A 72,089-nucleotide genomic window follows, 5' to 3' on the forward strand; every position below is an offset into this window, starting at 1 on the left:
ACACATGTAGAGCTCCAATGTCTACCTGGGCATGTGCACATACATACATTCAACTTTCTGTTCCTTGAGGAAGGTGCCTGTGCCTCTGGAGCGAGAGAAAATGCTACCTCAATTTTATGATTGCTCATTGGGTTCTTAGCGACATTATAAAAGAGGAACCACAGGCTGAGTGATTCATCCTGTACAAGAATAATGCTGAAAAAAAATAGTTAATGCAGTTTTGGATATATGCACAGATTTCCTTTCTTAGAGCAAGGGTCAGCAAACTGCAGACCACAGGCCTCTTTTTGCATGGCTAAGATATCACATTTACATTTTGAACGGTTAGGAAAAAAATCAAAAAAGGAGTACATTTTATACACATGAAATTCAAACTGCAGTGTCCATAAATAAAGCTTTATTGGAACACACCTCAGCCATTCATTTATGTATCGGCTATGGCTGTTTTGGGGCACACATGAGCCTGAAAACTGAAAAGATTCAATATCCGGATGTTTTCAGAAAATGATTGCTGATCCCTAAGCTAGAGAATTTTTAGGAGTCTTTTTTTTTTTCTTTTCTTTTCCCAAAATTTTCTTATACCATTTCACAGATGGATGAGCTGGGAATCTGAGCGAGCATAAGACTTTAAAGAATGTTCTCAATGTGATTGAGCCCAAGAGAAGCAGACTTCTCACCCCCGTGAGGTAGGGTTCCTTTCTAATCCCTCTACCATGCACTGTTCTTCAGAAGCTGTCCCCCCACGGAAGGGCTGTTGAAATGCCCATTAAGAAAAATTGATTCTGAAGTGTGACATCATGTCCTTGAAGATACATGGTATCATGACAGGACATGATACAATGTCCTGTGCAAAAATAAATTGTATTGTCAGAGCCCCGGTTGCTTCGGGAGGCAAGATACGGCTGTGAAAACGAAATCATAATTTATGAAACTGGTGTTTGTGGAAGGAATGTTTAGCATTGAGAACTCTTCTCTTTACAGTGAACATCACAGTCTGTGTTAGATGCTCCGTGACCACTTGCTTGCCTCCTTTGTTCTTTTACTGGCAACACCTCAGAGGGACTGAGTTTCCCATGGCTATCTTATTTTAGGCTTTTGCTTTCACCCAGTGATATGTTCAAGGAGGTCACTTTCAAATTCAACTTCTTATATACCATTAAAGCAGTACCAGGTTGAGAATTCCCAGAACGTCTCTCTCTCTTTTTTTTTTAAATCCATATTTAATGAAAACACTAAAGGATTATGAAATCATCTAATTCATTTAAGTGCTGTAGGAAGTTTCAGAGGAAATAATGCACAGCCATACCCTACATGCCACAGCAGAGATGGCCTAAAAATAGGCAGGGGGAGAAATGGTTTGCCCCTTCTTGGGATGAAAGGTATAAATTCTATGATGGTTCATAAGTGATGTTTGTTCCAGACCCAAATTATGTGTGCTATTTTCACAGACAACACCCTAATCTTGACCCCAGATGCCTTTTTCCAGCTCAGAATCAGCCTCAAGAAAATGGAAGGAAGAAACACATAGGCCGGTCAGAGACACACAGGTGCTTTCTCTTCTGGCTGACTTTGGGCAACTACATCAAGGCAAAGACAGAGGAACCAAGGATTATAGGGACCAGGGCCCAAAGCAGCTATGGGTCTCTGTGAGCCACAAGGAATAAGCAGATGGAAGTCGATCTATCGGGCACTGGGAGGGGGTGCCTGAGTGTCCCTGTCTGTCTCATGTCCTAAGAAAACCGCCTCCAGCCGCTGCCATCCAATGCACCTCATATCTCATTTAATATCTATTCATGTTGAACAATTAAAAAGAGATTCCAAGTTAACTGCTGTTTATTGAGTGCTTGCTCTGTGGCAGGCACTACTGTAGCAAATCCCTGGGACCTTATCTTATGTAATTCTCACAGTAGCCCTCGGTGATGGTCATCGGCATACCCACAGTGTCAAGATGAGGAAACCAAGGCCCACAGAGGTTAACTATTTTGTACCAAATGGCGCAGCTATAAACTCTAGGAACCTCAAGACTATCCCGGTCTGCTGGTTTTTGCGAACCATCCCTACCTTTTCTAATGAAATGCATCAGACTGAAACCACCATTGGAAGAGTTAGGGTTCCACATAAGGAAGAATTTCCCAAGAGCCAATGATATGAAACATTAGAACATAAGGAAGGGTCCTGTGGAATCTCATCAGAAAGACTCTGAGATGATCTATCTTGCTCGTCCATGGTGGACATCAACCTTTGAGTTGAACGAAGCTTTCTAGAAGTGAGTATTTCAAAATCCTTAACATCCTGAACCCATTTAGCAAGTTATGACCAGATTAACAATTTGGGGGCTCTCATTAGCCATCAGACCTAAGCAAAAACGCCCCCAAATATTCAGTGGGCAGTTGCACTGGACCCATCCTGTCTGGATCCGGCTGCTACGCAAGAGAAGTTTAAGAGGGCTGAACTGCGGAACCCTGCCCAGCTATTACACTTCACACTTGCTTTCTCTCTCTGTCTCTGATGTTAATGGCTCTCTTTTCACCTTTTAACCACGTGTCTGTAGCCTCTGCTTGTTAATGGCTTTTGGGCATCCTGTGGCACAGTGTATCCCTATGCGGTCCCACGGAGACTCCTGCCAGCCTTTCTCCTTGGTAAGCGGTTGCTTACAACTTGTAAATCAGCACATTAGCCACAGTGAAATGTCTGCCGAAGAACTTTCCGAACAGCCTGCGAGCATGGGTTACAATGAGGGACGGTGGCAGGATGCTTCCAGGGCAGAGGCAGAATCGGTTTGTGGCCCAGAGTCAAGTCCAATCCCAAGCAACATTTGAAGAGGCCATCCTTCAAGGCGAGGCCACTCAGCACTTGGAGCACGGGGAGAGGGACATCTATCCAGAAGAAATCAGGGAGAAAATAAAGAGATTGCTGCTAGGCATTTTCCTTCAGGACTCCTGGCTGGGTACCTACTCTTTAACTCTGAAGCCTCAAATACCAGTTTGTTTGGAAAGCTTTCTGCTCTACTTTTGAAATTTTGCCCAGAGCGTTTTGTTTTGTTGTTTTGTTTCGTTTTGAGAATAGATTGCTGCACCTTCACAGAACACCAAGCCTCACACCTCCTTGCCCTGTGGGTATAGGAAGGAGGTAAGGAAATCCTGAACTCCTCATGCCATCCTGGAAAGCGCAGACTGGTTGTGCACAGGCTTCAGTTATTGCAAGGTGACTTTCCCAGGCTTTGGGGCCTGGGCCCTAGCATTAACTGGCCCCACCATTAGAGACATTCAGAATTGGACTGGGCTGCCTTGAGGGGAGGGGGGATGAACTTCTCACCACTGGGAAGGTATTGTGGAGACAGTGTGACTTCCCGGCAGATTTTTGAGAGAGGGAATTTCCGTATTGGGTGAGCAGCCCAATGCCCCAGATGTTTCCTGAGAGTACCATTACTCCTGTGGGCAATGGGAAGGTGGTGCGGGTGCCGCAGGCCGCTTACTCACGGTCATTTGACTGGTTTGTACTAAGGTTCCACGGTTAGAAGAAAGACTTAAACACCACCGTCTAGGACTGGAGGGGATGAAATTTCCATATGTTGCAGTCCTCAGCGCTGCAGTGTGATTATTGTTCCTCCCACGCACTACCATATAGTCATTGGGGGAAAATCAAAATAACATGGCCCTGCAGAGGAAAGGGTCTGTCCAAAGATGGACAAAAATCTCCTCTCTTTGACAATTAAAGAAAACTCCTGTCTAGTAGGTTTTTTTTTTAACAAAGCAAATAGCCTGCTTCATAGAACCAACTTCCATTTGTAGAGACATCAAGTTATTCTCACTCGGGTTGGCAAAATTCAAGGGTCTGCCCACGAAGCCCCTGCTTGCCAGCAGCAGGGGGCACAACACATGCATTTCTATCAATGTGTATCTCAATATATTTAACAGATACTCGATAAACACTATGGAGTAAATGACATGGATTTCTCTTTCAGTAATAGATTTGACACACCAGATTCCTTTTTAACTGTTCAGAAGGGTGGGCCATAAGACACGCTGCATGGAAAGGACCCCAGCCCAGGTGACAGCTTAGGCAGTTCTGCAGATATTACTCTGAAAGTTTGGGTCCCCGGCGCCTGGGGGGCTCAGTCGGTTAAGCGTCCAATTTCAGCTGAGGGCATGATCTCATGGTTTGTGAGTTGGAGCCCTGCATCAGGTTCCATGCTGACAGCTCAGAGCCTGGAACCTGCTTCGGATTTGGTGTCTCCCTCTCTGTCTTCCCCTCCCCCGTTTGTGTGCTCTCTCTCTCTCTCTCTCTCTCTCTCAGAAATAAACATTAAAAGTTCAGGTCCGTACTGTATTTTATTTGAACTGTCATTGAAACTGGGATTTTTAAAAATTTTTTAATTTATTTTTGAGAGAAAGACAGAGTGTGAGTGGGGGAGGGGCAGAGAGAGAGAGAGGGAGACATAGAATCCGAAGCAGGCTCCAGGCTCTGAACTGTCAGCACAGAGCCTGACGTGGGGCTCAAACTCACAAACCATGAGATCGTGACCCGAGACGAAGTCAGACGCTCAACTGACTGAGCCACCCAGGCGCCCCTAAATCGGTATGTTTTTGAGAATGAAAGGATTAATAATTACCCTGGGATGTCACGTGTAAACTGGCATTGTCCCCTGCAAAGTGGATAGTCAGTCATCTTTCTCAGAACTCACTTAACCTGTGACTGTCACACATCAATCATAAGAAAGTAAATGGTGCAAGCCAAAAACAATGTTGGAGGTCATTTGTCTTCAAGTCTCTTACTTTATAGAAGAGGGCACTTGGGCCAGAGAGCTTAAAAGACTTTGCCCAAGGCCAGAGTTTGGCGGTGGCACACTCGGGCTAGAAGCCAGGTCTGTCTGTCCCCCATTCAGGGCACACATGCTGCTTATCGTGTGTTCCTCTAAGTGCAACGCAGAACACTCACTTAAGACCTGCCCAGCAAAGGAAAGTCACCAAAGTTCTTACTTGTGTCACACCAAACAGAACATGAGTGCTCATAAGAGTGCGTGCCATCAACTTCCTAGGTGATTTTAGATAAAATACCTAATCCTTCTGCATCCTGCTTCTTGACTTGGAAAATCAGGAGAAATAACTGGCCACTATCTATCACCGCATGTAGTTAGGAGGAATAAGAGGTAAATATAAATAAAAAAGCACATGGAATCCTTGGGGGTAAGGGGATATTATACACATCCACGTAGAGCAGTAGGTATTCTCATACTGTAAAACTATACCCAATATCCTGATGGACGAGCCACTTAATAGTACTCTTGTGTCTGGAATGTGATCAAGTGATCTCAAATACCTAACTTGTGAAGCAAGAGCAATTTATTGAAGGGAAGGATGTGAGGGGAAACAGGGGGAGGGGGACAAACACAGAATAGTGAAAAGACTTATTCAATGCAATTTTGATTTCCCTAAATGAACACCAGAAGATTGCAGAAGAAATAGACAACATAGTTCATTTTGAAAAATTTGCAGAAAAATTTAACATAGCCTTTTTATCCCCCCAAGTTCCACTGTGACCATTTTACCCAAATGGAAGAACTCAATGAACTAAAATATCCCTGAGATGCTATTCGTATTGATGAAAAATATTGGGCAATGGCTTTGGCTTAACGCACTTGTCTTCCACATGCCAACCTGGCAATCAGCCGCTGTGGTCCCAGAGTGATGGAGCATTATGTAAATGCCGGTGGAATTTGCTTCTCAAAGTATGGATTGCTCTGTGCCTTCCAAATCAATTTCCTCCAGTGAGGACAAGTCCTCTGTAAACTTTCCAGGTATTGCTGTGTGTGAAATGTGTACAGCTTTCAGAATAAGACTTCCATCTGGAGCGTCTCCTGGCTCCCGGCATCCCAAAGTAGGGGGTTTAAGCAAAGTGACACATCCCAAGAAAGCTAAGTGTTGGGTGCATAAAGAGCAGATTGGTGTATGGGCTTCAGGTGCTCAATGTCAGCACCATTTTATGGGCATCTCCTCTGAACATATGGTGGTGAGTGTGTGTGAGAAGGTGACAGGGAACATGGCGGTGGGGGGGGGATGTCATACGCAGGCAGCTCATTCTCATTTTGTCAAGGACAAAAACTGATGATGAATTACGAAATTGCAATTTTATACCCAAACTGGAGCCGATGGGTTGCTGTTTGTGGCTGCTTTTCTTTAAGGAAGACAGCAATCCGTTTAAAGCATGTCCTCCTTACTGAAACCCAAAAATTGAAAATGCGAGGGCAACATCTCTTGGGCTACTTATGACTTACGATAAAATCATATCGTGTGGCAAATAATGCTGTGGATTTCCTTGAACCCGGAAGTCTGACTCCACAGGTGAGAGGTTTATGGCAACCGAAAGCAAGAGGACTTTCCATTGCTAGTTCCTTAAAAATTACCAAGAGCGATGGGGCCTCTGGGTGGCTCAGTTGGTTAAGTGTCCAACTTCGGCTCAGGTCATGATCTTGCACTTTGTGGGTTTGAGGCCTACGTCGGGCTCTGTGCTGACAGCCCGGAGCCTGGAGCCTGCTTTGGATTCTGTGTCTCCCTGTCTCTCTGCACCTCCCCTGCTTGCACTCTCTCTTTTCTCTCTCTGAAAAATAAATAAACATAAAAAAAAAAAATACCAAGAGTGAAGCTGTTTTCAAGCTTGTGGAAAGGAAAGTCTTGTCTTTCTTCTAATTTGAGGCTTTTCATGCAGGGGGTAGGGGTTTGGACAATAAGAATATGAAAATAAAAGTGTGCCTTGGGACCAGCATTCTCAGCTGATCAGGGTTAGAACTGTCAGTAAAGAAGGAAATGTGGTCAAATTAAGAAAATGGATTTTAAGAAAGGGGAATTCAACAGGCTTAAGGGATTCATTGAAAAGCCTCCACAGAAAGGAGATCAAGGGTCAGCTAGGGGCCTGGAGACGACCAGGTGTTCTTGCATGAAAACAATTCCCCAAAGTTCTTGCATTGTTGTCATTCACCAAAAAAAAAAAAAAAAAAAAAAGATGTAGAAGGTGGAAGGCAGTCCATTGAGTAAACAGGACTTTCAAGGGATGGAGATGCACACTGAAGGGGCCAAGAAATTGTAAAACAGACTTGTTCCCGGGGAGGACGACAAAGAAATCAGAAAAACGTGTTCAAGGAAGTCAGGAAATCTGAAGCAGGAGATGAGATATAAATTTTCAGGGGGCACAAGAGGAGAGTAAAGGGAAATGCTGTCCCTTTATTAGCTGGAAGAGAAAAGGAAGAGGTAACCATTGCCCCTCTCCAAAATGTTGGATCTGGAAGTCTCATTGAGCCTGTGAGGTAACCTGAGAATAAGAACTAAGAATGGGCTTTCCTTAGAAGTTTTACACTTTTCTAAGTATCCTGTGTCATCTTATTTGAGCCACCTTACAAGCCAAGGGCAAGATATGGAAGGGGAGTGACCAGATGGAGAAAAGGCATGGGCAGGTGGGATGCCAACATTCCCTTCAGTTCATCAGTGCAATTTGACTTGTGTGATCTGAGGACTTATGACCCAGGCCACCAAGAGAACTGCCCAGGGCCCTGCCAGGTGGGAAGAAGGACAAACCATGGTGAGCTGGTGAAGTAAGCCATCTTTAAGCTCAATCAGAAAACTCCTGACAAGCCAAAAATAATGCTAAATTACCTTGCAAGCACTGAGAAGTAAACAGGGAATGGAGGAACATTCCTTACTCGTGCATTCATTCATTTATTCATTCATTCAACAAATATTTTATGAGCGCCCTACTGTGTGCCAGATGCTGTTCTGAACATGATGACAACAACATAGTGTCATGAAAGGAAGCTTTCTGTAGGACCAATCGAATTAACCTTCATATGATAGCCTTGATATTCGCATTGGAACTCATCCTTGCGATTGGTCTTGACTTTGCAAATTTTCCAATGGTGCCTCATATATCATAGCTCTCCATAAATGGAGGGAGACTGTGTGGGCTCCTGCCCAGAGAATGTCCGCACATAATGAATGCATCAACCCACACAATGAAAAGGATCAGGCCTTACATCTCATTTGCTCCTCTAACAACTCTGTTCAATAGTCAGGCCAGGAGTTTAAATAAGGAGACGGGATTCAGAGAGGTCAGATACTGTGCCCATGAGCCTGCAGCTGGGGTGTAATGAAGCTGGACTTGGTACCAAGTCATGCTGTGTTATGAAGTTCTTCCAGGATGGATTTTTATTGCTGTTTCATAGGATGAAGAAGACAAACACACTAATGTACAGACCACAAAAGGCCAAATGTGAGGGTATCAGAGCCTCTGGGATTAGAGCCACTAAATCAAACACAGAATGCCCAGTAAAATTTGAATTTCAAATATGTCCCAAATATTGTCCTTTTTTGTTTTGTTTTGTGTTTTGTGGCTAAATTTGGCAACTCTTCCTGGGATCCACTGCTACACCACACACCATGTTCCTGGGGCCCTTGCCACACACTTCTTTTGGAGCAAGTATCAATCTCTCCTGAGACGGAAGGGGCTGTTTCCTTCCATTACACCTTGGGCTTGCTGCCCTCTTTAAAGGAGGGTTTTAGTCTGCTGCTGAAACAGACAAGCAGAGAAACTGGACGAGCAGAGAAATTGGAATCCTAATAAGACTAACAGCGACAGCTGCCACGTGCGGAACTCTGACTTGTGCTTCGATCCGCAGGATAGCGCTAAGGGTTACCTATCATTTTCGCCCTTTTATGCTCCAGTATTGAATTGATAAACTGAGGCCCACACAGATGAAGGGTGAGGGGCTGAGATTTAAACTCGTACAGATGACACTGTCTGTGTTCTTCTCATTATGCTCCCCAATGAAATAACATGCATTTTCCAGAAATTGGACCTGAGCTGCTTGTACAGTATTTCCTAACAACTTCCCGCCATGAGACTCCCACAACAGGCAAGGCTACCTCGTAGTAGGAGGACATGTGAAGAGGCCCAGGAGGGCTGTTAAGATTTGACAAGCAATGGAAAGGTGTCAAAATGACAAATGCTGTCTTGTCCCAGGAACCAGAATTTCCCTTTGGGGAGCAATCTAATGAAATAAAACTTCCACCTTGCTGGGCGGCGTCGCAACTGTTAACATCTCCCCAGGGAGATCCACTCTCCCACACTCCGTGGGGATACTGTCCTCCCCAGGGGGTTCTTGGTTCAGGGCCTCACTCTTCTGCCCAGCTGCCTTTCCATCCATTCTCATCAGTGCCCCAGGAATCACAATGAAACACTTGGCCTGACCCATGGACGTTTGGTGAGGGAGCAAACCAACATGGTTTTCTCGAGTGCGTGTGTTAGTGGGGAGAGAAGGGAGAGGTATAGAGGTTTCGGGTCCTTTTTCATTATCTGTTGCATATGATAACACAAAGCAAAGGGTTATGTGCTTTTGATTCTCTGACTGTACATTCTGGACTATCCATCCTGCTGCTTGAAGTATCCCCTCTAGAGACAAGCCACTTGCATTGCACCTCTAGCATTCATGAAATGGAGTGAAAAAGGGGGTATATTCAAAGTCAGACTCATCACAGGCCAATCCTCCCTTCCCTGCCCACAAGTCTGTCCATCGTTCTCTCTAAAAGGCTTTCTATGATCCATACAAATTCAATTTGCAACTCACAATAGAATGCCCGCATAGAACCAATGGATAGGCTGGGATAAAAATTAAATATATGGATCACCTTCAAGTGGGGAACTTTGGTTGACAACGTTTCTCTCTTAGCCAAGGGTTGAAGGCCAAGACCAAATATTTCAAAGGTGTTCTGATCATACCTGAAAACAGTAGGTGTGTCCTAGAAGAATGAGGCAAACTCATCAGCAGCCCAGAGATGAGAATGAAATCGGGACACTGAGCCAAATATATAGATATGGAGACATGCCATCTGAAAAGGAAACAATGACAAAAATGCACCTGTGTGCTATTCCACCTAGGTGGACTCCACACATAAATTTTTATTCGAAAATATATCATTGTTCTGTATTGGGCTAGACTTTCAGTTGGGTAAATCTCACATTATCAAGAGTTGGCTCCGCGTGGAGTTTTGTAGGCACGATCTCATTTAATCCTCAGAGCACCCAGAATTTGCTCTTCCCTCTGCCTGACACTTTCCCCCAGAAAACAACACGGTACATGGTGGTCCCTCTGCTTCGTGCAGGTCTCGGCCCAGGCAGCACCTGTTCAGAAAGGTCTTCCTTCCTGGGCCACCTGTGTGAACCAGCACCTCCTTTACCCTCCACCTCCTTACCCTGCTTTATTTCTCTTCTTGGCACTCATTTTATATGTGTCTTTGTCTCCCCAGCATTCACATGGGCAAGATCAGACTGAAAGCAGCATCAAGGATGACTCTGAGAGGAAAACAGCTCAACTCAAAAAGGAGGCATTCAGTTCGGTGCGTATACGTGTGTGTAAGGAGAAAACTGGGCCCTTCGCCATTTGCGTCCGTGTTAGTGCTGGTTTATGGAGCTATACTCAGGAAGCTGGTTTTGTCTGTTTTCTTGCACATGGAGAATAGTTCGCAATGTACAAGCAACACCACATTCTCCCTGGAACCTTACAATACTTTCCTCTTGCAGGTAGGCCAGCGTTGTCTGTTTTACAGATGACGAAGCCGAGGTGGGGTAGCCTGGAGGGCTTGTGAAGTGTTCTGACGTTAGGGAGAAGAGGAAGGGGGCCCAAGGGAACCACTCTGGTGCCTCACACGCGGGGAGCAGCTCTACGGTGAGGAAGGTGTGTTCCTAGGCTGGTAGCAGACCAGTGAAGACAAGAGGCAACTGGCCCAGCGCACCTCTTCTCACTGCACCCCAAGGGGCAGACATATGGGCACCGGAGGCGGTGAGAGGAATCTGACTCCCAGCCCCACAGCGCTGTTGCCGTGTGGCCCTGGGCTTGTTCTGTCACTTTGTCCCTGCGAGCCTCAGTCTACTCACCTGTAAATGGGACTGGTGATGTCTGTCTTGCAGGGGTTGTTGTGAAGATCAGAAATAAGCGATATGGCATGCCTCACATGCTGCCTGGCCTGGCGCCCAGCAAAAAATGTCACAAATCCAGAACTTGCTACTAATCATCACGAATGCAAGGTAAAATCTTGCTGGCTGAGTTTTCAGATAAGAGGTATTTTAAACGTGTAGTTTCAGTGTTCTTTGATTTTTTTTATTTTTAATTTTTTTTTAAATGTTTATTCATTTTTTAGAGAGAGAGAGAGAGAGAGACAGAGCATGAGCGGGAGAGGGGCAGAAAGAGAGGCAGACACAGAGTCCAAGGCAGGCTCCAGGCTCCAAGCTGTCAGCACAGAGCCCGACGTGGGCCTCAAACCCACAAACCGGGAGATTAAGACCTGAGCCAAACTCGGTTGCTCAACCGACGGAGCCACCCAGGTGCCCCACAGCGTTCTTTGATTCTTAAACTGGGAGCTACGTCCACTACTTTGTGAGCTTCCCTGCAGGGTCCTGCCTTATTTGTCACTGCTCCAGAGCCAGCATTGAGCATGGCTGAGCTTGCCACGGGGTCCGTGCTACAGAAACACCATAATAAATACGATGCTTTTCTTTGAAGGGTTGCAGCGTATGCAGGTAGTGCGAAGTGATGGAAGGATTATCTAGAGGTGGGCAGAAAGTGGTATTATGGGACGTGGATGTGTGTTTCGTCACGTGCATAGCATAGTAGGTTTGAGAGTTGTACATGTGTGTGATCGTGTGTTCCTGCACAGCTCATTTCAACTGGAGGCAGTTTTCTGCTTTGCCTAGTGTTTCTCGTGGACAAAATGCTATGCTCAAATTGTTCCCCGGTATTTCAATTGCATCGGAAGAAATTTGTGCTTTCAAAACAAGTGCCACGGCAGAACTGACTGTAGCATTCAAACAGGCTGTGACCCAAATGCTTGCCCGGATCTTTTTATACAAGGACATGTCCCTCATTATGTCCACACTGTCATGGAATAGATGTTTTTCCTATTTCACCGGGATTTTGACATTGCCTTCAAAGTCCTTCCAAAAGACACGAGAAAGGATAGTTTGCTCATAGTCTACCTCTTTGAGAACCACTACTTTGTGTCCTCATTAAACTCCGCTCAATTTTCTCTACACCATCCTGGCCTTCTTTAAGGTCCATGATTTGCCTTTGCCATCTGGCCTCACCTTCTGCCAAAAAGAACTAGCTATGAACTTGAAAAATGAAAGACAAAAATTCCATATCGTCTGGAAGTTGGCCATTTCTCTTTCATAGCTCTCCTCTGCACTGTACTTAGGGTGCTCTGTTGGACGCATCTCTGCCTCCCCCCAGATAGCCCTCAGGCCAGGTGCCCTTGTGCAGAGGACGCAGCCCAGCTAGGTTTCCTGGCCACCCTGACTCTCCCTTGGGCTGAGCTGGTCACAAGTGCTCTGGTTCCACAGTATCGGGTGCTGGACCTGGGGACTCCAGCTGAGGCCCAGAGCGGTTAAATGCCTTGCTAGCGATCACATGCTAGCAAGTGACAGGGCTACTTTTACAAACTAGAGAACCAAGCAGGGAGGAGGAGGCCGCTGGCTCTGAGCTGCGCCTCTGGAAGTGAACTGAGGGGTCTAACAGCATTGTTTACCCTCTCAAACCCCACTCGTTTTATAGCAGAGCAGCGACGTACACGTGAGAGTAGAGTCCACATCAGAACAAAATCTACACAGAGCTTAAAACGCCAGGGCCTTTTCCTGAGTGAGGAAAGCATCGATTCTGTGTGAAAGCAACAGGGACCATTGCCAAAGGTGCGTAACGTGGAACCAAAACTACCTGGTTTCACTCGCCTGTTTTCAAAAGGAGGCAGAATATGACGGGGATTTGCTTCCACTCTCCAGCCCCCTTCAGTCCCAGGGAGCAGTCCCTTGGAGCTCGGTGCAGACTTGGAGCCAAGTGGGGGCCCTGATCTCGTCAGGCCTCTTCACAAGTGGGGCCATTGATACAGGTGGATCAAGTTAAGGACCTGAGGATTACTCTGCTGTTTTCTCTCAGCTGCAAATGGTGCCCGGATGAATGGCAGCCAGGTCAAGGAGCCGGGAGTCTGGGGCGGAAACGCACAGGGAGGGGGCACGTTCTTCAGCCTTCCACCAAAGTTATCTTTTTCCTTTAAGAGGAGAGAAATTGTATAACAAAACAGGAGAGAATGAGGTGGGGGAGGGAGAAGGAATATGATGGGGGTGGGGAGGAAGCAAGGAAGAGAAAGAAGAAGAAATGTCTTTTTCTAATGCATGAAGTTGAGAGAACATGAATTGGATAGTAAATATGTTAGTGTCTACCCGAAAGGCGGTTATCTTTTTAGTCTCAGGGAAAACAAAGATAGGTTTGGAATGGAAAACCCCATTGACCCTTACTTAGCCACCAATCCTATCCATCACGGCCCACGCTCCCCTCCTGTCCATGATTACTCCTCACACAAGCAGGCCAAGAGCATCTGGATGTCTCGAGGGCCATGCACAGAGCAGGGTCGCCTGGGAATGGCTGCAGCCCGCAGGTTCTTCCTTCCTTGGAGCAAAGCAAGGCGTGCTGAGGGAAGAGTGGATAGGGTTACAAGCGGGAGCCGAAGATGCCAATGTTGGCTTGAGCTCTGAGCTGTGCGGTTGTCCTCTGGGGTCGATTCCATGGCACATCTACTCTGGAAATCGCTCCCAGTGAAGGGGTGAAGTGGGGCGAGGGAAAGCCCGGGGAGTGAAAGTGGCAGCTGGTTAGCACAGTCGGACACAGTCTCTGCAGCATTCCCAGGAAAACACCCACAGACACCGGAGAGGGTAGAAAATGCCCCTCAACACCAACAAGCAAGAGAGACAGGTGTTCATTTCAGGATGTTTCTACAGAATCAAGAAAAACTCATACAGATTTAACCTAATGAAACAGACTATTTAAAAAGAAAATGATACATTATGTCTTTTCCTAGTGTCTGTTCCTAACTCAGAAAAGACAGGTCTGAACCAACCACCAAATTCCAGCGCATCCTTTCCCCTTCATCTGAGGATCTGACAGTCACCAGAGTCCACGTCCCTGGTGGCCCTGCCTTCCCCTCCCCACCACAATTCTACAGGTACAGCAGCCCCGCTGTTCAATGAAGGAGCAGAGAAGCAAAAGGGATCTTCCCATAATGCAAATCATGCGTGATACCTCTCATGTTGTCCCCAGCAGTGTTTCCTAGACCTCCCCTTTTATTTTTTTTAAACTTTTTTTTTAATGTTCATTATTTTTGAGAGAGAGAGAGAGAGAGAGAGAGCGCACAAGTGGGGGAGGGGCAGGGAGAGAGAGGGAGACCCAGAATCCGAAGCAGGTCCAGGCTCTGAACTGTCAGCACAGAGCCCCACGAGGGGCTGGAACTCACTAACCATGAGATCATGACCTGAGCCGAAGTTGGAGCCACCCAGGTGCCCCGTAAACTGTACCCTTTCAAAGGCAGGAAACTTCCCACTTGAAACGACTGAATGAGCCTGCATGAATATCATGAGCAAATGCATGATTTCCACTTGGACCCCCATAGTGGACTTCTATAGTGGATTCCCATTATTACTTTCAGGAATTACTAACGGAACAAGATCTGCAAATAGGAGATCCGAGCTTAGACGAGTAAGTCCACTTCCTCTATTTGACCCCATAATTTTCGCTGTATTCATCTTCTGTCCCTCATACAGGATAACAAAACTATCTCTTTTTCTGTATTTATTAAATGCCAGGGGTTTCAAAGACATTCTCTCTCATCCAAATTTCAAAACAAACATAAAAAGGCAAGTATTATTGCCACTTTAAAGGCACGGACACTGAGGTCAATGGTGCCCCCACGCCTCAAATCCCGTCCACTCTGACAACCCACTCTGCCTTCACCACCTCTGAGAGTGTAAGTCCCAAATCTCTGTTTCTTACTCCCTCGCCCCTTTGTGCGTTGTCTTTCTCCGTTTGGAGCCCCATTCCCCCTAGAGAGCCAAACATCACTCTTTCCTCATTTAGTGCTGCATTCTTGGGGGAGCCTTCCCAGACCCCTTCTCCCCAACTACTTCCTTCGTCTTCACAGCCCTTTATCTCCCCGCTAGTTTTGAACACCGTGACTGTAATGGTTTGTTTTAGCTCCTTCCGCTCCATGGTGTGTTCAGATCCGCACCCAGGATTTTTGCAGTTGTGGGTCGATAAAAACTCACTTGAAGTGGCCTTGTAAAGCACTACAAGAAAATGAGGGGCAGGGGCTTCTTTTAAGGCGCTGAGTTTGGGCTGACTTGTTTTACAGCAACAGACAACCAGAACAATGCCTGCCTCAGAGGACAGTTGTGAAGATCTAATGCTCAGAGATGGGCTGAACATAGTAACAGCTCAGTTAATATGGTGAATTAATTTATAACTATTCGTATCTTTCTAACATCGCTGTTTTCTTGGTAATATCTAACTGGAGAAGGGGTAATTGCCTATGTTTTTAGAAGTGTGCCATTTCGAATGTAGGTCACCAATCAATCAAATTAAAACAGAGGAGCTTCCTACCATCTCTAACCTCTCTCTGGAAACTTGACAGGAAGCCTCTTAATGTCTGTTATTTGGAATCAGATGAAAGTGCTCACAATGCAATCTATGTGTGTAATGCCAGCAAAATCTGAGTTTCTGATGAAGAGTCATCATCACTTGGCCATTTCCGTCCTCAAAAAAAAATTGTTTTTAAGTATAAAGAGGAGATACAGAGCCAGAACTTAAACAGAAGGGACTATCAACACCATCATATTTTAAAAATGTGTCTGAGGTCAGATATTCTGTGTTCTTTCTATTAGCTCTTTCCACACCATCCAGTCCTCCAGGATGGTAAACTCCACTCTGTGCAGGTCACAGATTGATTCAGCGGAGACACTTCAATCAAAGTCACAATCCATTGGTCAACCAAAGAAAAGCTGTGATTCTCTGTCTCATTAGTCAAATTACTTCCCCTCTCCCATACTCTTAATTGGAAATTAAATGCAGCTTTTTAAGACATTGACACAAAGTTTAGAAGTGATTAATTCCTGGCTGTATTTGCAGACCTGCACACATAAATTTAAACACACAATGAATACTGCTTAAATTGAAAAAGGCTCAATTTAATTTAACACATTTATTGAATACCCAATACGTGTTAGGTGCCGGTAATAGGGTGACAAAACACGGGCCATGAAAGTATCCCAGTTGTCCAATAAACTACATCGAAAATCTATTTAAAATTCAAAGCAACAATTTATGCTGGGTCCCAGTGCTTATGTAACTTGGGAGAAGGTTATTACGAGGGCTTTTACATTTTTCAATATTTTTAAGTATTGCAATAAATACATGTTAAATGAAGGACTGAAAGTTGTCATTCATGTTTGTTAGTTGACTGAAGTTGATTATAGCATAGATTGTGTCTCTGTTGACACATCCTTTAACAAGGCCATCGAAGTTTAACTTATGATCGTCATCTGATTTGTGGATAGTTAGTACTTCAAAATTGTGTCTGCTGATAAAACTTTGTCCTGGGACTCATTGATGGATTCTTTTTAACACCCTTTCATTTTGCTAAGAGCCCTGAATAAAGCAGCTAAGTAACTCAATCGTGAGTTTGAGAGCAGAAATATCAACACTTCCATAAGCTTTTAGCTTCTTGGTCGTGATGGACACACGGTGTCATTGGCCATTTTGGTCGTTCTATAAATAGACCCCACTGTAAACAGAAATATATGCATGCTTCAAAGCTGCCACATAAAATAGAAATCATCTAAACTTAGCGAGTTGTTAAAACCAATGTAATAGGCTTTTTAAAATATAAGAGTGAGACATGTGCCTGGAAGTCCTGGGCTTCAAGACTTTCTGTTCTCTGCTGACAACTGAGGGGTGCTTGAAGCTCCTTTGGCCCCAGAAGCTGCCGTGTGATCCATGTGTGGCTCGTGCAGGAGGATGTTTCCACACACTCTCTTCCGTGTCATCACATAGGCCCACGCTTCTGGATCAAGAGGCGCACGCCACAAGGGGTGAAGTTAGCCTGTCTCCCCGTTTCTCCCTATTTGAAGGCGAAGGATTAAAAAAAAAAAAAACAACCTACCGAAGAAGAATGTTCTCTCTCCCTTTTTGGCAGAGCAGTTGCTCTCCAGCCAGCATCTTGAGAGTCTCGGACTCTAAGTGAATGGATCAAAAGCAAAAACGATTAAACTTCTCTGACAGGTGTTGGTATTGCCTGTGGCTTCCTAAATCTGAATCTGTCTCCCTTCCCCTTCTCATACCTCAGCATCCTTCCAGATTTCCTCAGGCTTCTCGGCTCCTTGGTGGTCTATTTTGACATCTGCTCACCCTTATCTTGAATCATTTTAGCTGATCGACATTTCCCTGGAAAAGTTGTCTAACAGATCTTTTTAAACTCCTTTAACAACTACCAAGTACTTAGGAAATTATCTTGGTGGGCCGGGAGAGTGACAGGCCCAAGACTTCCGGAAAGAGGATCACCATGGATGCATGTTCCCACACTTGACTATCTCCTGCATCAAATGGTACACGATCTTTAAACCTTTTATTTCGGCTACAAGGGGTACAGCACATAGGAGGATAGGCTCTGCTGTCCGAGAGACCTGTGTTTGAACCCATTTCCGGACCTCCGTAGTAGTGCAGCTTTTGAAAAGTCACAACTTCCTCATCTGAGAAATAGAGATAATACCGTGAACTTCTCAGGGTTGGAAAGGAGATAGAGTCCACGCTTGTGCCCTACCTGGCACCGGGCACAAGGCTGGTGGATCAGGTGCTCCATGAGCATTAAGTCCCTTCCCCCAGCTACTTCCTCCCGGGAACGGGAGGTGAGCAGAGAGTGTCAGAAATGGCCTGACACACTCAATCATGCACCTGTCAGTGCAGCTCCATGGCTCTATCTCTAAGGGACTCTTTCCCAATGTTTCCTTTCATCTTCCTCCATTCCTCCTCCTGCCACACAGCACACTGTCAGAGTGTCTTCACCCCCACACCTCAGCCCAGACGCGAACACACATCCACAACCCTGACCTCTTCCCACAGATGTCCCTACACGGGACCTTATCGAAGGAGAAAGCCAAACCAACCAATTAAGACCTCCCCTAATGCCGGCCGGAGAAGAAAAAGGTAAAACAAACATCAAGCCTCCACAGCAAATGGAAGGACTCAGTCTATGCTCGAAGATGCTAATCTAAATCAAGAAATAATCCAGCATAAGAAGGTAGAAAGGACCTTTTAATTCAGAAAAGCATTTAGAATTCTGGGAGAGTGATTTTTTTTTAAAGAAATATCAGAAGCAAGAGATACTTTCCATTCTGTTAGATATGAAAAATGATGCAGACTAAAGACACAGAAAAATAAAGAACTAACAACTTTTTTCCTCTAGAAAAAGTCATAGTAGAGCAACTGATTGTGTCTTTTCATCTTGATGCCCTTTATAAAAATTCACATCTTGAAACTGAGGCGAGCCAATTCCAGAAAATAGAAAAACCTAATTTGATGTACTTCCAGAAAAGTAGAAATTAAGTTCTGGGGTAATGATAGCAGTAAACGTTTGTTGAATGCTTATAATGTTGGGATGCATAGGATCCTGTTCTAAGCGTTTTATGTGCATCATTTTATTACACTCTCACTAACCATATGAAGATGGTTAGTATTAGCCCAATCTTACAGATGAGGAAACGGAGGCACGGAGGGGCTGAATAACTGCTCATAGGCACGTGAGTTGTAAATAGTGGAGCTAGGATTTGAAGTGAGGAGTTGGGCTCCAGAACCCACACTGAGCCAGGCTGCCATGCACAGAGACGGGGAGTGCCCTCTATGCCCTCCAGAGCACCCAGTCCTTACCTCGGAGCTGGCAGTTCCCAGGGAGACAGTGTTTCTAGGCCACGCTGTAACGCAACTTAAAGAAGCAAGTGTTGATGGCATCATTGGAGAGCCAGTGAGGTGAAGACATTCTTCCTTCTGCTGGGACCCACTTGTCTACAGAAGGAAGAAAAAATGTCAAGACTTGGAGATGTCTGAATGCTTGCTTTTTGCACAGAATGCTTGTTTGAAAAGTGTGGGGTTTTTTGTTTTTGTTGTTTTAATGTTTACTTATTTTGAGAGAGAGAGAGAGAGAAAGACAGAAAGGGAGGGGCAGAAAGAGAAGGAGGGACAGAATCCCAAGCAGGTTCCACATTGTCAGCACAGAGCCGAATGTGGGTCTCAATCCCACAACCTAGAGATCATGGCCTGAGCTAAATCAAGAGTCATATGCTTAATCAACTGAGCCACCCAGGTGCCCAGAAAAGTGTTTTTTTTTTTTTTAATTGTGGCAGCTCTCTGTGGTCACAAGATCAAGATAACGCTTGGAAAGAAAAGCAGTAAAATCTCCTGATCCAAAAACACACAGCTGGTTTCTTCATTCCTGTTTAGCTCTACTGAGGGGATCTATTAATAATTGAAAATAATAAATAATAATATAGAACATAATAATTATCTAACATATTGGATCAATAGCATAGTAGAATAATAATTAAAAATAATAATTGATCATTGAAAACCAGCTGAGGAAACATTAGGTGAGACGAGGTAGAAAAAGCATTGTATCAAACAGATAGCTGAATTCTCAAATGCTGTAGGTTAGGGGCACCTGGGTGGCTCAGTTGGTTAAGTGCCCGACTCTTGGTTTCAGCTCAGGTCCTGATCTCACAGTTTGTGAATTCAAACCCTGCACTGGGCTCAGCACTAATGGTGTGGAGTCTGCTTGGGATTCTCTGTCTCTCACTCTCTCTCTCTCTCTCTGTCCCCCTGCCCCTTTCTCTCTATCTTTCTCAAAAATAAATAAACAAGCCAAAACAAACAAATAAATAAAATGTTGTAGGTTAAAAGTCTAAAACCAAATTTAAAAGTCACTTTATTATGGGGGTGCCTGGGTGATTCAGTCAGTTAAGCGTCTGACTCTTGGTTTTGGCTCAGGTCATGATCTTGCGGTTTTGTGATCCAAGCCCCGAGTTGGGTTCTGCACTGGCAGCCGGAACCCTGCTGGGGATTCTCTCTCCCTCTCTCTCTCCCCCTCCCCCACTTGTGCTGTCTCTGTCTCTCTCAAAATAAATACATAAACTTAAAGAAAGAAATTTAAAAGTCACTATATTATGCAGGATTTAACAAATTTCCCAAGCTAGCCAAATAATTTTGGAAATACTAATTCAGTTCAACAATACTTATTGATAACTCCATTGGATTGCTGTGTTTGATGCCTTGAAGATAAAGATAAAGAAGTGACACTTCCTTTCCTCAAGCATTGGTGCAGAGAGCAGTCAACACCCCAAAAGTGCAAGGCACAGTGCATTTAGTTATGTGAATATAAAACAAAAGAAAAAGAAAAACGCAAAAAAATAAGCAGAACTAAATCAAAAGACGGAATTAAGGGAATAAATTATTTTGTCTGTAGTCAGGAAAAGCTTGCCAGGATCCTGGCTAGATTTTGATGGATGAGTGATTTTCTGCACGGGTAAAATGGTAGGGATTGGGTGGGGGAAGAGTACTGTGGAGAAACAGAGCAAGGTGAGCAAAGCCTGGTGCAGAAGGAAAACAATTCATGTTCTGGATTTGCTAGAAGGAAGAGTGTGGAAGGGAGATGGTGGTAGGGATATGAGAAAACGTTTGAGGGGGTGACAGTGAGGAGGAGAAGTTGGCTGGGGGTTACTGTACTAGTTCTAATGGAAGATAAGGAACAGTTAGACTAAGCTGGTCTCAGTAGCAATGAAGAGAAAAGAGAGCAGATTTATTGGAGAGACAATTAGGAATTGATAGTGACAGGACTTGGAAGTAACTGTGAGACTGAGGGAGAAAGGGAGACACTTGAAGGCTGCATCAGAGGTCTTGGGTGCAGGTGACTGGAAGGAAGATGGCGGCTGAGATGGTCTGTGGATGACCGTGAGCCTGAGGACCAGGTCTTGCAGAAGAGAGGCCAGGAATAGGTGAGGAGTCCATCTAGAAGGGGCTAGGTTTGATGCAGTGGCTGAGAGCTTACAGCTGTTCTCTGCCATTAAAATATTTCCTGAAAAATGAAAAAAGGGAGTCCATAGTGGTGGCAGACTTTAAGGTGGCTTCCACGACCTCCAACCCGCAGTGTTCATACCTGTATAATCCCTTCCCTTTGAGCGGGGGCAGGACCTGTGACTTCCTTCTAACCAGTAGAATATGGCAGAGGTGATGGATATCACTCCTATGACTATGTTATTTTATAAAAGACCGTCTTGCTAATGGAGTCTATGGCTGGAGATTCTCCTTGCTGGCCCAATGGAGTAAGTGGCCATGTGGAGGGATCGCAGGCATCCTTGTCTAGGAGTTGAGAATGCCCTCCCTCTGACAGCCAGCAAGAACCCAGGTCCCTCAGTTCTACGGCTGCAACGAAATGAATTCTGCCCCAACAACTTGAATGAACTTAGAAGTGGATTCTTTCCTAGTCAAGCATTCAGATGAAAATATAGCCCAGTCAGTGTCCTGATTGCAGGGTTGTGAGACCCCAAGCAGAAAGCCCAATTCGGCCATGCCCAGCTTCCTTCACAAATTTACGTGTCACCCTTGCACAGGGACCATGCTAATCTTCTGTGTATCGTTCCAATTTTAGTACATGTGCTGCCGAAGCAAGCATAGCCATGCCAGCCTCTTGACCCATGGAAACTGTGAACTAGAATATGTGTGCTGTTTTAATCCACTGACTTGGGGGTAATCTGCTACGGTAGCCATGGGAAACTAATATAGTCACACTGTGGGAAGGACCCAGAGGGGTTTTGAGGACTTGGAGGAAACAAGGGAAAAGGGAAAAAACAGAAGCAGGTCAAGGAGGCCACTGCTGAGGTGACAGAAGAAGGTTGGCTCAGGGCACTGCCCAGTTTGGGGCCCATGGGGAGCCACACACAGGCTCACATTTCAGCTGGTCTACCTCTGGGGACCTTGGGCTTCTCACAAAATAAAGACCATCTCATATTGTCCCTCAAATTTGTGCAGGTGGGGAAGGGGTCCCAAATGCCGACATGCCCTGTGGGGTGGCATGTCTGCCTCCCAGAGGAGATGCTATCCCACGGCAGAGACGAAAACCAGGCCCTGGGGCAGCATAAACCACTCGTCTGGAGGCAGGCCACACCTGCTTCTGTTCTGCATAGCAGACACAGGCCACTGGCTCTCCTCTGCTTCCAGGAAGCCCTCCCTGTTGTCTTACAGAGCTGTGTCGTTCATGGGTCTACAAGGAGAGAAAACTCTTCTATTCCTCCCTTGTCTTTCCCCCTTCTTGTACTCAGAACTCATACTACTTTCAACTATTCAGATATAATTCAATGCTATTTTAGGTAAAATTTTAAGGGGAACCGAATCATATTTATACCCAGAAATACACCCCCCACACACCCCCACACACACGGACAGAGAATGCGAATGTGCATTACAGAATAACTGGGTCCTGTCTGTAAGTTCTTGTGTGAAAGATAATCATTACTTAAAGTAATTTGCTTAAAACCCTGCCTTGATTGCCTGTTATTACGTGAAAGCCTGGTAAGGAACCCAAGATTTGCTCAGAAATGTAAAATGCAGAAGGTCCAATTCTTAGTGACCGACAGCCACTAGCAACCCTTACAGAAGCAAAAGAGCTCTGTCTCAGTAGCAATGAAGAGAAAAGCTCCTGAGAGCTTACATAAGAGGTTAAATAAGAGTAAAAGCTCCTGTTTCGGGGGAGGAAATAAGGAGGAACTTATAATACTTATAATATGGCAGGCCCTCTGCCAAGCACCCAGTGCACTTTATCTCAGGCAATCCTCACAATGACAACATGATAGAATAAATATTATCATCCGCAGTTGAAGGAGAGAAGGAGAAACTTGGGCTTGGGCAGGTCAGAGTGAGTGCCCAGCTGGACAGCTCCAAACCGAAGCCTCTCTCCACCACACTGGAAGACAGCAGGGCCAACAAGACTCCGACTGTGTTCATTCTTCTCTTTCCCAACTTCAATACACAAATCCTGAAGATAGAGTCAAAACCCCCATGGCCACAAGAAAACTTTCCTTGGTTTTTGAAAGATCAGAGACTGTGCAGCAAGCAGTGTGCACGCACACTGAGAACCAGCTATGCCTGCAGCCCAGCACCTTCAGGAGTGCCCACCAATACAGAACCTCCCCCAACAAGACACGGGCCCTGTGCTAGTGGAGATGGAGGCCGAAGTTGGGTCTGTCTCATTCACCACGGCAAACTCAGTGCTGAGCACAGGCAATGTTTGTTAAACAACTGAATGAGTAAATGGATGGATAGATACATAAATGGATGGATGGATAGACAGACAGGTGGACAGAAGGAAAGGAATTGATTAATGGATGGAATGGATGTAAAAAAAAACCCAACTCAAGAGAGGGAGACAAACAAGTTTAGCTCATTCGTTCATTCATTCATTCTGAGAGAGAGAGAGAGAAGGCATGAGTGGGGGGAAAGAGAGAGAGAGAGAGAAAATCCCAAGCAGGCTCTGCACTGTCATTGCAGAGCCTGATATGGGGCTCGAACTCACGAACTGCGAGATCATGACCTGAGCTGACATCAGATGCTTAACTGACTAAGCCACCCAGGCACCCCAAGGTCAGCTCCTTTTAAATCACACTCTTCCTTTCTGGTCAGAGACCCCTGGGCATCCTAGACTTAAAAAGCAATGTCAGTAAGGAATGGTTTCCCCCGTTATTGTTACTACCTCTAGCCAAGATGAATTTTAAAAGTGAAAGTAGGGGTGCCTGGGTAGCTCAATCAGTTGAGCTTTCGACTCTTGATCTTGGCTCAAGTGATGACCTCGAGGTTTGTGGGATCAGGCCCTGAGTCGCTGTCAGCACAGAGCCTGTTTAGAATTTTCTCTCTACCACTTTCTCTGCCCCTCCTCTGCTCACACATGCTCTGTCTCTCTCCCTCTCGCTCTCTCTCTCTCTCTCAAAATAAATAAATAAACTTAAAAAAAATAAAAGTGAAAGTAGACAAAGGATGTTTATTTTATTAAGCATTAGTCAAAGGGTTTTTTTAAAAAAACCGCCCAACTGAAAGACAGACATCATTCCTGTCATGTTGAATTCCTCAGACAAGGAGGGCCTCACATACTTAGCCCCTGAATGCACATGTAGGGAGCTTGAGAAAAAGGCACATTTCAAGAGGTAAGCACAGAACCTTGCCATGGTCCTGCCTGAATACTAACAAATTAATAAATTAAGCCAAGCCAGGCCTGCAAAATGCCTAGCTAGACATCCAAATACCATGGCTCCGAGCCTCTCAGCCTTATCTGCATTCTTGAAGTTTAACCCAGGCCACTGGCAAGCTGGCTCCCAACAACTGATCTCGATACTGAGATAGCAAATGGGGTAATAACCCCAAGCCTGCCCCATGGATACGGAGTGTGCAGAGTGTGCAGTTCCAAGCATGAACATTTTCCTGCCCTCTTGCATGGAGCTGTGACCACGTCCTGCCACGTCTCCTGTCTACCAAATGCATCCCTCCGAGGCCAAAGAAGCTGGAAAACAGGGAAGCAGGGGACATCATTAACGAAAAAGGTTTCTTTGTTGAGAAGTCCCTTTGGGTAGGGACGTCTGCCAAACTGGCCACATGAAGCTGGGGATCAGCCATGGTGCTCAAGAGGGAAGCAAACAACGATATACAAAATTTTTTCCACTAGTCTTGATCCTTAGAGAAATCTCTTTCCAGATGTGGTTTTTCATCAGCTTCCTACTGAGAGACCTCAAGGCGCCTAAGCCACCTTCTGTACCATATGGATCATCTAATACAAACAGTGTCTAATGATAGCAACTCTCAGTTATCCAGAAGCTATTAATTTAGTGTGTGGGTTAGCCAGAACCTCAGCTTCCTCTTCCCCTCCGCGGCTTGCCTGGTTTGCACTGCCCTCCAGCTGCTCCCCAGAGGTGCCCCACACAAGGCTCAGTAGGCTGACTTTCTGTTGGCATCTGTGGGATTCTAAAAACTCAATGTCAGAACAGATCTTATCCCATTATCCATTCAAATCCTTTCATTTTCCAGATGAGGAAAATGAGGCACAGACAAGGGAAGTTAGTGGCTGAACTGGATCTCTTAATTTTTTAGTGTTTCTTTATTTATTTTGAGAGGGAGGGAGGGAGGAAGGAAAGGGGAGAGAGAGAGAGAGAGGGAGAGGGAGGTAGAGAGAGAGAGAGAGAGAGAGAGAGAGAGAGAGAGAACAATCAGGGGAGGGGCAGAGAGAGAGGGAAAGAGAGAATCCCAAGCAGGCTCCATGATGTCAGCACAGAGCCCACCACAGGGCTCAATCCCACAAACCTTGAGGTCGTGACCTGAGCTGAAATTAAGAGTCACACACTCAACTGACTGAGCCACCCAGGTGCCCCTGAACTAGATTTATAGTTCCCCATCATGCCTAGCTCCAGCTGAAAACATAATTGGGGTAAGAAAGGTGAAAACAGTGGTAACCAGGAAGTTTGGGGACGCATGTCTTCTTCATTCATCTATTCTTCACCCATTATCTCCCCACTTCCTATGTCAAGTTGAAAGATACAGGCCTGGGATGAGAATAGAAAATAGATTTCGTCTTGCAGAGCAAAGCTGATCAGTTGTCAGTGACTGCCTGGAGAGCTGTATGGAGAAGGACATGGAATGGTCAGTGATGTCCTTCTTGGACAAAGGAGTGGAGAAGTACCAATAGCCACTGACTTGGACATGAAGACCACCGTAATCTGGTCTCATTTTACTCATCTAACCTCATTTCTCCCATCTCCCAAACAAGGTCCTCTCCTGGGGTCAGAATCTGGCTCCACCTTCCCACTGAACCACATCTATGTCTTCCCTGTGTCTGTTTTTTTTTTTTTCTCTTTTGTGTTCTCCTGCTCATGATTCTCTCCATTCATCGAATCAAATCACAACACCCATTTCTCTGCAGAGACTTCCCGACTACCACAGCCCACACAGAAATCATCCGCATTGTGACAGACCACCCAACTTAGCGTTTAATTACAGTCTTGCTCTGGGTTAGTTCCTTTGTGCCAGTCTTTTCTCCCCAACTAGGTATCCCCAAGAATAGGGGGGGATGCAGTAAGTTTTCAATCATTGACATTAGAATCAATGTGAATAGCATGTATAGTTTTAATTTTCAAATGTACGTGTGTATCTTATGACAGTGAGACAAAAAGCAGGATTTGGGGACCTCCTCTCCGTTTCTTCTTTCCTTCTCATTCATTCAACCATGACCTCCTTCTAAACTCAATCATAGTGACATTCAAACAAAAGCAACATTTTCTAAAACTCAAACCCAGTGCACGCCTAAGCAAATTAGTTTGATATAAATTCTTGGCATTTTAATAAGTCAAGGGGAGAGATTATTAAGCCTTCCAAGTACAGTCTTTACTCGAGCTAAGCAGATGTTAACTGTCATTTATTCTAGGATTTAGTCCTCAGAACTTAGCAAGGAAGTCAGATATAGATAACATCCCTAAAACATTTTTGCTTTAGGTCTTTATCCAAAAATGTTGATAATTTCTTCCCCTTAGCAAAACCCACACATTTTTCTTAACAAAAAAAGAAAACACGACAATTATCACCATATTATTTTGCATAAAAATAATACTAACTTGATGGATCATTTATATAGTGGCCATCTCTAAGAAACTCAGGAATTTGTGTGAGAGGTTTGGGACAGGAAAAATAAAAATTCAGGATCTTTTACTATCTATTAAGGCCTTCTCATGTATTTTTCTAATTTCTTTTCAGGTTAAAACATTCATGTTTCCCACTAGAACTGGTTGGTAGATAACTGAAGTCCCTTCCTCTCCACTGCCCACCAACATTCCTTCATTTTCCATTTTGAGTGAAAATGTCAACAGAACCTTTAAGCTGTTTTCCTGGACATGACCTATGCTCCTCGAAATAAGTAGGAAGCTCCCTTCAAACAAACCATGGTAAATCACCCAGCATCTCCACTGCCCTGGGCTTGGGTAGGTTTCTCATGTAAACTAAGCTTTTTAGGGTTCAAAAATCTTAGCTTATTTTAGAGAGAGAGAGCAAATGAGGGAGAGGGATTATCCGAGAGGGAGAGAGAGAATTTTTTAAGTTTATTTATTTATTTTGAGAGTGAGCGAGCATGTGCAAGTGAGCGGGGGAGGGGCAGGGAGAGAGAATCCCAGGTAGGCTCTGCACTGTCAATAGAGTCCAGTGAGATACTCGAACTCATGAACCATGAGATTATGACCTGAGCTGAAGTCGTATGTGTAACCACCTGAGCCACACAGGCACCTCAGAGAGAGAAACTTAAGCAGGCTCCATGCTCACCATGGAGCCCAGTGTGGGTTCGATCCCACGACCCTGGGATCATGACCTGGGCCGAAATCAAGAGTCGGACACTGAATTGCCTGACCCACCCAGGTGTCCCTCAAAATCTTAGTTTTGAGTGATGGGCCGGTTCAGCCTGTCCACATCATGAACAGCCGGGGAGAACAAAGGAAGGCCTCTCACACTGGGCCAGAACTGAGGAGCCTGATGGAGGACTTGTCTGCACACACCCACCACCCACAGCCCAGGGACACACGAGGGACCCAGGCTCCCTGGAGGTGGTGGGGGCAGGGCATTTGAGGAAAAGGCCAAGAAGTCAGGACTCTGATCCCACCTTGCCCCAAAGTCAGAGCTCCCGTGCTTTAGTCTACACTGTGGTACACGCCCAAGTTCTGAGTGACTGGATTACATTAAAAGGTCCTTCTGCTTTTAAAGATGGGGCAACTACTGACCTAATGAATGCCTCATTGCCTTAGAATTCCAGGGTACCCAAGGTACTGAAAGCACCTTTTAACCTTGGGAGCAGTAAGATATGGAAGATATAGAAACTAGGAACAAAGATTATCTGTGTCACTTTTTCTCCAAAAGATTAAAAACAAAAAAAGTACGAGGGTAAAACTTTAACGAACATTTGCTGAGAAGTCTGTTTAACAACATAGTCTTACAGATTTTTGTGTTCCAGAGTCTGATAATTTCAGAGACATTTTTGGAATCAATGGAAACTTCTTATCATACCAGGTAAGAGCATTGAAAACAAATAAAAGTCAAAGCACAAAAACCTTTCCTAGCCACCATCACCATCATCTCACTTCTAAAAAGGGAATATTTAGCACCAAAGACATGAGGAGGACGTAAAATCAGAAAAGAGGACAGTCCTTGAAATGAAAGAGATTTAGTTCCCTGAAAAGTGCAGCACATGGCCCCTTTCTTGCCATGGTCAGGTGGAAATGCCATCAGGGCCCGGTCCCTGGAACCTATCCTTCTAGGGTGGTGGGAGATTCACAGAGGAGGGAGAAGACCTGGGTCACAGAGGCCCACGTGTGTTTCCCAGGCCCTTCTCCCTCTCCTGTGACTGGCTGGAGGGTCTCTGAGTGTCTGAATGTCTGGAGCCTTGCTCGCTCATTCTGTCAAGTCTGGCCGGAGTCTGGGAGCCAGCGTGGCAGTGTTTGTGGAGCCAAAGTGGAGATTAAGTCATGTTTTAGAGGTGACCTCTGTCCACCCTTTCTGCAGTCATCCCCTCCCCTCTGGGCCTCACTCCCCAGCAACTCCCCACCTAGATGCTTTTGTCCTAGATGAGCCCCTCCCTGCTAACACAAGACCCAACACGGTCTGGTCCGCACACCCACCATCACCTTCCGACCCCCCACCCACCCCCACGGTTGCCTTCTCCTCAAATGGACCTGGTCTTTGTTGTTGTAATTAGGTTATCTCTGCCTTAGGGACCTAAGGGACAGTCCCCAGCAGCTCTGGCTGGAAAGGCAGGTCGCATAATCCCTGTTATCAAGAGGCTTGTCATTTAGCATGTAGATCAACTAATTCTTTCGATACCAGGGGAGCAATTGTGCATCTTAATATTGATTTTTTTTGAGATACAATCGCCTACATTCCTGAGTCAGACTCACTTACTGAAGCTAAAAGGTTCCACTTACTATATTATGAAACTACCCCCACCCCCATCACACACTCCATCCCAATTTAATGTTACAAAATTGGACAAATCTGAAGGGCTTTGTGTTTTTCCACTTGGTCCAATTTCAGAATGAGCATCCAATCAGAAAAAATAATCCTGGCTCTTCTAAGACAGCACGTGTTTGTCTTTGGGGTGGGGGGGGCATATTCTGCCATTCCTCGCTGCCCACCCAACTGGCACACACTTCCTGTGCTTCCCCAAACTTTGCAGTGCAGTGATGTTGGGCCCTTAATTTAATGAAGCCAGCTTATCAGATTTCTATGTTTCATGATGAATTGGGAAGCTGGGCTTTCAAATTAAGCTGGGGGCATTTTCTTATTAAATACCCTTCCAGGGCAGTGAGAGGCAGAGAAAGAAAAATCTGAGCTACCGCCTCAAGAAAAAGTGCTACCTCCTCAAAGGCCAAAGATGCACTCAGATTTGGGACAGGCAGAGTTGTAGATTCCATATCATGAAAGAGTATGAGGCAAAGCAAGTAGCAGCCAAGAGCAATATAAAATTTGTTCTATCCAGAAAGTTCAATGTCCCTGAACACAAGGGTGCCTGCTGCAATAGAGCACATCATCACCATTGGAATCCCAATCAACGACGACTCTTTCCACCACTTACTAAGGATCAGCCATGGGTTTGGCACTGTGTTGCAGAGTGTGCTGTATCTTTTACGCATATGGTCCCGCTTCATCCTCACAGCAAGCTTGTGAGGTGTGTTCTATTAATCATTCCCATCTTACAGATAAAACTACCGAGGCCAGGAAAGTTTATGCGAGTTGCTCAAATTCCTGAAACCAACAAGTAGCAGAAGCAGTTTCCAACCCAAGGCTGCCCAACTCCTAAACTTGTAGGCCTACTACAAAACTGCTCTTCATGTTCTGCGAGTTACTAAGGGGTGTCTTCATTTATTCCACTAGCTGTGCGTTCATTTGGAGATGATTGCTCATCTTCCAGGTCCTAGGCGCCAAGGAGAGAAAAGAACACACAGTGCAGGACAGGAGACAGAGAAAAGTAAACAAATACTGTACCATCAAATAAAGTGATGCCTTTCTTCCATCGGGAGGGACTTTGGAGAGGGTCTTAAAGATTTCATAGGAGATTTTAGAGTATATGTTGTTTTCTTTTGAAATTCCATGTAAATGATTAGATGCTTAAGAGAGAATGGGGAAAGAACTGAGCTAAGAGAGTCTCATAAGTCCGTTCAGTACACAAGCAAATGTGGTCATGTTACTTCCCTTTGTATTTATGTGAAATCTTCTATCTCGTGGGCTCTATGTGCATACTGATGTTTTACTGACTGCGAAGTGAAATTAAATCTTCAGCCAGGAGAGCAAATGTAGCAGACTTCAAAAAAATTCTCAGCAGAGATCTGCATTGTACTGGGGACAAGATATTAACATATGACTTCTTTGTAGTTACTCTGTGCTTAAGGAAGGAAGAGTTATATTTACTTTTTTAAAGTGTATTTATTTTGAGAGAGGTTGAGAGAGAGAGAGACAGACAGACAGACAGAGTCAGAGAGAGGGAGGGAGAGAATCTGTCAGTGCAGAGCCCAATGCAGGGCTCAATCTCACAAACTGAGAGATCACGACCTGAGCCGAAATCAAGAGTCAAAGGCTTAATCCATTGAGCCACCCAGACACCCAAGTTATTTACTTTTTGTTGTGTAATCATAAAGGAGGTGCTCAAGAAATGTTTGTTATAATAGAAAATTGAATGCATGAATTAATTTTAATGCCTGTACAACTTCTCCTAGAAACAAATGCTATACCCATTGTAGTGTGGGTACATACTATGACCATATCATACTTTCTGGAACACTCCTGATTTGAAATATTCTCTTGTCCTCACCAACCATCAAAATGGCCATTTTAATATTTGAGCATCATCTATCAGCTTACTTCTTGTGCCCCAAAACAATTACCAAGATTATTTGTCAGAATCATGTGTCTCATTGCTCTTTTTGGGAAACAAGGTTGCCACAATAACAGATAAACTATGTTCTTGAATGAGAAGGTAGACACCATTAGGGGGTGTGAAAATGAAGAGCCATAAGTACAATCCATCAATTTGGGTTCTACGAGTTTTTGGTGTTCTCATTAAGTAAAAAGAATACATGATAAAATTTATTCATTTATTAGCAAACACTATCAAATGTTCTGAGAATACTGAACATGTGTTACGTAAAGTTTTGGTGAGAATCTGATGGAAAATACTTGACTTGTCAGCCTTGTTGATCACTACATTTATATTTGTCGAACATGAATTCTGTTATTTTAGAGGCTTAGATGTTAGAGCACAATATAGTAGTAGTAAGGGAGAACTCCAGGCCTATACCAGACATTTGTCATATTCTTACCGGCCCATCAACTTTGAAATGACCTCCCATTACTAACTGAAATACCTATGTTTCCCAGTATAGAAGTTAGAACTGAAGTGACTTAGCCTTTTTGCAGCTAGAATACAGCATGTGACCCAAGTGCCCACCAATCAGGGACACTTGGGAGAGACTTCCTTCCAAAAGATCCTGTTGCAGAAATGGCTTCAAAATAGGTGGAAGAAGCTGGTGCAGTAAAAGTGAATCTCAGACACTTAGTGCTTGGCAGTGGCAGAGTCAGTGACTTCCTGGCAGGCCATTCTGTCTGCAGGGTTTGGGTATTGCTTCTGGAAGGTGGGTTTCCAGCTCCTTCCTCTAGCCTTCCCCCCCAGGTTCTGTGAGTTTCCTCATATCCTTCAATAAATCCTTCTTCTGCTGAAATGTGTTCAATGAACACATTGCTTCGCAAGTTGGACCAGGGACTGTTACAAAAGATGACATCTGATCATGAAAATAATCTTGACGTTCACAGTGAGTACATCATCTGGGAAGTCCAGGCTGATCTCTGAGTGTGTCTGTGTGTGCCTGAACAATGGAGTGGGAAGTCAAACTAGTTTAATCAGACAGAAATCCTAGCATCTGTTTGTTGGAATATGATTATGGGGGTTTTTGTTGTTGTTGTTGTCGTTGTTGCTGAATATATTACTATTACTTACTCAAACTGCTTGGAAGATAGTCCTGAGTTTCCTGTTAATTACAAAAACATTGATTTGGAATAAGCAAATGGTTATACATCTGTAAAACCTTTGTATGAGTTTGCTTGGGCTGCTATAACAATATACCCCAGTCAGGGTGGCTTAGACAACAGACATTTATTTTCTCACAGTTTTGGAGGCCAGAAGTCCAAGATCAAGCCCAAGATTAGGAGTCACCAGGTTTAGTTTCTTCTGAGGCTTCTCTCATCAGCTTGAAGACGGCCTCCATCTCTGTGTCCTCGCATGGTGTGTCCCCTGTGCACACGTGTGCTAATCTCTTGCGATAAGGACAGCAGCCATATTGGATCAGCGCCCATACATATGAACTCATTTTACGTTAATTACCTCTTTAATGGCCCTATCTCCAAATACAGTCACATCCTGAAGCCCTGGTTGTTAGGATTTAAGCATACGAATTTGTGGGGGAAGAGGACACATTTCAGCTCATCGCACTTATGTTCATCTAAATTGTTTAAATCTAAGGCTGATTTGGGGAAGCTAATTCAAAAAGGTACCACTACTTCTGTTTAGTTTAACATATATATTTATAGTAGAATAATACGTTGGTTATTACATAAAAACTCCATTTTAGAAAGCAAGGTTAGACCCCTGTTTCCCCAAACCCTCCCCCCTCCATCCTTCAAAGTTTACTTTTTAAGAAATTAAAGTAAAAATGTCTAAACAGCATTTAAAATCTGATCTTTTCCACAGAGTTGTCCTCACTCTTCAACCCCCCACTAAAATCCTACTTTTACACAAGGTCTCCCCTGATCTTCCCCAGCTGGAGGAGCTCTCTTCAGGACTCTGAGAGTACCAATTAAAAGGCAGAGATTGGTGGAATGGACAAAAATTATAATGTAATTAGGTGCTGTCTTATAAGAGAGATACTCTCGATTCAAAGACACAGATAGTTTGAATGTGAAAGATGGAAAAAATTTAAACAAAAGAGAACTGGAGTGGATATCCTAATATCAGACAAAATGGACTTTAATACAAAATTGTCACGAGAGACAAAGAAGGACATTTCGCAATGATAAAAGGATAAATCCATCAAGAAGACAGTTACAAACATTTAGGCACTTAACCATGGAAGCCAAATTATATGAAGTAAAAACTATCAAAACTGAAGAAGAAATAGACAATTCAACAATAATAGTTGAAGACTTTGATACCCTGCTTTCAATTAAGAATAGAAAAACTACTCAGGAGACCAATAACAAACAGAAGAGTTGAACAACATTACAAACCAAATGGACTTAATGGACATCTATAGAACCCTCAAACCATTAACCACAGACTATACATTTCTTCTCAATGTAAATAGAAAATTCTCCATGAGACATCATATATTAGGCCATAAAGTAAGTCTCAATAAATTTTAAATGACTGAACCACACAAACTATGTTTTCTCATCTAATGGAATGAAAATATAAAGGAATAACAGGAGGACTTTGGGGAATTAAAAAATATGTGGAAATTAACACACTCCTCAATAACCAATGAGTCAAAGAAGAAAGTACAACAGAAATTGGAAGATATTTCAGTTAGTAGTGTATTTAGGGCTGCTCTTCCAAAACTAAGCTATTGTGCTAGAAAACTGCCCATTGTATTCATCAAAAGAAAAATCCAGTAGAATGTTACTTGCCGATTGTCTGGCAATATGCGAAAATTATGAATGAATCAGAATTTCTGTCCTAACAAATCCCTCTGGTTCTGCTTTGAATCATCCTGTCTCCATTTCTTTCATTAATGGATGGAGAAGAAATGCCATGAATGAGAAGTGGCAGCTTGCACTTTGAGAATGATTATAACACCCTTAATATTTACTCCCTAGAAGCTGTCAAAAAAAAAAAAAAAAAAAGCTTGGCATTAAATACAACCTAATATTCACAATGAAGAAGAGCAATTACCTATAATCCTATTTTCGTATCTATTATAAAGGCTACCTTTGTGTCTTCTCCAAGACAATCTGCATTTATTAATGCTGTGACCAGACACGTGTAAGCAACAGTATGAGTTTACTTTATAGTAAACTCATTTTACTTTACTTTACAGTTTACTTGACAGGAGGGTTTGGCCTTCACAGTTGCATTCTACGAAAGGAATCCAGTCTCCTCCAGCTCTAGTAAGAGCTGGATAAATTCTGGGCCTTTCCTAAAATAACAATGATTACTCTTCACAAAAGAATCACCAACAAAGACTACCCTTGAGAAGATTTAGATTGTCTTCCCCACGGTGCACATATAGCAATGCTCCACTTTTTAGAGCTGATATAGCGACACTACAGATGAATATTTTGGTTAATTAGTACAGGTTTATCAAATTCTTTGATAATCTTGGATGGAAAAGTAAAGCAACTCAAAGATTCAGTCCAGACTAAATAGTGTAGCCTAATAGATCAAAAGCCTGCAAGAAACCAAGCTGTGGAAAAGTAATAATGTAAATAAAAATGTGATTTCAATCCCTGCTTGGCGACTGTCCTCGCTCTGGCCACGAAGGCTCAGTGCCATCAGATGCATTAATGCTGAGACACTGGGCACTCTGCGGGGAGGGGGAGATGGTGAAAGCTTTTTTGCCTGTAGATTGAGGGGAACTGCTTATAAGCCTGAAATGCATTTGGCTTATGCATCAGACATCAGTTACTGAAGAAGCAGAGGCGATGAACTTCCTTTAGCATTGACCTGACCTGAGGGGATAAAGGCATGCCAACGTGCTGAGTTACTTCAACAATGCAGAGACATCCAATGTCAAAATGCCACAGGGCTGTGTGGTGTTCCAAAGCTGGAACCGGGTTTCCATGAGACTATTTTAAGGTGGTGGGATTTCTGAAGTGTGTACAGAGGTGCAGCCCTCCCCTCCCCTGCACCCCCACCACTCTCATTGTTGGAAGAGCAGAGTAACCTTTGTCCTAGGAAACAATGACGGACGGACGATCCCCAAAGCCCAATGCATATAAACAGTGCTAGCTTCACATGGTGGTCTGGAGACCGAGCAAGGTATAGGAGGTAATGAAGAAGACATTTGCAAGGAATTTCTGTTCTCCTGTTCTCTCTTTCTATCCTCCTGCTAAGCCATTTTCAACTGCTGACCCCCCAGCAGGGTTTAGGACTTTGGCTGGAGAACAGCATAGGAATGAGCATCTGAAATCTAGGATTCGAAGCCCTTTGTTCAGAGTTGGAAATCTTCCTGGAGCAGGGAACCTTAATAGCATAGATTAAGAGCTAGGGCATTGGAGTCTGACATCCTGGTTTCAGATTCTCATCTGTCACTTAATAGCTGTGCAAACTTGTGAAAGGTGCTTACCTTCTCTGAGTCTCGTTCCCTCATCTGTCTACGAAGGGGACTTAATAGTAATATCCACCAGAATAAATTAGGACCTGCAAGTACCGGGAAACCTGAGATAACAGTGGTTTTAACGAGATAGAAGTCTATCTCTCTCATGTAACATGGCAGTCCAGGCCTGCTGTGGAGACTCCACACAATGAAGAAATTGGGTCTTCCATTGAGTTGCTCCACGATCTTCATGGTGGCTTCCATTCTAGTCCAAGATGGATGCTGCAGCCCCAGCCCTCACACTCATATTCCACGCAGAGCAAGCAGACAAAGAGAAAAGAAGGGAATGGTCTTCCCCTCTAGGGACATGACCCTTAACTTTTTTTTGTCCTGAACTTAATCACAGGACCACACCTGGCTGCAAGAGAGCCTGGGAAATGTGGTCTTTATTCTGGATGGTCATGTGCCCCACTGCAATTGGGAAAGTCTGTTCCTGAGAGGAAAGAATAATAGTGGGGGATGCATAGGATTCTCTGCTCCCCAACCTATCAAGCTATTGTGAGGATTCAGATAATGCTGGTAAAGTGCTTTGCACAGAGACCAGGCCAAAGGAAGTGCCCCATGAATGGCTGGGACTGCTGCCATCCCTCATCCACTCAGAACACCAGCGTTTGGTCCTAGGTTGCCAGGAGGGAGCTGCAGCTGTGGGAAGGTGGGCAGAAGCGGGACATGTACAGATGCTATTTGCGGAGCATGGAAGGTGCACCGGGCTCTCGGGCAGCAGGGCCAGGAATGGGGTGAGGTGAGAGTGAGTGCCTTACCACGGGGGCAAAATTTAGGGGTGCCAAAGAATCAGCATTCAAGAAAAGTAATGTTTTAATGCAGTGTTTTAAAACTAACATGAATGCAAAAAATCCACAATAAATATCAAACATTTAAGGAAATAGGGGGTCCAACACCATGCTTGTACAACTCCCCTCACCTGCTTTACCCTGATCAGAGCCTGTCCCTCCTGACAGCCTCTCTTCAGGTGTGAGAGAATTCCAGAGTTTAAGGGGGATCACTTTCAAACCTTGGAGATATATCTGCAAAATAATAGGATCTGACAAAATATAAAATCCCTAAGGCATATGGATATCTTTACTCCATACATTAGTTTTAAAGAAAAACAATACTCTTTTTTAAATTGAAAAAAATCCATACCGATTTTTTTAGTTAAACAATTTTTTAGTTAAACAAATCCTTGAGTGTTTAACTCTTGGTTTTGTCTCAGGTCATGATCTCACTGTTCCTGGGATCGAATCTTGAATCTGGCTCCTTGCTGTCAGCGTGGAGCCTGCCTGGGATTCTCTCTCTCTCTCTCTCTCTCTCTCTCTCTCTCTCTCTCTGCCTCTCTCCCACTTGTGTGCTCTCAAAATAAATAAAGAAGCTTTAAAAAAATATCTCTGTAATAAATATCCTGATAGTTAAGTTGTTTTCACAGTTATCTGTTTATTTGCTTGGTAAAAATTCCTAGAAGAGAAACTCCTCTTGAAGGAAGGTAATCCTTCTCAAGGTTGCCAAATGGCCTTCCAGAAAGTTTCTACCCCTTCATACTCCTCCCAGAAGCACATAAGAGTACATGTGTCCCATACTCTCAACAACATTGAATATAACCAATTTTTTAACATCTCTACCATTGAAAGAGTGAATAGTTAAAATAAAATATTTTATTCACATTTCTTTAATTGCTAATGGAAGTCAAGACTTTTTTCAGTTCGTATTAGTATTTGCATTTTCTAAGATAAATTACTTGAGGAGGTAAGGTCTGTCACAGCAGGGATTTTTGTGTATGCCCCCAAGGATCTACACCAGTTCCTGACAAAGAATAAGTCCTCAGTTAATATTTGTTGAATGAAGGGAAGTGCCTAACAATTTGCAAGAGTTCTTTACCTATCAAAGGAATGAATACTTAGGATGGGTTTCAAATATTTTTCTTAATTTATCATGCACCTGTCAGTTTTTTTTATTGTGTTCTCTGCAAGTTTTTTAAAAATCAAATTAATTGATGTTTTTCCTCATGTTTTCTCTCTGTGTCAGGATATTACACCAAGAACATGTGTGCTGGCATATTTGATTTTTCTTAGTTTTTCCAGGCAGGCTATTATCTTCTGCAAAGTATATAAAATATATATATACATATATTATATAATATATATATATAAAATATATACATACATATATATTATATATATATAATATATATATATATATTATATATATATATATATATATCTTTTACTCTTTACCAATGTTTATGCCTCATTTGTTTTTCTCATCTTATTGCCTTTAAGTTCCAGAAAGCTGCTTAATAATAAAGTGACAGTAAGTATCTTTGTCTTATTTTTTGATGTGAAAGTAAATGCTTCTTTATTTGTATGCTATTAACATCAAGATACTAATTTCATAATGCCTACTTCAGTTAAATTTTTTTTGTTTCCCTTTAAGAGAATTTTTTTTTTCAACGTTTTTTATTTATTTTTGGGACAGAGAGAGACAGAGCATGAACGGGGGAGGGGCAGAGAGAGAGGGAGACACAGAATCGGAAACAGGCTCCAGGCTCCGAGCCATCAGCCCAGAGCCTGACGCGGGACTCGAACTCCCGGACCGCGAGATCGTGACCTGGCTGAAGTTGGACGCTCAACCGACTGCGCCACCCAGGCGCCCCGAGAATTTTTTAAATCAGGAATAAATTTTAGGTTTTTTCAAATGTTTTTGACACCAATATTTTTTTCTATTTTGCTATTTGAGCACTAAAATTTTTCCTTGTTCTGGTAATATGATTAACCATATTAATAAATATCCCAAAATTATATCCATCTTATATTTCAAGAGTAAGCTCACTTGGACATAGTGTATTTAAAAAAAAAAACAGCTCCAGTTTTGACTTGCTAGTATTTCATATAGGATTATTACATTTATACAGTTATACATTTAGTCGATTATCTCTTTTTGAGGTTCTGGTATGTCAAGTCTGGTATCAGGGTTATACTAATTTTCTAAAATAAATTGTGGAACTTTCATTTCCCTCTCTTTTAATAGTTTTAATAGCATAGGAACTATGTGCTCCTTGAAAATATGAAGGAACTTGCCAATAAATTTTCCTGGATACAGTACTTTAACGGTGGGTCTTCAACGATGCCTTTTCTTTTTTTTATCTTTTCTATGCTTTTTGTTCTATGTAGACTTTCAACTTCTTTTACACAAACGTGACCATCTGTTTTCAGTTTTAAAAATGGATTGAATCAGGATTTTGAAATTTATCAACGTAGAGATACACATTGTATTTTCTTAAAACTTTTCATAATCTCTTTTCTAGCTTTGCCCAAATCCACTTCTTGTGATTAATATTGTATATTGGATTTTTTATTTTAGGGGTTCTCTTTTTTCTCTCCTTTTGTTTTCCTTATACTTGTGAGGAGTTTGCCGACTTAACTGGTCCTATTGAAGGAATGGATTTTGAATTTATTATCATTTCTCTACTTTTCTTTTTTTTTTTTTTTTTTTAATTTTTTTCAACATTTTTTATTTATTTTTGGGACAGAGAGAGACAGAGCATGAACGGGGGAGGGGCAGAGAGAGAGGGAGACACAGATCATTTCTCTACTTTTCTAATTAATTAATTTTGCATTAAACTTTATGCTACCTTTCTCCTGCTTCCCCTATATTTCTCTCTCTTTCTGGATTGAGCTAAATGCTTAGATTATTTTTGGTGCTGTTTTTAATAAACACACTTGGGACTACTTGAATGTAGCTGCATTAGTCAGTTTTTGCTAGGTTATGCTGCAGGGAGAAATAATCCCCAAATCTCATCAGTTTAAACATCTAGGGTTTATTCTCTTTCATATTACATGTCCTTTGCATGCTGGCTGCAGCTTTAGTCTTTTTCGTTCTGAGATGCAAGCCAAAGAAGCCACCTCATATGTGGGGCATGCTTTTCTTACCGTAGAAGAAAAAGAGCAGTGGCTGAGGCACACCTGGGGTCCTAAAGTTTCTGCTTGAACCAGACACAGGTTACTCCCATTCACATTCTAACAGCCTAGCAAAGTCAAATGGTGCTGGTGGGGGTAGGTAAGGTGGCAAATCCCTATCACAGGGAGATCAGCAAATAATTGTCCTAGACTTTGAGAGGTAATACTCTTATTGTTATTTTTTAAAGTAGTCTACAACTATGGTTTTTGCTTTTTTTCCAGAGTGTTTCATACTGTGTTATGAGAAAACAAGTGTTTGTTGTGACCGCACAGAACAAAGACAACTAGTCCAATCTAAAGGTTAGAGATAGGGTGCCTGGGTGGCTCAGTCAGTTAAGCATCTGACTCCAGCTCAGGTCATGATCTCATGGTTCATGGGTTCGAGCCCTGTGTCAGGCTCTGTGCTGACAGCTCAGAGCCTGGAGCCCGCTTCAGATTCTGTATCTCCCTCTGTCTCTGTCCCTCCCTTGCTCGCACTCTATCTCTCTCAAAAATAAATAAACATTTTTTAAAAAAAGAAAAACATTATAAATAAGTAAATAAATAAATAAATAAATAAATAAATAAATAAATAAAGGTTAGAGAGCTTCCTGATAGAGCAATGGTAGCTGTTGGTCTAATAGAGAAGAACCACAGGAGTTTCAGGACTAAAGGGAGGTTGGGTGTACAGTGGGGGGAATCTCTTTCAATTATCTGATCAGATGCCAGTGTACAATTTTTGATTGTGAACCTGAACTGTGTCTGTCCACACTGCTAAAATATTATCTTCAAAAACTTAAAAACATGACTTCTATGCAAATATAAAAGGAATATGTGTTAAAGATTTTGTTTGACCCCTTAATGGGAGAATCTGTAAGATGTTAAGACTATTTCTCTTTTCTTAAGACTTTTTTAAAATGTTTTATTTATTTTTAAGAGACAGAGAGAGTGTGAGTGGGGGCAGGGGGCAGAGAGAGAGAAAAACAGAGGATCCAAAGTGGGCTCTGTGCTGACAGCCGTAAGCCCGACGCGGGGCTCACGAACCATGAGATCATGACCTGAACCCAAGTCAGAGGCTCAACCGACTGAGCCACCCAGGCGCCCCTTAAGACTATTTAAATGGAGAATCTGAAGAACAGAGATATCTATAGGCAGTCAAGAATGCCTACATAAATTTGCTAATAGATGCAAACTGGTTAATACCTGAAAGAGCAATAAAATGCACATCATATATCGTGCATTTTGTATATGCAGTGTTTGGGGTTATCTTTTCTTTTCTTTTTTTTTTTTTTAACGTTTATTTATTTTTGAGACAGAGAGAGACAGAGCATGAACGGGGGAGGGTCAGAGAGGGAGACACAGAATCTGAAACAGGCTCCAGGCTCTGAGCTGTCAGCACAGAGCCCGACGCGGGGCTCGAACTCACGGACCACGAGATCATGACCTGAGCCGAAGTCGGATGCTTAACCGACCGAGCCACCCAGGCGCCCCGAGGTGGGGGTTATCTTTTCTATATCTACTGGATAAAATTCATTTGCTTTGCTGTGAACAAGAACCATTTGCATTACTATCAAGTTTTCTACATGTTAACTGTTACCCTGTGGTTGGAAAGTAGCCTAATCAATAGAAAGCCAGTAAAAAGTGCACACCTTATAGGACATGTTAGCTAATGCCCAGTAAGCCACTAAAAGCACACTTAGTCGTCGCTTTGCTCATCTTGAAGTTTGAACAAGTTTTCTTGATAATACCTTTATAAATTGTGAAAAAAAATTAACATTGTTTTCCAACAAAGTAATTAACTCTGCTGAGTGGATCAGATATGTGTGAACCCACTACACGGTCTTGAAACATGTATCTCCACCTCCCTGCCTAGGTCCAGGTCCGGCCTATATGTTAATAATCTCTACTATGTGTCCTGGGAAGGTCATTCGGGTTTACTCTCACTATCAAGGGTAACACATTCAGCAAATTCTTAAGCTCTTGTCATCTCCCCAGCAGCCTTTTGTGGTCCTTTAACAGTCTGCTGGGCTGAGCAGGAAGAGACAGGTTGCTCTGGGCAGTGTTCGACAGCACAGCTCTTTGTCTCTCGTTGTCAGCCAGCCCTGTCACTACATTGTTCTCTGGGCGGCATGCCTTTGATGGACTATCTGCCCCTCATGACTCAACACTCTGAGCAGCATTTGGAGAAACAGCAGTCCTACGTTGTTCCTTCTGGTACAGAATAATCCCATTATAATATGATGCACTATCAACTCAGTTCCACATATTTGTTGAGAACACAGTGAGGGAGTCACAAAGATGTAAAGCCATGCTCCCGTTCTCAAAGAGTTGTCTGTCTGCTGGGGAGACGCCACACACAAGAACAAATGCTAGAACATCCCCATAAGGAGGCCACAACCAAACCCCTACTCTGCTGCTTGTGCAATCTTGGACAAGGATTTTTTTTTTTAAACATCATTCCTGAAGTATAATTTATATACCATTACCCATTGTGAGTATAGAGTTTGATAAAATTATTTTTAGTAACTTTACAGAGCATGCAAACATCACTTCGGTCCAATCTTAGAACATTTCCATCATCCCCAGAAGTTTACCTATGATCACTTTCAGTCAGTCCTCATTCTCAGCCCAGACCCAGGCAACCACTGATCTGTTTTCTGTTTCTACAGATTTGCCCTTTCTAGAAATTTCTTAAGTGGAATCATACAATATGTGCTCATTGGTGCATGACTTCTTTTACTTGGCATCATATTTTTGAGCTCCATCCATGTTGTAGCACATATTAGTGTGTATTCATTCCTTTTGATTGCTGAATTGTATTCCATTTTATGGATTTCCACATTTGGTTATCCATTCACCAGCGGATGGATATTTGGATTGGGCTTATTATGTATTGTGCTTCTATGAACATTCACATATAAATCTTTATGTAGATATAGGATCCTTGGAGTAGATTTTGGGGGTTTACGTATCTGTTTAACTTCTTGAGAAACTACCAAACTCATATACCAAGTGGTTGCACTATTTTGCATTCCCACCAGCAATGCATGAGGCTTCTACTTTCTTCGCATCCCCATAAGTACTTGCTATCATCTGTCTTTTCAATTATAACCATCCGAATGGGTGGGGATGGCATCTCGTTGTGGTTTTGATTTGCATTCTCCTAATGGCTAATGATGCTAAGGGTATCTCCATGTGCTGAATAGCCATTCACATATCTTCTTGGGCAAAATGTCTATTCAAATCTGGCCTATTTTTAATTGAGTTATTTATCTTCTTACTGTTGAGTTGTAAGAGTTGTTTACATACTCTGGATACAAATTCCATGTCAGATATATGATGTGCAAATATTTTCTCCCAGTCTGTGGCTTGTCTTCTCATTTTCTTAATGGACAAATTATTTAAGCTACTGTAATCTAGCTTCAATTTTTGCATATGTTTGTGGGGAATATTAACAATATCTATTCTCGGGATTGTTGAAAGGATTACAAGAGGTAAAATATGTAAAAGATGCTTAGCCTAGACTTTGGAAATTATTAGGAGGCTTGCTGAATGTTCATTGAATAATCTGAATATAAGAAAGTGTGTGAAAAGTGCCAAACTGCAGGTAGCTGAGTGCTTCACTTGTTCAGGGAGCAAAGAAATCAAGCAACAGCTGAAGGCCACGGTCCCACAGTGGGAGTAACACCTTGAGATATGTGTTGCAGGATGAGAAAATCGGGACACAGGAAGGTAGTCCAGGATAGGGAAATGGCCAAGAGCAGCACAGAGGCATGAGTAAGCAAAGCCGGTGAAGATGGCAGAAGGGAAACCAATTTGCTGCAGATTGTGATCCTCAGACAGAACCAAGTATTGTTAAAGCCTGGTGTTATCAAGTTACTATGTAAAGTAGGCATTTCATCCAGTTCTCTAACACTCGAGTTAAAAGAAAAATGTGATTGCTCCGTTTTGAAAGGGGGAAATCAAAGAAAGAGCAAAAATATTTTAGCCAATGTAAAATTATGTCACCAATCCTGGAGAAGACTGAAAATATATTACTTGAGGTGGGGACACTGTGAGGCCTGACAAGGCTGGGGAGGAGACGGGGCCCATGAGAGAGCACCCAGGCCAGCTGTCCCAGCTGTGGACTCCTGGGGGCATGGGCCACCACACCATCTTGAAACCTGGGCCAGTTTCAAACTGACATCAAATTATCTTGGAGTCAGCAACCAAACAGATTCGAGAGCCAGGGCCACCAAACCCAGGAAATCGTGTCTATCATGAGAAGAGGGTAAACCCAAAATGTCAGGAAATAAGAAGAGCTTATATTTATTTGAGCTCACTATATACTAGGGACTAGGTCGACTTTTTGCATAAATTCTCTCATTAAATTTTTGCTATTCCCCATGCAGCAGGTAGTATTACTGTCCCCATTTTATAGATGAGGAAACCAAGACTCGATGAGGTTAAGAAACTTGATGGAGCTGGACGCCTAACTTGGGCAATCTGACCCCAGCCCTTGCTCGTAAACACGGTCTATGCTGTGCCTTCAGTGGGGCTCACATCAATGCCTGTTTCTCTGAGTATTGTAAGCCAGCACAGGGCCTACTATATATGTGAGTACCTAAGAGGTGTGTATGGCAGGGACCAAAGCCAAAGTAACCCCTAGCATCACAGAATGAAGCCGATCACTGTACACATGAGGCATGATGAAGAAAACCCACAGGTATCGATGATTAAACATGAGGTGGAATGCAGGGCCTAATAGGAGTTAAGTGTGCTTTTTAAAAAAAAATTTTTTTTTCAGTTTATTTATTTTGAGAGAGAGAGTGCACAAGCAGAGGAGGGGCAGAAAAAGAGGGAGACAATCAGAAGTAGGCTCTGCACGCTCAGCACAGAGTCCGATGTGGGGCTCGAACCCACAAACCATGAGATCATGACCTGAGCCGAAATCAAGAGTCGGACGCTTAACTGACTGAGCCACCCAGGGGCCCCTAGGAGTTACATATTTTAAATGATTTATTGAATATATTTATTTAATGATTTATTTGATATATTTAAATGATTTGCAAATCATCTACTCTTACCCATCAATTAGAGCAGTTCCAAGTTTTTCCCTCTGTAATAATAACTTCACTCCATCCTACTTCATTTCACTTGACCTTGTGGAGCCAGTCCCATAACTGGCCCTCTGAGGCTTGTGCATGATCCAGTGTCCACCACAGGAGTGGGTTCGACAAGAGAACCATCACACATGCAGCTGCCCAGGATGGGTGGAAAACTGCTTCTCCAACCTGCATCGGCCCCCACAGCATGGCAGTGGAGGGTCAGACTACATCAGCCTCTTGCTGGCTGCATCGTGGGCGACGGGCTTAACCGTTCCGACCTCAATTTCATCCTCTTTAAAATGTAAATAATAACAGTTTCTACCCAAAGAAAGCCATAGTGCTGCAGGGACATTTAAATAAAATACGGCCTGTAATGTCATAAGCATAGGAATAAGTCAGTCAGAGAAAGACAAATACCATATGATTTCACTCACATGTGGAATTTAAGAAACAAAACAGATGAACAAATGGGAAGGAGGGGAAAAAGACAGGAGAGGGAAACAAACCACAAGAGATTCTTAACGATAGAGAACAAACTGAGGATTGACAAACTGGAGGTGAGTGGGAGATGGGCTAGATGGGTGATGGGTACTAAGGAGGGCACTTGTGATGAGCACTGGGTGTTGTATGTAAGTGATGAACCACTGAATTCCACTCCTGAAGCCAATATTGCACTGTATGTTAACCAACTACAATCTAAATTAAAGAAAAATAAAATAAAATACATATTTTATAAGAAAGAAAGAAAGAAAGAAAGAAAGAAAGAAAGAAAGAAAGAAAGAAAGAAGGAAAAAAGAAAAAGAAAGAAAGTCCTCAAAAAAATGTTGGTCTTATCATTTGACTTTCCCAGGTGCTAGTTCCAAAGCCCATATCAGGTGGGGGTGTCTCTTCTCCAAATGTGTCACATCCTTCCTGTGCAATCCCAGGCTGGATACGCAGGATACCAATAGGGCCGTTTTGCCAGTCTTATCCTATGCTGAGAAAGAATGGATGAACTTTCTGAAGATAAGGCATCCCTAATTCCCTTCCTTCCTCTGTAATTCTCCACCCCCCTCTTTTTTTCCCTTTCAGCCTAGTAGACAAAAAAAATGAGTGTCCTGGCGTCTTGCCAAATGTAGCAGGAAGTTATGAATGAGGATTGCACAGGACAGTTGACTCTCTCCAGAGATAGGCTCCAAATTAATCCTGAAGGCTGGGCAGTAACCACAGGAAACTTGGAGCCATGAGGCCACCACTTAACACTTACATATCTCTGTCTATCCTGGAGTCTTGGGCAAACAATAGCTTAATCCACTAAAGGACCGGGGGAAGTATTATTAGTCATGGACTATCTGAGATCAACCTTTGGGAACGTACACTTGGGACCAGAATCTGGAATCAGGGCCTCTGGTGGGAGTAGGATCCTTATGTGAGTCTTTGAGGAATGTCACAGCAAATTTCCAACAACTGGTTAATGTCTACCAGTGCTTAGCAAATTAGGCCTATGTTGAAGTGTCAATGCCCAAGGGACTGATTTATTGAACTACCCTAATTAGGATTTTGTATCACGTCAAAGGAGCATTAAAGAAAAAAGTGTTGGCTTCTGAGACTAAGGAGTACACATACACATGGTCTGTCTCTGCCAGGCTTGACAAATGCCATTCTGACACTGCAGTGGGCCCTAGTGGAACAGCAGCCATCAATTAAATGAAAACATTAACCCAACTCCTGGAGCAACCACATTGTAACCTCGTCCCCCATGCCGACTTTCTCCTCTACTAGTCTTTCGCCTCTTTTAGAGGCTCAAAACTAGCTCAGAGTCAAGGCTGGGAAAACCTCTGGATCAAAGAACTACCCAAGACAACCTGCCATTAAGGATTTGGAAATAAGCTGAGACAATTAATCAGCTCCCGGAATTATTGCCGTCCTCTCTCTACCGCTACTACTGTGTCTCAAATATGCATCTTTCATTTGAAATCTCCTTAACCACAAATGAAACCAGCTTTCCCCATAGTCACATCTTGCCAAGCAAGCCAGTTTTGCTGTTAAGAGTATAGTGCCATATTATTTCTTCCCAAGCTTAAACCCCACCACTGTTAATTTACTCTCTGTAATCTTGAATAACATACTCAATCTTTCTGCTTTGGTTTCTTCATCTGTAGAGGAAAAATGACTGAAAATACATACCCTATGGGGTTGCATGGAGGATTAGAAACCTATGTCAAGTGTCTGGTACATAATTAGAACTTGATGAGCACAGTGATTGTTATTACCCTCATATGATTAGGATAAAAGGAGACCCAGATGACTGAGAGTACCTAAGAAATATTGACAAACAAGTCTTTACAGAAGGGCCTTCTCATAATCAAGACAAAGAATGCCTCAGGGGGCCTGGGTGCCTTAGTTGAGGGTCCAACTTCAGCTCAGGTCATGATCTCATAGTTGGTGGGTTTGAGCCCCACATCAGGCTCTGTGATGACAGCTCAGAGCCTGGAGCCTGCTTCAGATTCTGTATCTCTCTCTCTCTCTCTCTCTCTCTCTCTCTCTCTCTCTCTTCCTTACCCCTGCTTGCACTCTCTCTGTCTCTCTCTCAAAAAAATTAAACATTGGGGCGCCTGGGTGGCACAGTCGGTTAAGTGTCCGACTTCAGCCAGGTCACGATCTCGCGGTCCGTGAGTTCGAGCCCCGCGTCAGGCTCTGGGCTGATGGCTCGGAGCCTGGAGCCTGTTTCCGATTCTGTGTCTCCCTCTCTCTCTGCCCCTCCCCCGTTCATGCTCTGTCTCTCTCTGTCCCAAAAATAAATTAAAAAAAAAAAAAATTAAACATTGAAAATAATTTTTTAAAAGACAGAGAATGCCTCTCATAATAATAAGATGCCTATGTCAAGGTATACTTAGGTCTCCCCAGATGCAAAACATTCCACAACCCCAGTAGGATTCTATGCTTAGCTAATTGTCTGAGTTTCCCTTTTGGTCGACATTGAAGAATATAATGCAAGAAAGAGAAGCAGTCACCTACTACAAGTAACAGAATTCAGGTCTGGAGCAGGAAATATGTGGGATACACCTGGAGCTTTTTACCATATGAGACAGCAACAAAGCTATCAGAGTCTATTGGGATCAAGACAAAAGGACTCAGGGGCTGTCTCATCAGAGAGGTTCCCATTGGCCAAAGATGGGGCAAACTGAGCAGCAAATAGGATAATAACTGCTGCAATGGATTGAAATAGATTAAATGTGTTCTAGGGAATGAATTCATTATTTTTTTAAATTGGCAAATAAAAGGAAAGACTCAAACACTTATTTTACCTTTCCAACACGAACTCTATTTGAGAGTAATCAAATCATTGATGAGTGGTTTCTCTTTATAGAGTTTCCAGCTAATAAATGAGGAGGGGTAATAGAAAATCACCATTTTGCAACACTAATGAATTAATTTACTTGGCAATGATCATCACAATATCATAAAAAGAGAGGCAATCAAACATTTTATGCCTCCTGATGAAAGTACATAGCACCATCTCTAAAGTGGTCTTGCCAAAAATACCACATTTTAATCTGATCAAACTCTAGATCTAAATACTAATTTTTCTGGCAATTCAGAGCCAGAAAAACATGCTAAATGACACTGTGGGGGTTATAATCAGCAAAGTCTAGACTATGAGAACCTCTACAGGACAAATGGTTGGTTTCGTCAACAAACAAAGTGAAAGGTAAAGAGAGAGATGAAGGAGAAACCTATAAATTAAAAAGCAACACACGCTGAAAACACCAGATGGTGGTGAAGATGGGGAGCAACAGGAACTCTCATTCATTGCTGGTGGGAATGCAAAATAGAAAGTGCTTGGCATTTTCTCATTAAACCAAACAGACCCTTACCATTGCAGTCTAGCAATCATACTCCTCAGTATTTACCCAGATGAATCTAAAACTTCTGTCCACACAAAAAACTGCAGATAGATATTTACTGCCAAGTTATTCATACTTGCCAAAACTTAGAAGCAACCAAGATGTCCTTCAGTATGCAAATGAATAAATTGTTGTACATCCAAATGATAGAATACTATTCGAGACTAAAAAGAAATGAGCTAACAAGCCATGAAAAGAACCCTAAATGCATATTACTAAGTGAAAGAAGCCAGTCTGTAAAGGCTACATACTACAGGATTCCAACTATGAGATATTCTAGAAAAGACAAAAGTATGGAGACAGTACAAAAGGTAAGTGGTTGACAGGCATTAGTGGGGAGGGAAAGTAGAATAGACAGAACACAGAGGATTTTCAAGGCAGTAAAATTGTATCTGTATGATATTATAATGTACTTATAACTGTATGATACTAAGAGGGATACTCGCCATTATGTATTTGCCAAGACCCATAGAAGGCACAACACCAAGAGTGAAACTAATGTAAACTCTGTTCTTTGGGTGATAATGATGTATCAATGCAGGTTCATCAATTGTTACAAATGTACCACTCCGGTGCAGGAGGTTGACAGAGGGGGAGTTTGTTGAGTGTGTGAGGACAGAGGGTATATGGGAAGTCTACTTTCCATTCAATTTTGATGTGAACCCCAAACTGCTCTAAAAAATGAAGTGTATTTTTTTTTAAGAAAGCAACACAGGGGCGCCTGGGTGGCTCAGTCGGTTAAGCGTCCGACTTCAGCTCAGGTCACGATCTCGCAGTCCGTGAGTTCGAGCCCCGCGTCGGGCTCTGGGCTGATGGCCCAGAGCCTGGAGCCTGCTTCCGATTCTGTGTCTCCCTCTCTCTCTGCCCCTCCCCCGTTCATGCTCTGTCTCTCTCTCTGTCTCAAAAAATAAATAAACGTTAAAAAAAAAATTAAAAAAGAAAAAAAAAGAAAGCAACACATGCGAAAAGTCAACCAACTGCAATGTATAAACCTTATTTGGATCTTGATATGAACAAACTACATATGGCAGAGTATGGGGTGGAGAGGAGAGGAGAGGAGAAGTAAGTAGATATTGAAAGATATTAAGGAATTATTGTAATAATTTTTAGAGGTGATAATGTAGTGTGATTATGTTTGAAAAATAGTTCTTCTCCATATACTAAATACTGAAATGTATATATAATAATGTGAAGTCTGGGATTTGCTTTAAAATATTCTAGTAGGACAGCAAGTGAGTAAGAATATGCATAAAACAGGATTGGATAGGTGATGGGTAGATATGGTTTGTTATACTATTCTTTTGACTGCTGTTTATACTTGAAATTTTCCATAATAAAAAGAAAAAGGACAGTACCAATTGGGATACCAGGCACAGCCCCATGACAACACATTTGCTGTGATATGAACACACGGACAAAGCTCTTAAACTTTTATCACCAAAGAGGAGATCCACACAGTAAGCCAGTTAAGTCATTGCAATCTGGGAACGTCTAAAAAATTAAAGTAAACCTGATTAATTATCCCACATTACTGGCTCCTGGACCCATTAGGTCCTCTGTGGTTGACATGTTTAATGGGAATTTTAAAAGTTAAATAATAAAAATAAATAAATAAATAATAAAAATTCTCTGCAAGGGCTATTTAAAAATCAAGTATCATGGAGATATCTCCTGATATTGGTCTCCCAAAGGGAAAGAAAAATGAATATTTGCTGAGTCTCTTCTGTGTGCCAGGCACTAGGCTTGCTTCATCTCCTTTATTACATAGAAGAGCCTGGGAAGGTAGGAATTAATAGTTCCCATTTTGAGGTGGGGAACTGAAGCTCAGAGAAGTGAAAGAGGCCCTTCGACACTAGAAAGGTGGTAAGGGGCTGAGCCAGGATTTGAACCTTGGCCATCTGGGTACATACTGTTAATCTCCACTCTGTATTTTCTTAGTGGATTCAACCTAGGTTGACTTTTAGCCATCACTTAGGGATACGACAAACCTTTCTGATTTTAGGTGCCAAATACAACCTTTTCTTTTTTCTTTTCTTTTCTCCTTCCTTCCTTCCTTCCTTCCTTCCTTCCTTCCTTCCTTCCTTCTTCAAAGTCTGTCCACAGTCAAGTATCAAAGTCTGGGTTGTTGAGTAAAAGGCTAGGGATGTATGGGGTGGGGAGTGTGGAGGGGTAGGATGCTGAGATTGGCCTGAGAAGCAGATTCAGGGATATACAGAGAGTTGCATCAATGACCAGGGATCAAATGAAAGCCTCACACCGGACACCCATCCGAACAAGAGGCCTCTATGAAGAGCTGGGCAGGACCAAGGTATGGGTTAGAGGATAGAGCCAAGGCCATCAGCTAGAAGAAGAGAACTGCAAGAAGGAGAGTTGGGGAGGAATCTGAGCTGATTCCCTGAGCCAACTGGCACAGAATCACGGGTGCCTCTTGGATCTTGACCTGGGGCTTTGGAGGCCTGCTCAGATAAGCCCTGTTTTTCATGGCATTGCCCACTCACGTTTCTCCCTTAATATGATGCCCACCGTGTCACGATTTTTCTGAAATACACACTTCTCTCTAGGTCATTTGGTGCTTTGTTCCCATAGAACTGGACATATTTAAGTGTTGGGAGAAGCCTCAAGCAGTGTGTAGTTTAGAGGTTTTAAACTTTTCTCAGTCATCTATGCAGCCACTTCAAATCATCCTACAGATCATGGGCCCAAGAGGTGGTCTTCTCTTTTTGTGCCCCATTAATGTAAGCATTAATGCTTTAGATTTCATCCAAGTCAACAGTTATGAAATGTCTACCTTGTGTTTTAAACCTCTGAGCCCAGCATGATTAGAATTTCAGACTGAGCCAGAATACATAGCTAGAAATGTGTTTTCCCTCTCTCCTAAAGCATAGACTTCTCGCAATTTGAATATAAGCTGGCTCTGCAAGAATGCTTTATGCATCCTCTCCCAAAAGTTCTAAAAGAGTTTATGAAAGCTGCCAGTGCCAATGTTACACACAATGGCTTGTACAGCATATCATTTTCTAGGTTGGATGAACCAGACCTTCTGATTCTATTAGAGCAAATTTGGGTGAAACAGTAATACTATTACTAATAGTAAAACTCCAAAGCTGCTATATTATAAATACCGTTTGTGATTTATTGCACGTACTTGCTATTTTAGGGGACTTGGTACTCAGTAGGAACACAATTAGAGCAAATACCTTCAGGATGCATTGTTTCGTAAAGGATGAAAATAGCATACAGATTTGGGTTTTTCTTTCGAAAGTGATATAGGTAGCAAAACATCTTCTTCCAGGGTTCTGATTGTGGTCTGAGCTTCTCTGGGGTCTGTCTGCTAGGAGCCCCATCTAAACCAGCCACCAAGAGGGAAACAGTTTGATATCTACCCTCTAGCAACTTGAGTCTATGCTTGCAGGTGACAAGGGGTTTCAGCGAAGATTGGGAGACTCCAATGCAGAATGCATGCTCTTAAGCAGTAAGACTAAGAAGGTACGAGAACCCACCTTGCCTCTTTCCCCATTGTCTTTTGCCTCCTCACTGACACTCCATGGAGACAAAAGCTTCACAAGGAACTTACCTGCAATAGTTGATCTCTCGCAAGTGAACGTTTAGCAGGTTTAGCAGAACAGTCATTGGCTATCAATGCCTTACCCTAGGGACTCGCCACAGCCACCATAAGTTAGTCTGTGAATCAGCCCTTTTGAAGTTCACAGGCCCTTTGTGGAGGAGAGAGAGCTCTTTTCAGGCACTTGACCCTATCGTCTCAGCCTACAGTCAGAACTTGCTCAGGCAATAGGAGCAAACAAAGTCAGGACGGATTTTAGCAACAATACTGAAATCCTATAATCCTATTTCACAGCTTCAAAATGTCACCATCATGGACCCGGAGCAAGTGATCAATATGTTAACATTCATGACCCTAAATTAATCTTCTAAGGACTTCCTACCACTGCTCAGACCTCACAGAATCACCCTCTCCTTGCCCTCAGAGTCTACAGCTGGAAGAAGAAACACAGAGGATGCAGACTTCCACTACTGTAGTCAGGAAGCCACCCAACTAACATGCCATCACCTCTGTCCCTTGTAATTCCTTTGGGAGCAGGCAGAAAGATTCTGTATTCCCCATCATACAGACAAAGAAACTGAGGCACGGAGAGGTAATATTATTTGTCCACATTCCTACAGCTAATAGAGCTGAGACCACCTCCCTGGTCTCTGACACTTAGACCTTTGTTCTTTCCATTATCCATTAAAGCAACATAGATGCAAGTCCTTATTGTTGCCTGTCGTTATTATGCTTTGGTCTTCCGAAAGGGATCTCTACTAAAACCTTGCCAAGTAGTGGCAGTACAAGGTCATTCCCCCATCAGAAGGTCATCTGCTAATCATTTCCCTTCTTTCCTCCCAAGTTCCTGTTTACTCTGCCCCTGTCCTTCCCCTACTTCCCATCTTTCACCACGACCTGCCTCGGGCTACCTTTCCCTGGCAGACATGCAGTGTCCCCTCTCCTGCCAGGGTGCTCAGGAGGGAGGAGGCATCCTTGGAGAGTCTCACCTCTGGTAGATCTGTCAAAGTAAGAGAAATTGGGAAATCACAGGAAAGGGGAACTTTGGGGAACAGCAGCTATCTTATCTCTCCCATCCTTGGAAGAGAGAAGGAGATTTTCGGCTTCTACAAACAACCAAGCTCTAGGAGGAGGCTTCTTTTACATACACTTTGCAGGGATGACTTAAGTAAGTCTTGACGACTCTCTTTCCCTGGAGACTAGACTAAAAGTATTGTTTAGAAATCTAATATATGGTTTATTTACTCAATTTGTGCTGAGCTCCACAGTTCCTTCAGGCCAGCCTCACCAGCCCATTACTCTATTAATGCTCCATTACTGAAATTAGTGCTGTAATTGGAGGGGGAAGGGCTGAGGAAGGGGGCACTCCTTAAAGGCACAGGTCTCATTTAATCACATCACGGACAGAGGCACGGAACTGGGGTGGGGGCCACATGAGCCACTGGGCCAAAGTGACGCCTTACCAGCGAGGCAGCAGGCAATGGACATTGGCACCACACCTGCCAGTCAGCACACAGCACCTGTGTGAGGCCCGGTGGGGGTGGAGGGAGCTAAGACCATTGCTCTTGCAGCAACTCCATCATCATCTTGCAGCAACATCCATCAACGGGCTTTGATGCTTTAGTCTCAGTTCATCCTCAAACCCGCAGACCCGAACACACCACTCAGTCCCAACTCCACCCCTGGTCCCCCACTCTTAGCAGGGGCTGTGAAGGCCATCTTTCTTGAGCTTCCTTCCATTGCTTCCCACCTCTTTACTTCAACACACCTGCCTACTCTCCCTCCTTTTTGCTTCTCCTTGCCTAAATGAACCCCCTCCCAACCACCTCCCACTCACCGCCACTGTACCTTCAGTCCGGGCCATGCTCACTTCCTCTAAGAACCATACCAGAAACCCTACACTCTTGCACTCCCTTTCAATGAATGAATTCATTTCTCTCCTTGCCTCTTAGCCCTCACCTCCTACTCACTTCTCCGCACTCTGGGATCTGAACTGCACCCTCTCACATCACATTGAGGTGGCTTTATTTAAAGGTCACTGGCCGTCTAATCGGAAAGCCATTCCTCAATTCTTATCCTCTGTGGGACAGATGTCCCACAGATGTGTAGCATCATCTGAAATTTGCCAAACATCCACTTTCTGGAATGAACTTTCCCTCTGGCACCTGTGAATAATGGTTCCTCCAAATTCTTCTGTTCTTTCTGACAGAACACTCTCTTTCTACAGTTGTAGTTCTTGACATTTTTTAAAGAGTCACAGGTTGTTTTGAGAATCTAATAAACACACACACACACACACACACATCCATTTGTGGGTCCTATAAAAGTCTGGAAATGCCAGGTTAACTACCTCTGCTCCTTACTTTCTTTCTTGGTGATCTTGACAATTCTTATTTTTAAAATTACACAATTTGGACAATTTTCACATCTAAGCCTCCAACCTTGGTCTCTTTACCAATTTCATACCTGCATTTTGAGCTGCTTGATAGATACCCCACAGGGACCTCAAACACACCTTCCTTCCATATCCTGATTTACTCTTGCCTATTTCTGTTGGTGGCTGGGTGACATCTCTGTGGTTGTGCAGACTAGAAAACTTGCGGTCATCATTAAGCCTTCTGATTTTCCTAAACCCATCCCCAGGCCCATCAGACACCAAGTCCTGCTGATTTTTCCTCTACCTCACGGCCATTCCTCTCTCCTCACCCCTCTGGCACCACCTCAGTTTGGCTTCATCGTCACAACTGACCTCCATACCTCCAGGCTGCCCCATCCACCCATACCACACCACCGCTGTGACACAGAGACTTAGAACTCACAGAGTCCTGGTCTGGGACGTGGCAGGGATCCTGTAGGGGTGGTCCAGTCCAGCCCACTGTCTCCTTGTCGGTCTCTGTGACATCTGGAGAGTGGCTGTACAGCATTTACTTGAATATCTCTGATGAAGAGAAATTGACTTCATCATTAAACAGATCATTTACCTCTGGTCAATTCCAGTCACAGAAGGTTTCATCCTTACATTAAGCTAAAATCTACCTCCCTCGCGTCACTTTCAGCTCTTTAGTGATTCTCTCCGCCTACAGAAGTTCCCATCTCTTTACCTTAGCACATAAACCCATTCACAATGAGGCCCAAATCTCCCCAGTGACAAAGATTGGCTGCAAAGCGGCCTGCACAGCTAGTGACTACATTTCCCAGCCTATCCTGCAGCCAGCCGTGGCCAGTGACTAAATTCTTGCTAACTGACAGTAAGCAAAAATGATCACACTTCCCAGTGTGAGCCATTCAAACATCCAGCACACATTTCTCTAGCCTGTCATCCTCTCCCCCAAAGCTGGAACATGGAGCCTGCCCCAATCATGAAGACAGGGCAACACCCCCGGGGAGGACAGAGCGATCAGGCAAGGAACCCGAGTCCCCAAACCACCACCCAGAGCACCACTCCCCTGGCCACTTGGACCACTCCCCCCATGACTATTACCTGAGAGAGAAGTAAGCTTGCACATCCTCTAAGCCACTGAATTTTGTTAAAGAAACCTAGCCTTGACTCTGAATAAACTCATCACTTCCTCCTCAAAATCTGTGTCGCAACCACACTGAACTTCTCACCATGTCCAAATATAGCATGTCTTTCTGCACACATGTTTCACTGTTCATACCTATGCCGGGAATTCTCTTCCCCACTTTTTGTACTAGGTGAGCCCCACTCATCCTTCAAGACCCAGCTCAAGTGTCATCTCATCTATGCAACCTCCAATGTGTAGCCTCTGTCCCCCAAGAATTTAGTAGCGTATATCTTAGTAAAGCCCTTCCCTCATTTTTAACATTTAGGAATGCTTTGGCTACTAGTAACAAAAGATTTAACTACCTCTGGCTCAAACTCCTATTTCCTTAATAGGAAGTCAGGTGACAGATGGTCCCAGGTTTGCTTTTAATGGTTCAATGATGCCATCCAAGACTCAGTTACCAATATCTCTACTTTGTCATCCACAGTTGTCTACAGCTCTCCAAGTCTTCCTCTGAAGCCTTACTGGCCAGAACTGAGCCCCATATCCACCCCTAGGGCTGGTCACTGAAAAAGGGCATCGGACTTGCAGTGACTGATTCGGACCCACCCTAACTGATCCACCACGGCACAGCAGGTTAAATGGGAATACAATTGGAGTTCTATTAGCAAGAAAGAAGGGAGAATGGCTATTCGTTAAGCACGTAAGCAACTAATTATACTGCCATGATACAGAATTATACTCTATCAGTTTATTTGTCTGACTAGGAGTTCCTTAAAAAAAAGAGAGATTGTGTCTGTTCACCTTGAAGTCATCTGTATCTCTCACAATAAAGATGTTTAAAGATGTTTTCAAAGCATACATGAAGAAGCCCAAATCTTCTGATTCTTTCCCTGATTTCCCAGGTGCTTAGCATTCTTGTCAGAGCAAAAAGTTGGCTTGATAGCCTCTGTCAGAAAAGGAGAAAGCTGAGGAGATTCATCGGCACTTCACCTTCATGTGAAACTCAGACAACTGACGTGGACCATTCCCAAGAAGCCTAGATTATTTTAAGGGTGTGTGGGTGAAAGACTATTAGTGTCTCACATCTCTGTACCCTTATTTGCTGCTGTTGAAGCCAGAGACAAAAGTGCTAAAATATAGCTGCAAAGGCAGGTCTCAGGGCATTTGTGGCCAAGTCAAAGTTGGAAGGATAAGAAATCCCACAAGATTGTTCTTGTAAAGCGTAAGGCTACGTCTTGGACAGTCTCAAGGTTTGTGGAGACGTGGTTGTCCTTCAGGGTCCTCTCTGGGTCAGGGGAGAGCTCAGAGCCACACCTTCTCTGGGCAGAGCGACATCTTCCACCGCCCGGGAGAAACTACTGCTAATGATTTTCCAAACACGGCACTTCTAAGTGCTCTGTGCTGTTCTCTGGTGGGAGCACAGCTCGTAGGAAGGTGGTGGGTAGTTGTGAGGACCAGACGGGATCAAGCATGTTGAAAGTGCTACATAAGGTGAGATTTGCGAAATGAGTCCCTAGAACAGTGTCAGCCCTGCAGATGTTAATAAATGTTAAGGATTCATTGCTATAGGATCAGACAGTCCTTAATATTCCAACCCTGGGAATCAAGATAGTGGATAGGCAGTCCACCATAAATACAGTTCAAATGTTTGATCTTAACTTATATATTCACCAAGGTGTAAGATGCAAGTTTTAGAGCTTTCTTCTATCCCCCTGATGAGAGTGGATGTCCAACTGAAATAACTGCAAAGTATGAGAGGAAGAGCATGAGTTTTGTGATTTTTCTCTGCAATCAACAGGTCAATTAATCAAGAAAATAGGAGTATTCTGTTCCAACCGTTGATTGGTGGCTGGCTTAAACAATTGAATAGAATTTACCTGATTAATATAATGCACAGTTTTGGATCTATGACATTATTTAATTCAATTCTTTTGTTTACTACATGAAGAAACTGAGACCCCCAAGGAATTAAAAGACTGACCCAAAGACACCAGTCTTTCAAAGTAAAGGATTAGGTGTCCTGATTCTCAGATCTGTGATCTTTCCTGTCCCTAGACTGTCCCACTATTCTCTCTGTTGTGGATCTAAAGACCTCCAGCTCTGCAGGTACTGTTAGCTATTAGTTATACTAGAGGCTTTGGCCATTCTAACAGGAGCCATTGGTGGTCTACAATCAGATCCAGGTGGCACTTTAAGGCTGTTTCTTGCATCAAGATCTTCCCATGTGTTCCAATGAAAGCAACAAATTCGTGTAAACCTGATGGCATGTGGTGCAACCAAATCTGAAGATTTTAGGAGGCGGGCAGATTGTCCTAAGCTTCCACAAGCTCATGATATTCATGATTCCAGAGGGCTCAAACATGCTCACTAGAGTCCCACCCCCTGATTTGCCCTATTGAGAGAGAAACGAAACCTGGTCAGCACTAGGCACCAAGAATGTGCAAAATAGAGTTCCCTGGTGGGGCTTGAATACTTACCTTCTCCTCAAGCTGGACCTCTCCAACCAGGAGTTTTAGAGTCTTCCATTCTATATCCATTCTTTATTCATTCATCAAACTGATATTTACTGGGACCTAATTGTAGCAAGTACAGTGTAAGGATACAGAAGCAGTTAAGCCATGGTCTCTTTCCTGGAGAAACATGTTCTGTAGTTTGGAAATAGGCCTGGGAACAGCTTGTTCTGGCTCCAAGGGGTAAGTGCTGTGGTTTTCACGTGTGCACAGGGAAGGATGCCCCTCCTTCTGCCAGAGAATTATTTGCATTGGTGTTTATCTGGTGGACCAGAGCAGGGTAAGCATTCCAGACAGCATTCCAGGCAGCAGGAACAGCATGTGCAAAGGCACAGAAGCATGCAAGAAGGATATTTGTTGGATTAGGCGTATCCAGCTCTTTAGCTATTCAATCCATGTCTCATAAATTGAGAGAGTCACTGGAAAATGGGAGGGCTGACATCAGATCCTACAGTGAGCTTCAGAAGTCCCATGTCTGTATGGTCAAGACTTTAGCACTTTGCTGTGCCCACCTCTGCTATCCATTCCATCACCATCAACCCATGAGGACAGAAGATAGTGACAGAGTCAACTTTGATAAGATTATGAAATGGGTAATGTTTGATTTTTTTCTTTGTTCTGTCTCTTCTGCTCCTTTCCCCAGCCACCATGTGTCCTGGAATCTCCTTTTTCCTCCTATCTCCCCCTCCTCTGATGCCCAATGTTGGCAAATTCAATTCGACTCAAGTCCTCTGTTCCCCCACTCAGGTATTTGAATGGAAGCCCTGTATTCCATTGGAATAAATGTATGCATCTCCTTCTATGAGAGTTTGAAAACTAAATTCTAACCTAGGAACTAGGGTAAAAAAAAATGCAGGGGATAAAATATGTGTATATGTAACCACAAAATCTGACTGGACTTAAAGCCTAAGAGTCGTGATTTAGTCAAACATTTCTAAGTATATATTGAAATGATCGTATTGTTTTTTATTTTTGACGCATCGATTATGAAATTACTCCATTGATTATGAAATGTGTGATAATATGAAACTATTTTACACGTCGAAAATTAGACTCATGTTTGTATGATGGCAAAGCCTTTTAATAATTTGTCAAATCCAATTGGTTAGCATCTTATTTGGGATGTTTATACCTCTTGTCCTGGGGTGGAAGCCCTAATCTGAAGGTAGGCTATATTGAATATTTGGTTTTGGTTTCTTCTTCTGAGGCACATATAATTCTCAGTTTGCAGTACACTCCTAAGTCTCGAGATCTGCTGCTTACCACCATTTTGATCTTTTCACCATTTTCCTCTCTGTTAAGGAAGTTTCTCAAGTTGGTCTCCCACGTTACTGGTATCATCTTCTGCAAGATCTCTTTTACTCTCCATCGTCAGTTGAGTTTTCATTCTGCTACTACCTTTGGAATTTCCCTGCATTCTTATTTCGGCCAACTACTTTTAGCTGATCCTGTTTCATAGAAGAAGACCGCAAGAAGGTTTGCTCTATGATTCTCTTCTTTTGATAATAGGACAGTCTTTTTAGAACCACGAATCATCAGGTAAAGTCTCCCATACTTTGCAAAACCTTCCCAGAGGCCCCTTAGCGATCTTTTCTCTTCATTCATCCATGAAAGGAGAAATTGCTGTCTAAGCCTGGAGTGTCCAGCAGCCCCCATCACTGCACATTCTGGTGCTTTAGCGGCCCTGCTAAGGTACGGAGCTAAGAACCAGCCACTAGGTCAATGCACCTGTGGGCCTTTGCTGTGAGCAAAGGCTGCTAGGCTGAAGTTAGATCTTCCTTGTGCAACCAGCAGGTTCTCTAAATAAATATAGGTTTAATTTCTGTTGTATACAGTTTAGAACATGGAAGATGACACTCCATCCTTACCCAGAACTGTGTCCAGGGCTCTTGTGACTCTCCCCTGCTTCCAGTGCTTCTCTTCAGGCATCTGAGTGAGCCACTATGCACTGTGCTTCCTCTAGCTCTCCTGTGCCTTGTGGCAAAGTGTGGCTTTTGAACGGATGCAGGTAGAGATCATCTGAAGACAGTCGTGAGGGGCAGGGAGTGGTGGGGGCATCCTGGGGAGAGACAGGACTCCTGCAGCTCTTGCCAGCTATGAAAGTAGTGGAGGAAAGCCTGATTCTCTAATCGTTGTCCCTGTGGCTTGATGACCTAGGCATCAGTAGGAAGCTCCTTAGACTATTCCATCTTCTGCCTTTGGATTTGGGTTGTTTTTAAAAAAAAATTTTTTTTAATGTTTATTTATTTTTGACAGAGACAGAATGCAAGTGGGTTAGGGGCAGAGAGAGAGGGAGACACAGAATCTGAAACAGGCTCCAGGCTCTGAGCTGTCAGCATAGAGCCCGGCGCGGGGCTCGAACTCACCAGCTGTGAGATCATGACCTGAGCCGAAGTCAGACACTCAACCGACTGAGCCACCCAGGTGCCCCGGATTTGGGTTGTTTTAATCAGAGAACGTGTGCTCCAAAATTATTTCTCAATTCTCTCCTATTGGTGAGGTCATCAATAACAATTATCCCCAGAATTTAACATATGACCTGTCTTATATTTTTGTTAAAGAAGCATTATATTCTTGTTTGTTTGCATTTTCATGAGTTTTACACCGCCATTTGCCAGGAGGGGGTGGGGGTGGAATATATCAGGCAGCATACACCTTGTTAAATCAGAAATCCTTACTTCTGATTTCTACATTTTACTGGGTTTTCTTAATTTTCTCCCTAACCATGTAGCCATCATAAATATTAAAAATTGTACAGAGCTTTAACAGAGTGATCATTTTAGACTATGAAAGTATGTAAGATAGTGCCCCCACACTAAATGACCCTAATCTGTTGCGCTTTTAAAAATCCTTTTGTTTTCTTTCTCTTTTCTCCCTAATCTTTGAGTAAGGCTGTCTTTTCTTCTCAGTTCTCTCTCTAGGACCACCCTGCCCTTCCCAAAGTGAAGCCTCTAAAGTATTCTGTCTGGAAAGGACTATGCTTCTTACTGAAGAGTCATAAAATCTCAAATTGGAAGAACATTTTTAAAAGGTCCAAACCAGTCACTGATGCTAATCTGGAGACCCCTCTAACTCTCTTCCCACCTGCCACCCACCCCTACATACTCATCAAGGGGCCATCTGTCCTCTGCTTGAACACCAAGCAGTGGTCAGAAACACCACCAGTTCCCTGAACACCACCAGTGGTCAGGAACTCATGACCCCTCTTGGTGCACTCAGTTCCCTCTCTGGGCAGCTCACATTGTTAGAAAGTCATTTCTTACGTTGAGCTGCAATGTAATGTTTCTCCTTTGCTCCCCTGCCGTGATCCTGGTTCTCCCACATAAGGACTCAGAGCACAAGTCTGCCATCATTCCCACATGCGTGCCTGTTGGGGAACTGAATGCAGATTCCTCGCCACTCCCCCACCCGAGCTCTCTCTTCTCTGAGATAAACACGTTCAGTTCCTTCAACCCTGCCTGTGATTCTTTGGAAATACTTAGTGGTATCCATGGACTCACGTGGCGTTCTCAGTTCCTTTAATGAGAAGCATGAGCACCAAGTTCTCATAAGCACCAAAGGTGGAGGTGCCGGGGAGAGAATACCCATCGACTGGAGAATACCCATCACTGTCAAAGGGCAAGACAGGCCTCCCCAGAGAAGGTGGGCCAGAAGTGTTCATTCAGAGCTGGAGCTGCCATGGTCAGTAAGATGAGATGGTCATCCAGTTGGAAAACTAGAGAAAAGGCTAATGAAGAAGTGAGTTCCAAAGCTGTAGACACAGTAAAGGGAAACCACGGGGAAGGTGCCATCCCAGGAGCTGTTAGCAGGGGGACAGGTCACCATCCCTAGGCCTGAAGGAGGAAGAAGAGGGAGTGGTGACTGTAGAACACAGTGCAGAATCTATTCGTGGTAAAAGTGGTCTATTACTTAGTTTAAAAAATAGGAACACTGATAAAAATTCTATCGCTTGTATTTTAACCCCCCACTTTTAGGTATGAATTGGCCTCTATTAAACTGCTAAGAACTCCATTAGCTTTAATTAAGCATCATGCAAGGAACGAACTAAGTAATCAGGATGGCCGAAGTGGAAGCATGAAGAGAAGTGCATTCTGAGACTTTTCTTGCCCGTGAGCAAGTGCCAAACCCTTTCAAACATGGGACCTCACCACCCCCCTCCCTGCTCCCGGAGGTGGCAATTCTATGTCCCTGTTTGGCTCAGGTCTAAAGCACACTCTGGCTGGGAGGCAGCTGGCACCGGCCCAGGCATGAATCCGTGCCTACCCCTCGGGGCCCCACTTCTAACAGGTCACCCGGGTCTGTGTTGTCACCTTGAAACATTCAAGAGAGTTGTGAGCTTCAGAAGGTGAGACGTGTGGGGCTGGGGGCAGGGAAGGCCAGCCCTGGAGGGTGGCTGGAGAGCTTTTGACAGCCCAGAGCAGAGCCCAGGGTCCTATTCCTGACGACGTGAGCCCCCAGGCAGGCGCCGAGTGGATAAGAGTGTAGACAGTGAGGCCGGCCGTGATGCTTGCCAGCACCTGCAGATAGCAGGCAAATAATTGGCACATGTTTAAAAAAAAAATTAAAAAGCTATTGGATGTGAGTATTTTCTAACAGTGTCTGGCGGGAGTGCCCGGGAGGAATTTAATCAGCAAGAGTTGTTTAAACGGGGCTCCGCACACGGGCCCTGGCGAGGCTCGTAATGAACTCCGTATCATGTGCCACTCCTGTCTGCTGGGGACATTCAATTTGTTAATTCTGCAGCTGGTGAGAGAGGTCAGATAGGAAAGTGACGATTGTTTTCTGACGTTCCAGCCCCTGCTCACATCTTTCTAATTAATCCTTTTAGGAGCCACGGGTAGATTAAGAAGGAGAAAAAGTGCAGGGAGCAAGCGTGAGAGAAATTGATGGAAAGACAGCCGCTGCCCTTCTCTCCCCAAATGGGATGGGATGTGAGGGCGGGGGATGAGGAGAGAAAAGGCAGGGCTTGGCCAGCCGCCCTGGTGCTCTTCTCACTCAAAGGGAAATCAGATGCTAGGAAGAGATGGAGCCCACAAGGGCCATCAGGTGGTCTCCTGTGGTGACTGTTTGAAACAAGGGTCAGAGAAGGAAGGGCCCTTGGCCTCCATCACTGGGTCTTGGACTGACCACAGCCATCAGGGGCCACGGAGGTGTGAGGCTTCCCAAGCAGAGTGGACCGCCAGGCAGGGTGGGAGTGTGACTCGCGGTTAAAGTCCCATGGTCACTGGGATTTTGTAAGAATGTCCCCTGGGTGCCACGAGGCCTTGTTTGGTGTCTCCAGGTTGTTCTTGCCTGCCTGCGTCGAGATGCTGCTGGTGTGCATTTGTCTTCTGTTTGCCCTTCCAGACCAGTCCCCTTCTCTCCACCCTGCTCTCTGTCTCAGAAGCAGAGCCCCCTGGACCCATCCATGGGCACTATGGTCCCTGGCAGGAGGAGCACAGGAGGTTGCCTTAGGCTGGCCAGGTTGGGGCAGGGAGGCCTGTGCCTCACCAGCTCTCCTTGCAAGCTTCTGCACCCTCTCTCCTGCTGCTGACAGCTATGCTACTCCCAGCCTGGGTTCATGCACTTTCCCCTCTACTTCCCCTGAACCCACCCATAGCTTTGTAATTCATGTCTCTGTAAACACACACCCCTCAAATTATCCTAAGAGGATCCTTTGTTCCCAATGGGACATTGACACTAGTGCCTGATGGGTAAGGCAAACCTGAGCAAGCATCTGACCTCTTCCTCAGGTAAGAACATGAGAAAGTTACTTCCCTCCCTAAGCCTGGATTAACATCTGTAAAATGGGAACAGTGATACCAACCCACAGCGTTGTGAAATAACCAGAATTAAACACCTACTAGTTGGGGTGCCTGGGTGGCGCAGTCGGTTAAGCGTCCGACTTCAGCCAGGTCACGATCTCGCGGTCTGTGAGTTCGAGCCCCGCGTCAGGCTCTGGGCTGATGGCTCGAGCCAATGGAGCCTGTTTCCGATTCTGTGTCTCCCTCTCTCTCTGCCCCTCCCCCGTTCATGCTCTGTCTCTCTCTGTCCCAAAAATAAATAAAAAACGTTGAAAAAAAAATTAAAAAAAAAAACACCTACTAGTTGCTATGTTAATGCCCATTTCTTTGCTTACAAAAGTCTCCAGTTTAGGAGACCACAAAACAGTAAAGGGTGTGAAATAAAAGAATACAAGAAACAGTTGAGTCATTATCAAACCCAAAATATTTACCTACTTCTCCTACCAGAGTGACTCCAGCCAGGTGGTGCTATTTGACATAGGATTCCCCTCTCCTGGTTGACGGAGAGCCCTGCATAGAGCTGTCCATCCACAGCAGGCTTCAGCCATGAAGCATGGATGTCCCCTCATCCCATAGGCTCCTCGAATCCTCAGTTCTTCCACTCATGCTGATACATTCATTCTTCAGACATGTGCTGGGTCATCTTCTATGTGCCAGGCTCTATGCTAGGTCCTAGGGAATCAGAGGTGAATCAGACACAGCACCAGACTTCAAGATGCTCACAACTAACTGGTAGACAGGTTCTAAATCATTCATTTTGATCAAATGCCATCAGGTATCAAAGTGAAAATGATTAATTCTGCTGTGTGTGAGTGGGAGTGAGTGTGAGTGTGTGTGTGTGTGTGTGTGTGTGTGTGTATTTGTTAAGAGAGAAGGGTCTATGAAGATTCCTCTAGGGCCTTGAAAGATGAGTTTCCCAGAAAATAAAGAGGAGCTCTGCAGGCAGTGGGAACAGCATGTGCGAAGGCCTGGAAGTAGGAGAGTACACAGGGCTCCACAGTGGCTGGAGCACAGGATCTGAAGTCCTGAGAGCAGAGGGTTTCAGCTGGAAATGAAGACTGGCTTGGAAGCAGGAAGGAGCTGAAAACCACCCTCAGAAATCTGGCTTCGATTTAGGAGACAAAGCAGGAGTAGCAAAAATTCTTTATTCTAAGCAGTTTGGAAAGAAAACTCTGGCATGAACTCTGTGTGCATTTTTTGTAATCAGCTGCATTCTGACAGCAAGGTCCTATTCCACTGGACAGGCAGAAAAAGGGTTCATAGCCATCATGGAGACTTCCTCTTTCCCTGGCTGCCCCCAGGACGATGCCCTGTTCCCAGAGACTTGCACTAAGACAACTCTAGGGGACCCCACAAAGCCATCCCCTTGAAGTCTGTCCACCTCCCCCGGGACTGCCATAATGGGAGTGGATCCCACATCACTTGTGCAAACTCACTAGCCGGAGACCACTCCCCAGGCTCATGGGGGAGGGGGGGGTGGGGGGGTGGGGAGCAACTTTCTTTTGTCCATCTCTGGCCCTCAGAATCTTTTCCTCTCTCCCATCAACCTCCTCCCAGATACATAGCCTAATATGCCATAAATGTTTACAAAATATAGGAGGAATCATAGACTTTGAGCAGCTTTTGTTTATACTGTCCTGCAAAAATTCCCTAAGGCAAGGAAATGATAAGGGCCTGACAACTTGCTTGAAATGTAGAAGCGAAATCCATGGAAAGCAAACACAAATGAGTATGTCCATGAAGCAGATGTTTTTGAAAGGACTTGGACACTCATTACTAAGTAGAACACTCCACATTCTGAGGTTATGTGTATTGAAGTAATTATCCAAATAATTTGGTTCCCCAAGTGCTTTTGGCAAAATCATTCAGATAACTGAGACAATGGCAGGAATATTTAATTTGAAATTTAGAGCGAATTCATAATCATCACACCTAAAATAGTCTCTACTAGACAGTGAACTTCTTCGGGGCAGAACTACTAACTGTAATGGTCCTGAACTTCAGAGTTGGGTTTTCCTCTCTGAACTACAGAACTGTGAGCAAACTATTTTAATCCCTTGAGCCCCTTCTCTCATCAGTAAAATAGGGCTCACCTTACAGCATTATGAGGACACAGGCAGAGAGTAGGCATCCAATAAGTGCTGACTGGAGAGTTGGATGGATGGAAGGACTTATGGACAGGAAGACAGATGGACATCTACACCCTTTGATGCATGTTTTCAATCATGACCCCAGCGCAAACTTTGCATCTTGGAATAACATCTAAGCATTTTGTGAGCTCTTAGTTAAGAATTTTTTTTTAATGTTTATTTATTTTTGAAAGAGAGAGAGAGTGTGATCAGGGGTTGGGGAAGAGAGAGAGGGAGATAGAGTCCGAAGCAGGCTCCAGGCTCTGAGCTGTCAGCACAGAGCCCGACGTGGGGCTCGAACCCACGAGCTGTGAGATCATGACCTGAGCCAAAGTCGGAGGCTTAACCGACTGAGCCACCCAGGCGCCCCAGTTAAGTGTAACTTCTAAAGTAGGATCTAAACTGAGGTCTCTGACTTGCCTATGCAGATTATTGCACATAAAAAGAAATACTGAGGGTGGAGAGAGAGGAGGTGGGGGTCAATTACCTCTTTATCAGGTGTAAGGACAGCACATTCTTCCATTCATTAGCACCCACTTGTGCCTGCCAAGAGAAAGCCAATCAGCTGCCATTTGCCTGGGGCACAAATAGAAGAGGTGACCCAGAGACAGAAGATTGGGTGCAGCAGTAGAGAGAGCCAAGGAAGAAAGTTTAGACCTGCTGACCTCCAGGCAGGGGCTGGTTGTCCTGGTCTCAGAGATACAAACACGCGACCCCCGCTGGCCCTTGCAGGGTAGTCTGAAGAAGCTGGCAAATCATTTGGGTTATTACTAATTATAATAAAGTTGCTTTGCAGGCAATGAAGTACTTCTCTGAAGTGGCAGAGAAGCAAATCTACCCAATGTACTGGCCAGGTAAGCATTGTGATTGTTCTAAGCAAGGAGTAGCCGCCTCCAGGGCTCACAGGTGAATGAGTGAAGCGAAAGAGAAATAAAACGATGAGGGGCCCACTGTGATAAACAGTACAGCCTAAACACACAGGCTCCAGGTTATCCAGTTTCCCCCCCTTTTTTCTTCAAGTAAGCCTGAAATTTGGGTATATATGTGAAACGTCCCAATTTTAAATGTTGATTATGAATTCAAAATCCATCAAGACCCTGTGTAGGTCAAATGAAAACATCTCTGAAGGCCTTCAACGGCCCTCAGACTTCCAGTGTCTCCATCAGATCCTAAATCTAGGCATGAGACGGAGTAGCGGTGTTAAGGGTCAAAGCCAGAATCAATATCAAGAATCATAGTGGAAGATGGCAGGCACCTGGTAAAAAGAACACCACAGCCAGGAGCCAAGTTTGGAATTAGCAACGCACATGAGATAATAAGGGATGAGGTCTTGAGGCGAGGTTTTGTGAGGGATGATTTAATTCTGGCAGATTGTACCTGGTTGGCAAGAAGCTGTGCCCACATTGCACATTTCCAGTTACCCTGCAGACAGAGTCAAATTCATTGCACCGTGTAGAAGAGGGCAATGAATTTCCACTTTGTAAATGGTAGTAATTATGTGGAGGTTACATCATTAGAAACAATGTAATGATGATCGTTTTTATGTATTTAGATTTTATCATTTTTCTATTTCCTGAGAGTACATATTCAGAAGTGAAATTATTGTTGCATTTGACTTATACTGTAAATTGATTTCCAAAAGGGCAGTATTCACTAAATATTTCTTATGATCCCTTGTAATTAATTTGGGGTCATGTGACTAGCTCTGGCCAATGGGCTTTGAGCAGAAATGGCGCTCATCCAAGATACCTAAGGGAGACCATGCTTTCCACACCGCCTTTCCATCTGCCAAGGTGATGCTAAAAGCCATCCATTGATATAGTACTATGGACCTCTGAGTCACCAGATGGAGAAAAGCCACAATAAATAGTCACTGGGCTTTGCATACATGAGAAATAAGCTTTTGTGTTAAGCCACTGAGATTTTCAAGTTACTTGTTCAAGCAGTGTGGTCTAATCATCCTGGTTAATATATACCACTTTCTAATGTCATCAGCAACAAGTATAAATATCATTTCTACTGTATCTCTAACATTTGGCATCACCATTAAAAACATTCATTTTAGCTTATGTAAGGGATGAAGTATGATTTCTCACTTTCTTTTAATTTTGCATTTCTGAGATCATTTGTAAGGTAGAATACTTTTCATGTTTATTCATTTGCTATAATTCCTATTCTATAAATTGTCAATTGCCATTTGATGTCACCTAATTCTGTTGATTTTAATGCTTTTATTACTTTTTAAACTTTAGATGAGCCCTTTATATGAAAAAGAGATAATCCTTTGTCAATAAAATTGATTGAACATACTTTCCAGTGTGTTTTGTCTTTTTATTTTATCATTCTAATGGCAGTTAAAATTGTTGCAGTTAAATCAGTTATACTTTTTACTTGTGAACTTTTTCTATTACTTTTATTTTATGTTATTTTATTTTTTTAAGTAGGCTTAACATCCAGCATGGAGCCTAAGCAGGACTTGAACTCATGACACTGAGGTCAAGACCAGGGCTAATATCAGGAGTCAGGCGCTTAACCAACTGAGCCACCCAGGTGCCCCTCTATTACTTCTAAACTTAAAAATTCTTCCTCCACAGAGGTCTAATAAATATTTAACTCAAAATTTTAACTCTTTATATTTTAAAATAAGTCCATCTTGAATTTATTTTGGTTCATAATATAAATGATGATCTAAATAGTACTTTATTACAAAATGCCAGTCAATTATCCCACACATTTATATGTAATGTTGGTCCTTTTTCCAAATTCATTTATATTTTTAATTTTTTTTAATGTTTATTTATTTTTGAGACAGAGAGAGACACAGAGTGCAAGTGTGGGAGGGGCAGAAAGAGAGGGAGACACAGAATCTGAACCAGGCTCCAGGCTCAAAGCTGTAGGCCCAGAGCCCGACATGGAGCTCAAACCCATGGACCGTGAGATCATGACCTGATCCAAAGTCGGACGCTTAACCAACTGAGCCACCCAGGCACCCCACAAATTAATTTATGATGCCTATTTTATCAAATACTTAATGTAAACATAAAAGACTATTTCTCTGTTATCCTATTCCATTGATGTATTTACTGTTGAATCAGTGCCACCAAGTTTAAATTGTTATAACTTTATAGTGTGATTTAATGCCAAGAACAGCTAACTGGTATCATCCTCTGCTCTCATAGTCACCATTGTCAGAAGCATCTTTCATAGTCCTGGTTTAGCTCTTTCGTCACATGAGATTCTGCATTATTTTTTGTCATATTCCCTACACGACGTCCTGTATATACACTTCATTGGAATTGCATCCTGGCAATCTATTAATGGGGAAAGATGAAATATTCATGATACTTGATCTCTCATTTAAGAATGTAGTACGTGTTGCCATTCGCGTAAGTCATCTTTTATACCTCTTCGTATCATTTTGTAATTGAATTTATATAGACTGAAGTCTAAACAAATATACATTTAAATAATGACAGAACTAAAACTACATGCATGTGAAGGAGAGAGAATCTTAACTGTGTGGGTGACCCTGCCCATCATCTGCTCACTGAGCACATTCTGGAGAACAATGGAGGATCAGCTTCGGTTTCTGGCACTTTCCCTGATGTCATCCTCTCAAGGTGCTGGGAATTATGCGAGGTTTATGTTGACTGTACAGGATTTTAGCTGAGAGCTCACTTTGTGGTCTCACTCCCATGTAAAATGTGGTTCCACTGAGCTCACAAGCCCTTACAATTAAGTTTACTATGTAGTTTGATTATTATTATGATTATTATTATGTAGTTTGATTATTATGTAGTTTATATCTCTTTTGCTATTGCAAGATTGCTCATGAGATCTCATCTCTTTCTTAATAATCCTTACCTTTTCTTATTATTAAAGAAACAGTTGTTCTTTGTATAAAAGTTGCAAATACAGGTTATGAACAAGAAAATTAAAATCAGTAGAAAAATGGCATACTAGGAAATTCCAGGCTCTCATTCCTTCATAGAAACTTTTTTTAAAAACAACTAGTGATGAGCTAAAGTAACTTTGTAGACGTCCTGGAAGACCGTTAAAGATTGACGGCGACCAAACAAATCTCCCATCAAGAAAATCTGTATGCAAAATGGTACATTTAGTGACATGTTTACTGATCCTTTTCCCATCCCCTCCCCAGCATGGAACATTCTTGGTCTGAAGGAGGTAGTGACCCAGCTCCCAATTCACTCACTTGAACCAGAGGGAGCAGAGCAGACTTGATTTGCAGTTACCAGCTGTCTGGGAGCTGCCTGAAGCACTGTTCTTGGTTCTGCCTGACTTGCAGGTTAGTGGGGAAAAGTGGCACAGCTTCCATCTCAGACTGGGAAAATTGGCAAAAAGCAGTGACTGTAGTTCACAAAAACTGCAGCCACCTGAGCAAGCGATTACAAATGGAGGCACACAGGTTCCCTGGGGGGCTCAGTCGGTTAACCATCCAACTCTCGATTTTGGCTCAGGTCATGATCTCACAGTTGTGAGATTGAACCCTTGTCCAGGCTCCATGCTGAGCATGGAACCTACTTCAAATTCTCTCTCTGCCTCTTCTCTCTCTCTCTCTCTCTCTCTCTCTCTCGCAAAATAAATAAATAAACTTTTTTTTAAAAACAAATGGAGGCATACAATAAAACATCTATGGCTTTGAGGAGAAGCTGAGGTGAAGCTCTTTGGGAAATTAAAACATTCAACAATATTCAATTCCCTGTGTAGATACGGGAATTCAAAAAGCCACATAGAGGTCCAGATAAGACACGTGTTCAGAAAAGATTGGTAAAAATCTTAAGCCTTCACCTTGGGTTGATTCCAAGACTCAAAGTATGTTCTGCTAGTAAGTAGAGGAACGTCCCAGCACATAGCCAATCTGCAAAGACTAGGAGAAGTGACTATTTTTTTTTAATTTTTGTAAAGATTTGTTTTTTAAATAATCTCTATACCTAATGTGGGGCTCAAACTCACAACCGCGAGATCAAGCGTCACATGCTTTACCCGCTGAGCCAGGCAGGCACCCCAGTGACTATTTTCAAATACCCAATTTCCAACAAAAAAATAAATTAAATGAAAATAATATAAGGTATACAAAGAAATAGAAAACCATGTCCCATTCAAAGGAACAAAAATACATCTCCAGAAACTATCCCTGAGGAAACATAGACATCAGACTTCTAGACAAAGGCTTTTTTTAAAAAAACTGTCTTTAAGTATCCTCAAAGAGCTACAGCAAAGCACCAAGAACCAAAGGAAATTTTAAATATGATACTTGAATAAAATAAGAATTTCAACAAATAAATCAACAGCAGAAGGAAGACTGGAAAATTCACAAATGTATGAAAACTAAAAAATACACTCCTAAACAACAAATGAGTCAAAGAAGAAATCATAAGGGAAATTAGAAAATACCTTGAGGCAAATTAAAATGAAACATCACATACTGAAACATGGAATGTGGCAAAAACTGGGAGGGGTGGGGAATTTATATCTGCAAACACACAAGAAAAGAAGAAAAATCTCAGATCTACAGTCTCGCCTTACATAAGGAACTAGGAAAAAAAAAAAGAGAACAAACTAAACCAAAAGCTAGCAGAAGAAAAGAAATAGTAAAGATTAGAGCAGTGATAAATAAAATAGAAAATAGAGAAGCAAAAGAGAAAATCCACAAAACCAAAAGTTGTCTCTTTCAGAATATCAGTAAAATTGACAAACCATTAGCTACAGTGACTAAGAAGAAAGAGAGAAGACTCAAATTACTAAAATCAGAATGAAATACAGGACATACTACTGATGTTACAGAAATAAAAAAGACTATAAGCAAAATATGAACAACTGTATGCCAACAAGTTGGATAAACTAGATGAAATGGACAAATCCCTACCAAGAATGAATCCTGAACAAAGTATTAGCAATCCCACCACTCATTACCATTCTGATGTCTACATCACCAGACGGATGAATGAACAGATGGGAGCAAAAACTGAGTCTTCCACACTGAAGTGCTTTTTATCAAACCTCTCCCATTAGCAACAATTTATGAATATATACTGTTTACCATTTACTATCTACAACTGCACTATCCAACATGGTAGCCACTAGCCAAATGTGGCTCTTTTTTTTTTTTTAATTTTTTGTTTAACGTTTATTTATTTTTGAGACAGAGAGAGACAGAGCATGAACGGGGGAGGGGCAGAGAGAGAGAGGGAGACACAGAATTGGAAGCAGGCTCCAGGCTCTGAGCCATCAGCCCAGAGCCCGACGCGGGGCTCGAACTCACGGACCATGAGATCGTGACCTGAGCTGAAGTCTGACGCTTAACCAACTGAGCCACCCAGGCGCCCCAAATGTGGCTCTTT

At 43.3% G+C, this 72,089-nt stretch overlaps 1 non-coding gene across 1 annotated transcript; it reads right to left on the reverse strand.

Moving 5' to 3' along the window:
* Window positions 1–21,468: 21,468 nt before the first annotated feature.
* LOC122214643 lies at window positions 21,469–21,575 on the reverse strand. The gene has a single exon (XR_006200023.1). It is a non-coding gene; the product is annotated as a U6 spliceosomal RNA (small nuclear RNA).
* Window positions 21,576–72,089: the final 50,514 nt, after the last annotated feature.

Source organism: Panthera leo, chromosome A2 (assembly GCF_018350215.1).
Source record: "Panthera leo isolate Ple1 chromosome A2, P.leo_Ple1_pat1.1, whole genome shotgun sequence".
NCBI classification, from domain to species: domain Eukaryota; kingdom Metazoa; phylum Chordata; class Mammalia; order Carnivora; family Felidae; genus Panthera; species Panthera leo.